Source organism: Triturus cristatus, chromosome 5_2 (assembly GCF_964204655.1).
Source record: "Triturus cristatus chromosome 5_2, aTriCri1.1, whole genome shotgun sequence".
Lineage (NCBI taxonomy): Eukaryota > Metazoa > Chordata > Amphibia > Caudata > Salamandridae > Triturus > Triturus cristatus.
Window position 1 is genome coordinate 801,352,089 of NC_140588.1, and position 72,089 is coordinate 801,424,177.

At 45.2% G+C, this 72,089-nt stretch overlaps 1 protein-coding gene across 2 annotated transcripts; it reads left to right on the forward strand.

Annotated features, from left to right (window-relative positions):
* The first annotated feature begins 2,396 nt into the window (after positions 1-2,396).
* On the forward strand, positions 2,397-52,947 carry VGLL1 (vestigial like family member 1). Of its 2 annotated transcripts, none has more exons than XM_085607953.1 (4): positions 2,397-2,619; positions 31,698-31,933; positions 34,633-35,049; positions 49,935-52,947. In XM_085607953.1, exons 2-4 carry the CDS (start codon positions 31,720-31,722, stop codon positions 50,006-50,008), a joined length of 705 nt encoding a protein of 234 aa, XP_085464079.1. In that variant the 5' UTR covers positions 2,397-2,619; positions 31,698-31,719; the 3' UTR covers positions 50,009-52,947. The 2 variants fall into 2 exon arrangements, with proteins under 2 accessions (XP_085464079.1, XP_085464078.1); XM_085607952.1 differs by lacking the exon at positions 2,397-2,619 and adding an exon at positions 3,291-3,383.
* The last annotated feature ends 19,142 nt before the right edge of the window (positions 52,948-72,089 follow it).

The window sequence follows — 72,089 nt, forward strand, 5'->3', positions numbered from 1 at the left end:
TTTAGAAATATTTCTCCATGGTGTGGTGTACAATGGAGTGGCGTACAGTAGAGTGGCTTACAGTAGAGTAGCATACAGTGGAGTGGCATACAGTGGAATTGCGTATAGTGAAGTGGCATAGAGTGGAGCGGCATACAGGGGAATAGCATAGAGTGGAGTGTTGTACAATGGAGTGGAGTCAAGTAGAATAGTGTAAACTAAAGAGCGCAGGGTGTATAGTGAAGTGGCGTAGACCAGAGTGGCATATAGTGGAGTGGGGTAGAGTGAAATAGCACATAGTGGAGTGTCGTAGAGGACAGTAGCCTACAATTAAATTGTGTACAGTGGAGTGGTGTAGAGTACGTTGCAATCTTCGGCTCCTCATCTGGTCTTAACTATGACTCTGAAATTTAGAGAATAGACCCTTCTTGGAGTCACCGTGATGTTGGATTCTGGGGCCACCTGGAATTTTTGCGACATCAAATTTGCCTCCAATGTGTGTGTAGAAGGAATTCGGAAGGTCAGAAGTGAAGCAGTAAGGGCAGTTCATGGAACAAATTTAGCGTCAGGTCCTATCGTGAGCCACACTGAGCCTGTCGAATTAATTACTTCGGAGGGGCATGGTGAAGAGATACAATTTAATCTCATCGACGCCCCCCCATTCCAACTCATTTTGGGACTACCATGGTTAGCTGAACATAACCCTACAATACATTGGAGTGAGAGACTCTTGAAACAAACACTACAAAGAGAAAATGGGGTATAACTAGTAGACCTTAAATCCCAGAACTTTAGATCACTTCAGGAATCAAGAGAAACCTCTGCCAAGGAAGCAATGCTGAAGGGTTGTAAGGAGGAGTACAGCCTCTTTGCTGTGTGTTGCTTTGTTGGGATGGCCTGCAGTTGATGCTTCTGCCTAGGAGAGAACAAAGACAGAACTTTGCTGTGAAACCTGTTTGAGAAGAATCTCCAAGAGTTTGTGTGTGCTTGCCTCATGTTCTGAAGTCTCGGGGACACAAAGACTTCACCAACAGCTTCCTTGAACTCCACTGCTGGGAGTTCTAACTTGCCAGGTGGTGCCAATTCCAGTTCTGGGCCCCTGGAGGTTGTTTCTGCTACTGGAAGCTGTGGAAACCTGAAAATCTACGCTTTGCTCTGCTAGCAGCTGTTCATGTCAATGCAGCACCACTGTGCAGGAGAAAATTCTGACGCACAGCCTCGTTCGACCAAAGAAATGTACACAGAGCCTGCCTGCAGCCCCAAAAAACGCTGCACGCCAAATCCCATACACCGATCTCTGAAGTCCGAAATCACCACTCCGATGCAGGCCCTGCTGTGCAGCTAAAAGAATCAATGAATCGTGGGACCGTGGCTGCAGAAATCGATGCAGCGCCTGTGTAACTGTTGCCGCATCGAGCTCCAGCGCATACGGATGTCCATGTATCACACCTGTGTGCCAAATCTACATCAACGCTGGGGCTGCAGTAAGAAACCTCCTCGCACAGTAAGAAACCGACGCATCACCTCTTCTCCAGTAAGGAACTGACGCATCACCTCCCCTGGACTGAAGCATCACCTACTCTGCGCGTAAGGAACCGACTCATCATCTTCCGTGTGACTGTTTTTGCTTGTGATTTTGAGGCATCCCAGGTTCTTTGTGCCAAGAGTGACACACCTATGGTGTCCTTTGGACAGAACTGTTTATACCTTCTAAAAGTTATGTTTTGATATCTGTATGTTGGATCTTTGCTGTTTGGTCTTGTTTGTTAATAAAGATACTTTATTTTTCTAAACTGGTGTGGTGTCCGTTTGTGGTGTTTTCACTGTGTTGCTGTGGGTTATATACAAATGCTTTACACATTGCCTCTGCAGTTTAGACTGACTGCTCTGTGCCAAGCGATCAGAGGAGGAGCACAGGCAAAGTTAAGTGTGTACTTTACTCGTCCTGACTAGAAGGAAGGGTCCCTACTTGGACAGGGTATACACCACTGCAATCTAGAGACCCCCAATTCTGACATATGCATTGTAGGATGACGTGCATTTGAACAGTCGGCTGAGTGAAGCAAGAGTTTGGGGGCTGAAATAAAAACGATTCTAGGCGCTGCTTCGGGTGCCTGAAAAGGTAATGGCAGCAGGTGAAACGTTGACGTTGAACGTGGCACGGTCTGTGCAACTCATTATGGGGAGACACAAGTATTGCTGGGGACGCTGAAGGAAATATGTGCCTGTTGGTGTGATAGGTATTGAGCGCTAATTTGTTTACAAAAGGCTTTTGGGAATGCGAGCGTCGCTCCCTCATTACAGAGCGCCTTGCACCCATCCTCGCCGGTGAAACCTCTAACCTGGCCTACCTGTTTGAGAGCATAGCTGGCATTCCGGGCTCCTGGGCGGGGACGTCTTGCACCTCAGCCCCTTACGGGTAAAAGCGCCCGGGGGAGGCGGGCGCAGGTCAGGCACTCGGGCGCTCTCGGAGCCTAGACATCCAGCAGCGGACAGAGATCCTTCGTGCAGCACCGAGGAACCCGTCGCCGGCTGCGGCTTGTCTGCGCCCCGGACTCCAGGACGGAGCCCTGCAGGATGCTGCTGTGCGCCCAGGACTGACTGCGCTCCCTGTGACTCGAGAGGAAGGCGCGCGCCGGGGTAAGGCTGGAGACTGGAAGTGTCTGTTCTGGACCGAGGTTCAGGCCGACAGGTTGTCTCTAAGAGCCGACCTCTGTCCTGTCACGGGAGAGAATACTGTCTCATTTAAAAACGTCAACTATGATTCCCGGGGCAGCTCGCGTGCGTTGATTCGGGCACCAGGGGCATAGTTATCAAAGGTGCAGCAGGTCCAGAGGGTTGAGGTGCTCACTGAACCCTAGTTATTACTATATTGTACTAACTTAAACAGCGATTAAGGGGTTAATTATCTTCATGCATTAGGCTCCGCCGCTGTCGGGGGTGGGTGGGGGGGTTGAGATGCGAGGAAAATGAAAACAGACCCCGAGGGGGTTTGTAAATAATTTGGTATGTAAGGTTCTGAAGACAGTTGTGGGGTGCGTTTATGGGGTGCCGGTATGGCAGGCTCGGAGGGGGGCTAGGGGACAGAATGTGCGCGCGTTGTGTCGGTAGGGCAGGCTGTGATGGAGTTGGTAGGGCTGGGGCATGCTGTGAGCGGAGTTGTAGGACGGGTGAGTGTGGGTTTGGCAGGGTGAGCTATGAGGGAAGTTAACAGGAAAGGGGTTGAGCGGACTTGTCGGACTGGTTATGTGGGCGTGGGGGCGGTGGGCTCTAAGGGGAGACGGTTGGTGACTTTTGAGTGGAGCCGCAGGACAGCCGAGGCGCGTTGCTAGCAGTGCCAGGGGAGCTCGGAGGGCAGCGGCGGCCAGGCTCTGTCGGAGTTGGTGCTCCTTGATGTGGAGGAGGTGAGAGCACGGGAGAATAAGAGTTCGTAAGGCAGGACTGACAGGGTTTTGATTATAAGTCCCCTGAGGGGCGCCAGTAAGGCCGGCTGTGGGGTGGCTTGGCAGGGCAGACTTCGATGAACAGGTATGAATTGGTAGGACAGGTTCGGACGTGAAGAGTAAGGGCAGACTCTGGGTCAACTGGTAGCGCAGACCCCATTGTGAATACACAGGGCAGGCTCTGGTGTGAAGTGGTAGCAGAGGCTCTCAGGTGGATTTGTAGGGTAAGTTCTGGTGTGAATTGGTACGGCAAGTACTGGAGTGCATTAGTAGGGCATCTTATGATGTGAAGTTTTAGGACAGGTGTTGATGTGATTTGTAGGGTCGTTTCTGAAGTGAATTAGTAGGGGAAGACTCTGAAGGGGATTTGTAGGGCAGGGTCTAAGGTGTATTTGTAGAGTAGGTTTTGTGAGCTATTGGTAGGGCAGGTTCTGGGGTAGCACCAGAGAAATATACTGAAGATTGTGATTAGATGATAAAAGGAAAAATATTTTTTAGAAGAATTGAGGTGGTTTCCAAGTCAGCTCTATTTGCGAGTAGCAGAAATGTCAACAATGGGGATACATATAGCAATGATCATTACAGCGGTACAGAGAGATATCGAATGTGGGTTAATTGGGATTTAGGCTACCCAAGAGAGTACAAAAATTGGATCATGAGGAAAAGAGCAACATTTGCCTCCAAGCCAAGATGGCATCGTGGGAACATGGGACAGTTGTTAGTCCGTGTCTAAACCAACTAGTGTTGCCCACCTCAGAACTGGATCCCTTGCAAAGCCCATGATTTCCTTCTCAGGACTGAATCTTCACCAACAAAACTAGATCTGAATCCTCCAAACTGGACACCATACGCCAAACGGAGAGGATGTAGCCTTACGGCTAGAGCTGCCGACTTTGGAGCTGGGGAACCGGGTTAAAGTCTTGGCAATGACGCTCAGCATCCTGTGATTCTGAGCAATTCACTTAATCTCCCCGCGCCTACCAAGAAATGAATGTGTCCTTGTGTAACGTAACTGGTGCTCATGTAAAGCGCTCCAATACCTTTGGGTCGAGTTTGCGCTATATAAATCTGCAACAACAAAAAACGGGATCACTGTTCTCAGAACTCTTTCATTTGGAGTGAATCTCACATTTCTGCTCGGTATCCTGAGCTCTGTAACTGAAGCTCCGTCCTTCCAACGGTATCTCCATTCACAGGGCCGGATCTCCATCCTCAGAACTGGATTCCCATCCCCCAAATTGTATCTCCTTTACCAGGACTGCATCTAACATATTAGTAATGGATCTTCACCCCCAAGATTGAATCTCAGAGATGACTACTTGATCTCCAATATCAGGACTGCATCGCCATCTTCAAAACTGGATCTGCGGCATCTTTAGTAGACCCTTCTGCCTCGCACGGGACTGGATCACAGGATGGCCCTTCTCAGGACTGGATTCCTTCATAATTTAGGATCCTATATTTGAGCACTTGATCCCTTGTCATCGGCAATTCTCATGTCTCAGTCCTGAAATTTCTTTTTCACCTCTGTACCTCATTCTCAGGATTATATTATGAAGACCCACTCTGAACATCACATGATAAGATCTGATCTCTGCCCACAGATATCCCTCACACTCTGCTTCTGAGGACGACATATGTTACGATGGGAAGCACAGTTGAAGCAAAGTTCCTACAATTCATACCAGGTTCTTACCAGGTTCTTACCAGGTTCTTACATAAGACTTAATTTCAGCTGGTGTTAGCATGTGGGGCCCATCAGCACTCATCTGTAGGGACTAGTACTTTTTTTTCCTCTACAGAGTTAGAACCATAGCAAGAAAGAGAAAAAACACAAAAAGGTCGACTTTTCCTGGTGGGCTTGAAGGATGGGGGCCGGGTTTTAAGCTGTGGGGGTGGTTTTGTTACTGGGGGCTGGTTTTGGAGCAGAGTTGCAATATCTGCCCCCTGAAACAAAAGCAGCAGCAATGCTAAAGCGGAAGCAGTGCTGCTTCTGCTAGCACAACCCCACCCACCACCCTGCCCCCTCCTCCCCTGGGCCCAGTTCAGAAGAATTGCCAGGACTGGTTTGCGTTCCCAGTCCGGCCCTGGGCAGATGCCTATTATTTTTCAAATTAAACTGCGTAAGGTTGGGTACTCAAAGCTCAGCCTCTCTCACAGTTTACGTTTGGCTATCACAGTTTAGGTTAGCTCTCACAGCTCAAACCGAGCTATCAAAGTTTAGGATTGTATCTCGCAGCTAAAGCCTGGATAACACGGCTCAAGCCAGGGTCCTACAGCTCATGGTGATTTGTCACAGGTCAGATCAGCTTAACACAGCCCAGAGTGGGTCCTCACAGCTTATGTCATAATGTTGCAGCTCTTCTCAAGCTATTATAGCCAGGGCCACTGGAATTATTACAGCAGGGGAGCCCCAAATTATGCGGCATATATATATATATATATATATATATAATATATATATATATATATTCACTAAAAAAACATAGGTTTCACACATGTTATAGTTAGGAATTGGCATTTAAAAAACCTTGCAAATTCACTGAAAAAACCATAGGTTTCACACATGTTATAGTTAGCTGGACATTTCACTCATAAAAAACCATTGAAATTCCCCCGTTATAGTTAGTTCAGCTAACTATAACTCGCGCGACCGCAATCCACTGCTGATGACGTCACATATTACATCACTGTATTCACTAAGATACTGTTAATAAGTCAGTTATACAATTAATTTTACCAAAAAAAACATCCATTTAGACACTTATTTACCCATTTATTCTTCCATTAACCTTTAGATATACATATATAAAAAATATTTATTTTTCAGAAAGACACATATTCACTGGATGATGTCATCAGTGATGTCATTTGAGATGTCATCAGTGATGTCATGAGTGATGTCACTGACCATGTCATGAGTGATGTAATATGTGACGTCATCAGCAGTGGATTGCGGTTGCGCGAGTTATAGTTAGCTGAACTAACTATAACGGGGGAATTTCAATGGTTTTTTACGAGTGAAATGTCCAGCTAACTATAACATGTGTGAAACCTATGGTTTTTTCAGTGAATTTGCAAGGTTTTTTAAATGCTAATTCCTAACTATAACGTGTGTGAAACCTATGGTTTTTTTAGTGAATTTGTAAGGTTTTTTAAATGCTAATTTATGTATGTATTATTATATTTTTTATATATTTATTTTACAATAAACTACCTATGTATATAGTTATAGATTGACTGTATCCTTGAATATGGAATGGCTCAGCTCTTTTATTTTGAATTTGGATAAAGTTGAACAGCATAGTTAATAACTTCTATAAACTTATAAACAGTTTAAAATGTTTTTTTTTTAAAGGGTTTTTCACGGTGCGCGCACCGCGATTTTTTGAAAAAAAATAAAATGTTTTTTTCACCCTTCGGGGTCCATCAGGGACCCCCTGACAAAGGCTAGGGGTCAGGAACTCTCTACCCTGCCCCCTTTTCACGTTCTCCACCTTTCTTTTTCACTGTCACACACAAAATGGCGTCCGACACTTCCTGATTTCGACCGATTGGAATGTTGACTGACATCTAACCACCAATCAGAATTACGCTCGCGGACATTTGGTGCCCGCATATAGATATTTTTGACTTTTAACTGCAATTTTCTCAGGAACTACTGAACAGATTGACACCATATATGCAAAAGGCACATGCCTGACCTGAGGACTACCTCTTTGCCAAATTTAATGTAATTCTGTTCAGCCGTTCGGGCTGTACCTTCGACTAAAGGTCCTATGGGAAAATGCATGGGGAAAACGTGTTTTGGGACCCCCCTTTTTTCTCAGCCCCCGCTTGACGAATCACCCCGAAACTTTCAGGGAAGGAGCTGAGCGGAGCGCCCCATTAGCTTTGAAAATTTCACGAAGATAAGTCAACCGGCGCCAAAGTTATTCAAAATAGAATTTTCAGATTTCCTATGGGAACTCGGTCCTAACTATAGCTATCTACTGGCGACTGCCAGTAGATAATATAGATATATATATTTTTTTTAATAATTTTTTTTAATGTACTTTATTTTGGTCTGATAACTTGACATAAACTGTGTACTATACCTTTTCTTTTTTTAACAGCAAGGTGTATTTTGGAAGTCCTTCGATTATGTTGCCAAAACTGTTTAAATAACATTTAGGTGTCATCAACCCTTTTGCTTGCATATGAATAAGATCCCTCTGGATTGAAACACGTAATGTTGTTTGCTGTACTGCCTGAGGAATAAATCCTTGATTTACTGAAAAGCTGGTTGGAGTGGCTTGTTTTCGCGCTATCACTTTGCCTGATTTTCTATATATATATACCCAAATATAGCAATAAGCAACGGGAAGGTGACCAGTCAAGCTTTGCAAAGGTTCTTTCACTGCGCGAAAACACGTGTTTCTGCGTTTTTAGTAACGTTTGAGCTGTTTGAGCTACAAATAATTTTTGTTGTTGTTAAAATCTGCAGATTATGCAGCAGATTATGGATTATGTGGCAAATGCGGCAAAACGTTGCAGCTGCACAATCACATAATTCCAGTTGCACTGATTATAGCTCATGCTTGGGTCTCACAACTGAAGCCAAACTAGAAGGACTCAGTCTCAGATATGGCAGATTAAACTGGACTATCAGAGCTGAGTCTAGGTTCTCAGATATGGCAGATTAAACTGGACTACCAGAGCTGAGTCTAGGTTCTCAGATATAGCAGATTAAACTGGACTATCAGAGCTGAGTCTAGGTTCTCAGATATGGCAGATTAAACTGGACTATTAGAGCCGAGTCTAGGTTCTCAGATATGGCAGATTAAACTGGACTATCAGAGCTGAGTCTAGATTCTCAGATATGGTCACGGGTCCCTGCCTTTTTTTGCTCTCACTAATTTATAACCCTGTCTATGAAAGCGCGCCTTGAGATCTTTGGGACAGGCAGCCGCCTCATCTATAGGGGCAACTCAAACCTCAACCCTCTCTGGATCTGGCACCATACCAAGAGGCGCCTTGAGGAGCTTCAGCTTGCTGGACAGCACTACATACCAGTATCATTCGAGAATCATACGTGTACCACGCTGCCTGCCCTCGACGGGGACAATTCTTTCCTTCCTCACACACACATTTAGTTTCTGTCTTTGCTCGAAGTTTTGCCCTGGGCCCAGGTTCAGGTCCCACTAGTTTATAGAACTGCATTCCTGGCCGTGTCCAAGACACACAAAAAGCACAGAGGAAGGAGCCCATGCAGGCGGAAATACATCACACGCAGCCCGGAGGAGCGGGTCGGTCAGGTTCAAGTGTGACAGTTGGTGAGCGAGGCCTGCGGAGGGTCTGAGGGAAGACGCCTCGGGCGCAGCCCAGACCCGCGCGCAGGACGGGAGATGCGCACAGAGAAGCGTCTCATCCGCCATTTTACCCTCTGTGGCTAACAGGAAAACATGGTCAGAATTTACAGACTCCTCACGCCCAACGAGGTGGCGAGTGAGATGAACTCTAATCAACCTGTTGCACCAAGAAGTGTACAAGAAGGAGGAAACAAAAGTGAGGCCTTTTCGAAGAGAACAGGCCTCTCAGAACGGAGCCACGCAATCCAGTGACGGGGTGTGAGCCAGAGAGCGTCTGTCTGCAATGAATCTTGTCGGCCGGCCAGTGCTTTAAATGGGCAGGTTCTGTCCGGTACTGAGTACCTGCACTTATTTCACTTGAAAGGGGGAGTTCCAGCACTTCTCAGCACCGCTGGCGATCCCATGGGTGGTAAAACCGAGCAGAGTGCGCAGGGCCTGCCCCACCATACCACTGCCAGGACCGAGAGAGAGAGTCACACCAAATCTGAGGACATGTCACATTGGTGTGTTCAGAAACCAAGGCACATGGAAATTGGGAGATGTGTAGGTACGCAGTTAAGGCAGAGAATTCAAATCCCATTTACTGGAAGTTGATAAACCAAAAACAAAGAGATGTCCTGGCCTCCTTTCGTTTCGTTCTGCAGCCTCGTGTAGAGTGTGTGCCGGCTCGACCACTAGAAATCCTTCAACTGAGCCCACGCCGGGGGAAATGGCACCGGAGCCTGGAGTGACCCCGATACAGCTGCCACTCTGGCGCCATTTCTGCCAGAGTAGATTCTTTCTGAGAACTCCTCCTGGGTCCTGACAGAAAAGCTCCTAAAATATCATTGCTCGGGGAGAGTTCGGGGTGGACGGAGGGGTCAATGTACACCTACGCCAGGGCTTAAAGTGGGATGAAAAACCTGAAGGGGTCTCTCAAAGGGGTGTTGCCAATATAATTAAGGGCGTGGCTTAAAATGCGTAAACTAAAAAATCTGTGCTCAGCATAGTGTGCTGCTGGCTTGTATTTTGCTGTTTCTGTCATTGCATCCAGATATATGATTCAACAGTAACGTCACACCTACAACCAGTCAGGATTGTTTGCTTTGTCACTGGTTGTTAGTTGCATAAGATAAATAGGCAGCACCTATGGCTTGTATATAATATTAAAAAAAGCTTCCACTCAAAGCCCTGGTGAGTGGTGACACCAGGACAATGTTGCTGCTCCTGAGTTTCAAAAAGAGAAGGGGAATCCAGAGAGAAAATGAATCTCTTTAAAGGATTTCCCTTCCCCTAACTCACCTGGCATGACGTCATGCCATAACTTCTCCACTAGTGAGAAGTGAGCAGTGTGAGCAGCGCACATCGATGTGCCTAGTGTCACTGCAGTCCGGACAAAACGGACCGCCTGTGCCAGGGCACAAAACAGAGCCCGATAGAGAGCCGTTTCGAGACCCCCTTTAAAGAACTGCCGGTTCTCAGCACGGTGAGACCCGGCCCACTTAAAGCCCTGAGGGTGTGTGTCACAGCTAGGTCTGTGTGCGATGTGTTAGAGGCCCTGCTGTTGGTGTTTATTACAGGCATTTGTATGACGTGCTAAGGCTACATTGCGGTACATTACAGGGCTGCACGCGGTGTGCGCAGGGTTCGCCGTCGGCCACTCCTAGGAGCAGGGCTTGGTTTGAAAAGCGCCCTGTGTGCCACATACCGGGGCTGCTGCTGGTCTCACCGAGGCGCTACATTCCCGGCTCCTGCCCCCTCACCCTGTGGAGGTCACGGGTCTTTCTCAGCTGTCAGGGCAGAGCCCGGGCTGCTGGGTGCGCCCCTCGGGACCACCCATGCAGGTACAGGGGCTGCCTGAAGGAACCTGCATTTATTTGGAGTACACAGGGCACGGGGCTCTGCCTCTTTGGTGAACACAACGTGCAACATTTCGGAGCAGATCACCAGAGGAGCACGACGCAAGGGCCAGGTGACACACTTTGTACGGATGCAGTGCACAGTGAAAACGACATTTGCTGTGATCCAACGGTGCACAAACTGAATTTTCGCATGGGTGGGTCCATTCGGATACAAGGGATGGTGCATCATTTCTCTGTACAGGAACAACCTTCCCCATTCCTGTACAAAATCAGTTTCAGTGTGATATCTGACTCTATTCTTATGAGTCATTTGTTGTATTCTCTCCTTGCTACCTTTAAGCGCTTCTAATCCCTTCCCTCCTGCCTCATGTTTGCTTTTCCTGGCGCTTCCCTTCCTCAACATGTCCGTCTCTTCCTCCTCATTTCCGTGTTCCGCCTCCATAGTCCTCATCTCCGTCCCCTCAATATCCGCTCTCCTACGCTGGCCCTGGAAAAGAGGAGGACAGGCCAAGCAAGACTTGCGAACTCGAGCCGTATGTCCGGCTCTGGCTCGGCCCTTGTCCCAAGGAGACGTGCAAGCCAAAGTAGAGCCGAGCCAAGCATCCCGGGCACCGCCCTTACAGTTCCCCAACGCAGTTTATAAAACATTCCAGTCTCGGGACAGGTCATGTCAAAGGTGCTCGGTTGGTGTGTGTGGGCATGTCGGACACTGAGCTGCAAGTTGCACGTTTCTCAATGAAGCGGTACAAATGACTTTATTCGATTGTAAACCTTACAATCATAATGAAGCGGTCGCTGGTGAGCAGCCTCTGTGGGATGAGAGAGGTCTCTGGTTTGCTATCAGTTGCTGGCAGCGAGGCCCTGGAGCGCTCCCTCTTTACTGTTTGTCAGTGAGGGGAAAGGAGCAATATTAACGTAAAATCAGTCTCCTGCCCCTTGGTGGAAAAGGAAGCGAAATGACATATTCACCCTGTGGCTCAGCTGCACAATGTCTCGGCAGGAAAAGTGGGTTCAAATGCCAGCTGCCCCATTTGACCAAATTGCGTGCTCTCAGGCAAAGTGCTTACTTTACTGTGCCTTATTTTAATTCAGGGTCAAATCTGAGAGCACCTTGAAGAAATTAAGTTCAGGATGTGTGCGGTATCAAAATCTCACGTGAGCATGGTTTTTAGACCATAACTTGCCGCACATTTAACAACATTGGCCATATAAACGGTGGGCATTACAAACTGACGTCTTTAGGTTCACTCATGACAGCGACATCAAGGCATTGTTGTGGAGGAAGTTTATGTTTAAAAAAACATAATTCTAACAGCTGCAGTAATATAATCTAACAAATTAATGTCAAACACGAGTGGTCAAGAAACAAAGATTTCAAAGACTCTATCATATTTTTTATTTGCTGTGCCATCTACCTGCCCTCGGCTCGTGCTTTATCTCCTGGAGGCATGCCAGGCCCACGGCCCCTGGCTCAGCTTTCACTGTGAATTTGCTGCTTGCCCACACAACTCCCTATGAGAGCTTATGGTTAATACTAATTTTGGTGGATGGATATTTGCTGTCACACCCGTGCTTTGAAGAAATCTTCAGCAAGACCTAACTGTAAACCAAAGTCAATCCTGGAAAAATTATCAAACCCTCACACACTGCAAGGGACTGTGACTCGCATGGATCCATCAACACTTGGTGGAGTCAAGGCAACCCATCAGTTTCTGGAAGCAGCTCCCTAGCCCTGAAGCCTCTCGGGGAAATGCCAGAGTGGCAGAATGGCCAGTCCAGCTTGGCTCTTAAGGCGCGATTTATAAGCCTATGTTACTATAATATTAACATTTACCCCTTCACCCTCCTCATTCCGTGACACTCTCTCCAGATTCCCAGCTTTGGGTGTACATTCCCCAGCAAGGCTGCCTCCCACCTCCTCTTTAGGTCACTGGTAATGGCAGCGGCGAGGCACATCTCACAAGTATTGCTTTGTAGTAGCATTTTATAGAGCACTTCACGCACCTGAAGGGGCGCAGAAGCGCACGCCGTTGGGTAGCGCCAGGGGTGTGCGTGGATGGAGAGCTGTGAGTCTGCCATGTGACCTCTGTCAGTGGGGTTTGATGTTGTGCATAATGACAAGAGTTGTGCTCTTATTGTGGTTAGTGTTGCTGTGCCTTGGCATTGATTGAAGCAAAAAGAGTTCGACCTAAGCCATCAATTCCTCGATTGCAAGGAGCTGGTGAACTCTGATTGGCCGGGTAAAGGGCCTATTGAAACTATACATTGTGGTTGACACTGAGGATTTGGCTGTAGTTTATGTGAAACTCAAGGAGAAAATATGCAGGAATCAGGTCAGATGCTTAGATGTTATTCCTCCAAAAACCTGGAATCCCGGTATTTCCCTGACCCTGGAATTATCGGGAAACCCCTACAATGGTAATTACTGGCCAGGCAAATAATGGGGATGGGCCACTTACAACGAGGGCCTTTGTCTTCTAGATGCTAGATGTTTAGAGAACCTGTGTGCATCCTGTGTGGCCTATGTGGTATGTGTTCTACTGTAGTAGGCAGAGGATGCTCATATAGTGTTGATACAAACATGTTTCTGCACCTGATGTAATCAAGGGGGTATGAGGGTTCTGTAGGTGTCAGGTGCCTTCACACAGTGGCTGGGGTGTGTTGCAGTAAACGTACATATGAAACCACCTTGACCCAGTGGTGTGAATACAGGAGTTTCACAGAGAGACAGCCTCACACTTGAACGCGCCTCCATCTCTAGTGTGAATTGATCTAGTTTCGAGTTGGTGTGATCCTGAGATTTGTCAAACCCTTCTAGTAATGCGAAGTAGTGATGTCTGCTCATTGTGGGGTCATTAGGAAGAGCCCGGTCTTAACCTCCTTCAAGGCAAAGTCTCCTAGCGTAGCACAGACACATGGAGACTTTGGGAGACATAAGCACTGGGAGTCTCGAGAGCCACAGACTCTGGAAAGATGGACCCTAAGAGATACACATACCACATCCCACTGAACAGACTCTGGAAAGATGGACCCAAAGAGATACAAATACCACATCCCACTGAAAAGAGACTCTGGAAAGATGGACCTAAAGAGATACGAATACCACATCCCACTGAATAGAGACTCTGGAAAGATGGACCCTAAGAGATACGAATACCACATCCACTGAAAATACTCTGGAAAGATGGACTCAAAGTGATACGAATACCACATCCCACTGAAAAGACTCTGGAAAGAAGGACCTAAAGAGATACGAATACCACACCCCACTGAAAAGACTCTGGAAAGATGGACTCAAAGTGATACAAATACCACATCCACTGAAAAGACTCTGGAAAGATGGACCTAAAGAGATACAAATACCACATCCACTGAAAAGACTCTGGAAAGATGGACCTAAAGAGATACAAATACCACATCCCACTGAAAAGACTCTGGAAAGATGGACCCAAAGAGATACAAATACCACATCCCACTGAAAAGAATCTGGAAAGGTGGACCCAAAGTGATACGAATATCACATCCCACTGAAAAGAGACTCTGGAGAGATGGACCCAAAGTGATTAGAATACCACACCCCACTGAAAAGAGACTCTGGAAAGATGGACCCAGGGAGATACAAATACCACTTCCACTTCCACTGAAAAGACTCTGGAGAGATGGACCCAAAGTGATACGAATACCACACCCCACTGAAAAGAGACTCTGGAAAGATGGACCCAAGGAGATACAAATACCACATCCACTGAAAAGACTCCTGTATTCTGGAATGCCCCCCACCCCGGTAAAAGTGTACTTCCAAAAACACCCACCCCCCCCCCCATCAGACGAGGCCATAGCAATGGCAGGAGTATGTCACATAAACACAAAGGAACCAAAACATTCTCTGATTTGTGGAGAAAGTGGTAACGGTGACAGGGAATCTACTATTCTAGGGGGGGTGACCCTCGATTGGCAGTCTTTTCAGGGCTGCCTCTACCAATTACAAGATTTTACATTACCATGAGCGCTTTACATGGGCACCAGTTGTGTTACAGACAGGCACCTTCATTTTTTGTTTGGCATGGGGAGATTTGGTGATTTGCCCAGAATCACAAGATGCTAGGGGTCCATGCTGAGATTCGAACGCCGTTCCCCAGCTTCAAGGTCGACCGCTGCGACCGTTAGGCCACATCTCGTCCACCACCTGTTCGGGCTCTTCCTCCGCGTTCCCCAGCAATCCTTCAACACTCGTGGCTTTTTGGGTCACATTTCCTGGATTTCCCTTTGTGGTGCTTCATCTTGTCTCCTGTTAAAAAAAATTCTTTATTGACTTTTTCCAATTCCGCATTTAAACATTGTCAGAGCATAATCCTTAATACAGCACGTTTCCAAGTCATATAGAAACGGGGTTATTAGCAGCGATTGAGATGATAATGAATGGGAAATCAGGAAGCCAGATTCATGGCAGTTCCACTAACAAGTATTGTAGTCTCCAGAAATGCCATGGACAGTTACAACCTGTACAACAACTGGTGGGAACTGGCACTGTGCAAAGTCGTGCCGGACGCTGGGGTGTGTTGTCATGTCTAGTGAGATGTGCCCCCTATGGGAGGTTCCTGGGAGTGCAGTTCATTATAAGACAGTTGGAGGTGTGATCTGAAATTTTAGGAGCTTTTTTGTTGTAATCAGGGAGCTGGCACGCAGGTGGACGCCTTTGTAGAAGGTAGAAATGGTGTGTTACTCAGCAAGAGAGGAGAGGTGTTCAGCCGCCAACAGAGAGCAATATATCAGAGGCATCGGGGCTACAACCTGTAGTAACTCCTAAACGCTTATAATGGAATCACTGGGATCACTGGGGCTGGACTGATATCAGATGTTTGGGGTATTGTGTTGCAGCTTGGCACTTCTCCGAGACCCACTCAGATGTCGCTATTCTGCAGCTATTGGGCGCTTCCTGAGACCTTTGGCCACCTTCCCCTCTATATCATGTGTTTATTCCACATTTCCTGCTACCCCCTTCACATTTCCTGACTTTTTAATTCATTTCTATCAATTTTCTGAGCATTCCTCAACATTCCAGCTGTTTGTCCACACCCCCACCCCTTCTTGGATGCTTGCACCCTGTTGCAGCTCGTCCTTCCAGCTGTTCTTGCCTACAACTAACACCCCGAAGGCTCACAGAAACATTCATCTTACTCCTGTGTTTACATGGCGACAGGACACGTTCTGTCGGTGGTAGATGGGCTGAGCTGAACATAACACCCTGTCAATGGAGGAATGTGGTGTACAGTGGCGTGGTATTAGTACATCATAAATGACATGGCCGCGATGCATCTCATGCTAGAGCCCTCGCCCTGGTCTTGTCATGACCCAGGCATGCAGTCGACTCCTGCCTCTGCGGATAAAACGCTGGTCACCCGGCGGATGGCTCAGCGCCTGGGCATCCAGAGTATGGCTTTAATGCACTTCGATAGCGGGAGGAGATGGAATGGGGCGTTTGCCCAGCTGATGATGTGCAATTTCCTAGTAGACACCCAAGGCGCAGGACATTTCTGGCGTGTTGCTTGTCTGTCTGTTCTGTCCTCAACAGCACCTCTGGCGTGTTGCTTGTCTGTCTGTTCTGTCCTCAACAGCACCTCTGGCGTGTTGCTTGTCTGTCTGTTCTGTCCTCAACAGCACTTCTGGCGTGTTGCTTGTCTGCCTGTTCTGTCCTCAACAGCACTTCTGGCGTGTTGCTTGTCTGTCTGTTCTGTCCTCAACAGCACGCTCTCTCCTCCCCGTGTAGGTCGCCATAATGCTGCCCTGGCCGCCAGAGCACACTCCCCGTCACACTACCTTCAGATAATGCTGTGTGTAATAACAGGTTCCACTCTATGCTCAGACAATCACTCTCACAATGTGGACACGGAAAGCTGAGGTCCGAGGTTACCATGGATACAAGTGTGCTAATGTGCCGGAGCAGCCGAGGTGGGACCATCCACCCTGTGACCCAATGAAACCACAGAATCCACCCTTGAGGCTCTTCGAAGGCTTGGATTGGTGCTGGAATACTCTGGGAAACGGAAAGAGAGGAAACTACACAAAATAAACAGGGCTCTGACATCAACGTGTGCTTTATTTAATTTAATGACTTTATTTTTGCAGTTTTTTATATCACAAACTAGACACAGGGGTGTCAAAGCACTTTACAATGAGAACAATTTCCGCTGCCTGCAAGCAGTTTACATGAGGAAAGTTTTACAGTTACAGACGAATGTTCAAAAAATAAAATAAGGTAAATGTATAGAATTATAGATGGGTAACAGTGAATTACAGGGATTCCCCCCCCCCCCCCAAGGGATTCTGAGTGGTGTCAAATAGACAACAAGAGAGATGTTCGAGTTGTCTATGATGTCACTCAAAACCACAAGGTGAAACACATCCCCGTAATTCACCTTTTAACCGTGTATAATTTTACGTTATGTATGGCCCCCAAAATGATCTGCCGCTGCATTCAGCTGCTATGCTGGGGCATAGGATAATGGAAGAGCCATACATAACATATCCTCTCCTCTCTGACGCATATGTGAAAAATAAATACCTTACCAGCCACCCTGAACCAAAGCCCACCACCTTCCCTGCCTTCCCGTCCCCTCCTGTATCTGTGCTTTCTGCTTTCAGTCAAAGGAGACAAGCAGCTCTGTGCTGGCAGGCTCTCGGACAGCCCTGTCAGCCTGGCCTGGAAGGCATTTATGAGTAGTGACAGTGAGTAATTAGTTTTATCAACTGTTGCTACGTCATAGCAGTGAGTTATGACGTTTAGAAACTAAAGGAAACGATGGAGGCTCTCTTTATAATCCATACATTACAAATAAAACTGTGGCAGTGAAAATGATTGAAGTACTACTAATGAGGACAAGCTAATTTTAAATAGAAACATTTGTTTAGTTGTAACTACGAAAGTCTTAGTGAAAGCTCTATGCTCCTAGTGTACACTTAATGAGTGGGAGTAACTCCAATATGGCGCCAAAAAAGTGTGCGTTGTTTCAGGTGATAATGAGCATTCTAGACTAAATGGAGAATCCCTGAAAGAAAATGGCCACCTACTCAGTAAAGACCTTCTTTTCCTCCTGCTGTCTTCATTTCTAAAGACCCAGGAGTTGCAAGTGGAGAGTCAGGGGTTGGGGCCACCACTTATTAATGTCAACGGATGGTTAAACTGAAGGGGGTGGAATAAGGAAAAGGAGTCCAGAGTTCTAATCCCATCATCACAATGTGACAAGAATTGTGACATTCTCTAAAAAATCAAGTCACTTTACTCTGCCCCAAAGTCTTTTTTCTTTCAAAAACTGGGTTTCTAGGGGTTGACACGCAGAGCAGCACCAACAATACATTTTGCACCAATTGAAGGCAAGACTCTTCACAATTGTGTGCAGGTGCACGGCTTAAAGCTCATCAAACTGTAATCTGAGGCTGAGCTTTGAAACTGATGTGAGTTAGCACATTGTTTATTTATTCCTCTTGGTTTTATATTTATCTGTTGTTGCACAAAATATTCACCCATAATTATTGGAATTGTGGAAATAAAACAGGTATCCCTGTCTCTGAAACCACTGAAAGAGTGTTCCATAAAGGCCTGCAGTGGCAACAGATACATTGTGATATATGCAGAGAGTGCCTGATCCTCAGAGCAGCAGTGTAAATCCTGTACAGGACCCTACATGGTCAGCTGACACCAATCTAGGGGTGCATGTGTTCTCGTTCAGAGGCGAGGTACCTGGAAGTTCTGATTGGAGCAGGGCCAAGATTGATTTGCATATGGTTGCTCCTCATTTGAAGTGGTGGATTGTGGTAAAAATCAATGGACTGGTATTTGGCTTCATACACCTGCTAGTGTTTTAGACTCTTTTAAGCGTTCCACCTTTTGTTATTTTACAAACGTAATTCAATTATTTTCTTAGAATGATTATGTCAGTGTTAGTGGAAATCGGTAAGAAATGGTTGGTGCAGATGGTCTGAGGAGGCGGTAGGCTACTGTGATGTAATGTTTGTCTTCAGCTGATAACATGTATTAAAGGTCCCCTGTCATTTGCATTCAATGCTGTAGAATTACTGATTTGCACATATCTCATGGGGCCCATGGCCCTGTATGCCATATGTTCCTTTACTTTAACAATTCAATGGCGTGTGTTCCTTGCATACAAGGTGCATTGTGCACAAGGAAAGAATTTTGATATTTCTAATTTTGATTTTGGCCTAGGTGAGCCACTGTAGCCAGTTGCCCCCCCTTCCTTTATCTCCCAGTTTTCGTTGTTCAAGGTCAGGAATCTCTCCTGCTCAGCACTGGAGGTCCAGGCTTGGCAGAGACTTCTACAGAACTATTTGATTGGTCGCAACATTGACACCTCCCAGTCGAGGAGTTGTTCGTAAGGACCTCCCTCAGGACGAAAACATTTCTGCAGCCTTTACATACTCAGAAAGGTCTTTCTAGCACACCTTTGACCTTTTTATGAACCTTTTTCCAAAACCAAGTATGTTATTTAAGTGGTGTTGACCTTCTTAACTTACATCTAGTGTAGTTCCTTAGTGTAGTCTGGAGTTCATGTCTCTCAGGGTTTGCATCATGCAATTTTCTGTACTATTTGAAAATGCAATTTATTTAGATTTGACCTCCATTTCTTCTGATAAGCCCCTTACTATGCGTCTTACCGCAGCCGGGGTCCACAATGTTGTGGGTGAAATATGCATCTGCAACTATATCACATCCACACACACTGTGGACCACTCTAGTGCCAAGGAAAGGAGATTTGAAGTTTGCTTGGAATTTTGTGTTAAGAATCATTTGTGTTACAAATGCCAATAATGACAAATAAAAAATATAAAAAAGAATCAAATACTGCTTTCCAGCCTACCTACTGTGTCTGTGGAGAGTTACTGCTTAAAGGCTTGCACATCTGAGGTATCAAATATCATTGATAACAATGTAGTGGAATACAAGCAGATAGATTTTACTTTCAACATATCTTCGTCAATTCCTGTTTTGAAATGTGGAGATAATAAAGTTGTTTTGCTGTCCTTGTGCCACCCCTATATCTAAAGAGCGTCCAGTTGCATTCTGTCTGGGAACACGAGATAGGCTTTGGTCTTTGAGTTTTAGATGGTCTGCATTCGTGTTAGTGGACACGGCAGTCCCTTTTCGTAGATCCAACTGACTATATGTATACAAAACAACCCCTTGCTCGATGAAGGGCAAGTGGACTTCACTAGATGAAGTTGTAGGAGGGATATTTTTGAAAATCGTTCCTTGGAAGATAGCTGATAAATGAAGGACATTTTGGTGTACGGGTAGACACGCCATTTTCGGTAACGCATATGTGTATTTCTGCATGGAACCATGTCTCTATGGTAAATTGATTTGAAAGTCTTAATCACTGTGGTGGCCCCTACCATTGGGATACTCCTAATGTTGGTTTCAGTACATTTGCTAGAGGAGATAGAACTTGTTCTTATAGATGTCAGGGCCCTTTTGTTTTTGAACTTGAATCGGTGACCATTCTGTGTGCACAGCTTCATTTGATTGACAGTATTGAAGGCAAAGAACACAATATAAATTTCCATTATCATTCCTTCAACTAAATATCAACTTCTTGTTAATTTTCCTTAAACGTGAGGCTTTTTGAGAGTGAATCCAGGTAGAGATTATGGTTGTAGAACCAAAAAGATTGCATATACTTACGAGAGAACTGTGTTAAAGACTACATAATGTTATGATGTATCCCAAGAGCATAATAATAATGCTGCGTATTGTGGCTGATATCTCTTTCATTCATTTCGACATGAACTCAATAGCTCCTGATGCTTCAGAGTGATCTAATGTTTATTCATCTATGTGTCAGGAATTAAATTGGTCTCTGAATTCCAAGAAGAACAATCAAAGCCTGTAATGATTCTGATGAATCTTTTTCAGGAAGATTATTGTTTCATGTGATTGTTTTCTCAAACTGGATTCCATTGACTTCAAAACAAGTTCAGATAAGTCAGAATTTTTAAATAAATTGCAGAGCTCGTCATCCCAAAGGCCGAGTTTACTCAGTGATACAAGTGTTTAAGCTAAACGTCTCACTCATCCTTAGAAATGCTCTGTAGAGTAGAATATGGTGGATTCTATAGCAGCAATAACCGCAGGGGGCATGGATGATACACCTATTGTTTGCATATAAATGCCCTTTTTAAAGAATGTTTCTTAGGGTGTTTTACGACAATCGTAATACAATCATTGGAGCAGTAGTGTAAGCATATCGGAGATTCTGTATTGTGCTGAGTGATCGATTTCAAAATAATCTGTAAAGTTGTGACATGGCGCCCTGGTGAAGTTTATTGCTTCTTTCTCAGGTATGAAGAGGGTTGTCAGACTATTTGACATGTGCCTCAATTTAATTTTCATTTGCTTGCAAGCATGAGGAAAGTATTGCAAGATCTATCCCATATTACCCCTTTGTTGGACCTGGCCCTCTCTGCAGGGCAACTCCTAAACCTTTTGCCTTTTCCCCTCCACTTTTTGCTGAATTTGTTTTTGTTTGCCTTAGTACTCTGTGCACTTTACCACTGCTAACCAGTGCTGAAGTGCTTATGCTCTCTCCATAAAACAAGGTAGATTTGGGTTGTGCTCGATTGACATATTTTAATTACTTATAAGTCACAAGTAAAGTGGTGCTACACGTGCCCAGGGCCTGTAAATTAAATGCTACTAATGGGCCTGAAGCACTGATTGTGCCACCCACGTAAGTAGCCCTATTGATATGTATCAGGCCTGCCATTGCAGACCTTGTGTGTGCAGTTTTAAATTGCCTTGTCAACCGGGCAAAATAAACCCTTTGCCAGGCTCAAACCTTCATTTTTAATACATATAAGTCACCCTTAAGGTAGGCCCAGGACAGCTAAAGGGCAGGATGAAATGTATTTAAAAAGTTGGTTATGTGTTTTTAAGTTTTACATATCCTGGTAGTGAAAAACTGTTAAATTAGTTTTTCGCTACTGCAATATTTAAGTTGACTTATTACATTTTAGAAGTGTAATTTCCAAATGGGAAGAGATCTCCACATCATTTTTGGTGTCTTTGGAATGGGGTGCATAGCCCTATTTAGTGGTGAAGTGAGGTATTGATCGCAATTTTAAAAACGGCACATTTAGAAAGTTGGCATTTTTTTGCCCTTAGCCCATTTGTGCCCATAGCCTGGCCTGGGCCACATGACCGGGTGTAACTGATAGACTTTTTGAATCCCTCCCAGACAATCACACAATCAAGGGATTTGATGTGTATCAGTGGGCCATCTGATGGCAGGGTGGGGGCGAAGCTGAGCAAAGCCCCACCTCCACCTCAATAGCCAGTGCTCTGCCTTCACACAAAGAGCCTAACCACCCTACACTGTCACTTCAACCAGCTTGGAGCCAGGGCAGGCAGAAAATTCCATGTACTCCATAGCCACTGTCTAGAAGCTTCTCCCACGTTGCAGAACATGGGCTCCAGGGACTAAAAGAAGGACCTCAGACACCAACTCTTCAGTACACTTCTGGACCTGTGGATACTCTGCCAGGAAGGACAGCTATGCTGCTACCAATTCTGCCACCCTGCTCTAAAGCAACAGCTGCCCTGCTGTGCTGACCTGCTGCCCTCTTGCCTGGGGTCTAATCTGGGACTGTATCCAATTTGTCCTTTATTGCGGTCAGCCTGAATCTTTGACTTTGACCCAGTTCAGCGTGACCAGATAGCCGCAGTGGTCACTTTCTGCTTTTTCTGGATTATTCTTTAAAAAAATCATAACTCCGGTTCTACTTATTGGATTTTTGTTGCTTTGGTCTTGTTGTATTTATAAAATGTTTCTCTATGTTTCTAATCTGGTGTGGGATATTTTAGTGTGGTGTTTTCACTGTTTTACTGATTGAAGTGTTGCAGAAATATTGCATTGTCTCTAAGTTAAGGCTGACTCTCTGTGCCAAGCTACCAGGAGGTTGAGCACAGGTTAATTTGGAGTTTTCTTGAGCCTTACCCTGACTAGGATTGTGGCCGCTGCTTGACCAGGGGTCACCCCTCAGTCAACTAGTAGCCCAATTTCCAAAACCCTTATTTTTAATGGGGCCCCATAGAAACTATCCAGTTTCTGGTGTAACAATATTATTCATCACACAGAAAAGAAGCTGTGAAGGATTAAAAAAAAAAATAATTTTAGAAACGGTACACCTACATCATGATCTAGAAGAATAGAACTTGAAATGTAATGCCTGCAAGCCTAAGAAAGTGGCCTTGAAAACAATTTATTGGTGCAGGGGAAATGTTGGAACTGGCTTCCACTTTTGATAACCCAGGCCTGAGCTTTTGTCACTGTTATATCATGGGTGCATCAGATTGCAAGACTGGGATGTCTTATATACAGCTGGATGTAGGCCTTTAAGTGATTAATAGTGCATATGCATGATCATACCTTGAAAAAGTCCAAACTCTGACCGTCTCTTTGGCTAGAGTAGAGAACACGTTTGTTGGGAGGTGCTTGTTATACTTCAGCTCAAATCCTTTAAACATATCTGCAAGTTAATGGACTTGAAGCCCATCTGGTGATATGCCTATAAATGTGCTTAACTGTGACTAGTGGTCTACTGCTGCTACTACAACCACTATAGCTTTTACTAATACCTCTACTGATATTACTGCTACCACAACTGCTACCAGTGTCTACATTTGTGAAGCACACTATACCACCATGTGGACTCTAGGCTAGGCTGCAGAGAAATCCCTGGAATGTTGACGGAATGAACTGGAAGTGACTTGATGAACCAGGATTGTGTCCCGATCTGGTGATGCATATGATGAGTGTTGGGCTATGAATGCTTGACAATTTTCACAGCCCAGAATTAATTGTCCCGTTCTAGTTATTCAACATTGCTTTAAATCCTTAAACAGAACAGCTGTTAGAAACCAAGGCCAATATTGAAAATAAAGTTTACAGGTTATTCAAAAGTATTTAGGTGTGAGTCTTGTCTGGAGCTGGTACAATTGTCTGATGCCTGTATGCTGTTTACCAACGCTTTCTTTGACCAGCTACCGCCAGGAGATATAAATGCTGCTGCAATTACAACTCTATTCCGCAAACACCCAAATGGTCTCTCCTTTCCTCTCCTCAAGTCAAAGGCTGCGCAAATTTTGGTTGAAAACACTAAAGTTACTTATCCAATATTGGCATCATAGTCTTGGCCACCATGAACAGCTCCCATGAGGAGGGTTCCACGCATGATGTGGCAGTGCTGCAGTGCTGGAATTGAGGGTATGGTGTTGGGGTCTGAACTCTAGCCTTGGGTTTTGACCCATCCAAAGAGTCAGCAATTTTCTGTAGACCTTGGGGAAGAATGGGATATACCCCTTCCAGGATTCCCCCCTTTAAAAATGTTCAGCAGCTTGCACTCAGTCTCTTGTGCTAAGTCATGCTCACAAAGAAAGCTTGCCTGTCCATCTCTTCCCATTTATAACCATTCAGCATGCATTTTCTTATGCATGTTGAGATTGGGCTTTATCAGTTATTTTGTTAAATTACTTGAACTCCTTGTTGTATTGTTTGATTTCCCTTGCTTTTAAGTGGTGTGGTTACACCGATTTCATTGACAGGAAGCTTATACACTGTTCACTTTCCTAAATGCTGAAAGACCTCTTTTATAACATCATGGGTTTTCTCGGAGTAGAAGAGGGGGCTTCCATTGGCCAGATGACCCACTTCCTGGATGAAGATGAGGTTTACCTCTGGTGTTTGCTTGTTTTAAGGAGGTGGGGGTTGGGTCCTAGGATCTAGGAGAGGGAACTGCTTCTTGGTCAAGAGTGCTAGAGTGTCTTCCCATATAAAAGCCTTGAAAATGTGCCACTGAATTATTAATTTTGATGTCATCAGAAAGTTCTGATCAATCAATCAATCAATCAGTGACACTTGTAAAGCGCGCTACATACCCGTAGGGTCTCAAGGCGCTGGGGGGGGGGGAGGGGGGGGTGCCGCTACTGCTCGAACAGCCAGGTCTTCAGCCTCTTCCTGAAGGAGAGGTGGTCTTGGGTCAGGCGCAGGTCGGTAGGGAGGGAGTTCCAGGTCTTGGCGGCCAGGTAGGAGAAGGACCTTCCTCCTGTAGTCGCTCCTCGGATGCGGGGGACGGCGGCGAGGGCGTGGTTGGCTGATCGGAGGTGGCGTTTGGGAGCATGGAAGTTGACTCGGCTGTTGAGGTAGCTCGGGCCTTGGTCGTGTAGGGCTTTGTGTGCGTGGGTGAGGAGGCGGAAGGTGATTCTTTTGTTGACGGGGAGCCAGTGAAGGTCTCTCAGATGTCCGGAGATGTGGCTGGTTCGTGGGATGTCGAGGATGAGTCTGGCTGAGGCGTTCTGGATCCGCTGGAGTCTCTTCTGGAGCTTGGCGGTGGTACCGGCGTAGAGGGCGTTGCCGTAGTCCAGTCGGCTGGTGACGAGGGCCTGGGTGACGGTCTTCCTGGTCTCGGTGGGGATCCACCAGAAGATCTTCCGTAGCATGCGTAGGATGTTGAAGCACGCCGAGGAGACGTTGTTGACTTGCCTGGTCATGGAGAGGGAGGAGTCCAGGAGGAAGCCCAGGTTGCGTGCATGGTCTGTCGGTTTGGGTGCGGTGCCCAGGGCGGGAGGCCACCAGGAGTCGTCCCAGGCGGAGGGTGAGGAGCCCAGGATGAGGACCTCCGTCTTGTCCGAGATCACTGTAATGGTTTTAGGGAATGGTTGTTTTGACTACACATCAAAATGCAAGGATGTGTGCACTCCATCAATCAATCAATCAGGATTTATAAAGTGTGACTAATCACCTGATAGGGTATCCCCGTGCTTGCTGGCCCAAAGGCTTATTGAACAGCCAGGTCTTGAGGGCCATTCGGAGTTCCAGAAGTGAGGTGATGGTCCAGAGGTGTGTGGGGAGGCTGTTCTAGGTTGTTGCTGTGTTGTGGGAGAAGGAGCGTCCTCCACATCTGCTTTGGTAGATGCAGGGAGTATGGGCAAGCGAAAGGGAGGTGGAGCGTAGTCTTCTCGATAGTTGGAGGAAGTTCAGGTGGTGGTTAATGTATGCAGGTCTTTGGTTGTGTAGAGCCTAGTATGCGTGGGTGAGCAGCTTGAATACGTCATCAAGCATAGGTTTTGTACTGGAAGTGGACTTTTCCAGTACAAAAACTGTGCTCTAATATTTTCCCCACGTTGTATGTCAGCTGTACAGTGCAGCACACATGCAAAGTTGAAAATTGTGGAAAGTTGTAATACTTGTTTCACCGTTATGCCTGCCTCGAGGAGGCATAATGTTTTTGGCACAAATCCTTATTTACCAATATGAGTACATTTGTGTCAAAACACAAGAGTGGTTGCATGGGAACGCCCATGTCCCACTCATAGTACACCCCAGTGATGCAAAGTAGCATGTAGCACTACTTTGCATTACTTTAGACAACATTTGAAACAAATCAAAATTGATCAGATCATACTTTGGAATGTAAATCACAAAACTTTGCACTGGGTTTGTGTCACTTCTGTGATGCAACCTGGTACAAAGTGTTGGTAAATCCGTACGCAAGTCTCTACTGCCACCCTGTCCCTTGTAGCATCAATCAGTGAACCAGCAGGGATTCTGCCGCATGTACCTTTGTGGATGGGTGTGTGGCATACCGGGCACAGCTATAGATGACACGGCTTCGGAGCACTCCTGGGTGGACTGCACAGATACTCACCACAGATGCCCCGCATGCCCTTGAACTGGTTCCACCCCTGAGATTAAATTGACCGGCTTCTAAAAGCAGGGCCGGCTTTAGGGCAGTGTGACTGGTGCGGCCACACTGGGCGCCGACCTTGGGGGGGATGGTGATGACCTCAGGGGGGGGTTGTTGCTAAAAAGGGCTAGTTTGGGTAGATATAAATTCTTATTAGTAAATCCAGCCTTTACCAGTGCTTTAAAACAAATGAAATGTATGTGAGAGAGGGGCTAAGGAGAGATAAGGGGCACTTCTACCCAGTGATAATCATGGGAGGAAAGGGGGTGCTGAAACTGATAGTTGCTCCTGGCGCCACCAGCGCTAAAGCCAGCCCTGTCAAAAAGTATGTCTGTGCTGGATGCGTTGCTCTGGCGTTGCTCTGTCATTAACTAAGGGCCTGAGTGAGAAGCTGAGGTTGCTCCAGAGTGTCAAAGAGCCTATGTCCTGGCCCATAGACTAATGCATCTTTTCGCCTAATAACGGGGACCTAATATTTGTGTACATTATTTAATATGCTTACACTTACGTTTGTGCACATTTCCTTGCCTCATTAATATCCTATTGCATTCCTAGCTTGTAAAAAAGCCTTGTTCTTTTTCAAAATGAACAATACTGACTAGACATTAGACCTTATTGTAAGTTAGACCCTGTGCTGCACTGCTGTCACCACTTTCTTGAACACGCCGTGAGTGCTCTGTCACTTTAGCCCCTGGGAGTGAGGACAAATTTGAGAGTTGCATGGCATCCAGTAGAAAGCAACCTCTGACCTGCTCACCATGCTGACACCGCTATCTCACTAAGAACTGGTGACTGCCTACAAACGAGACCTTCAGACCGCGAGGACCAACCTTGCGACTCTGTTTGGAATGGAATCATAGAAGTGCGGGTACGCGCTGTCCCTGAGCAACTCTTTGCTAGTGAGAAGCCCTGGTACTCTCCCATTAAAAGTACTGCACCTCTGCTGAGAGGTGCTTGCATGCTCCCTTTCAAATTAAAGAGGAGAAGGTGCTCAGTACCAGACAGGACCGGCACAATTAAAGCATTGCCTGCCTCGGGTATCCAGGTTTAATTTTTTGAAAACTGCGTTCATCAGATGACTCTTGCAAGCGAACGGTACCATACCCAGAGCTCTAGTCAGGACAAAAATCAGAAGACTATCTGGAGTACATCAGTAAAAATACACAAGTCGCAAACTTTCACTTTGCAGCAACTTTATAACAGACCAACCACACACACATGCCCAAACACGCAACCTAGAATGAAAATGCAACAGAAATTGCAAATGAAAGGCAAATTGACAGTGAACAAAGGTGACAGGAGACAAGCAGGGATTAGAAAATTCACATTTTTAAACAGAGTTAATGAAAAGGTACATTGACAGGTTAATGAACAGGAGCGCCTACAAAAATTGCTACTTTGCAAGCAGGTGCTCCCCTGGCCGTGCACTTACACCCAAAGCAAGAATGCACACTTAGAAAATCACAAGTCCAAAAATAAAAACCTTCCTCCCGCTCGAGCAAAGTTGACAGTCAGCCAACACCCTTGTGCTAAAATGCGGAGTTATAGCCGGGATTCCAAATATCACGCAGACACACAGTGGCACAAGGACGGCCTTTGTTCAAAGCAAGGGTAGGCCAGGACTCCACACAACTGTTAATAGGTCCTGGATAGCACTACGAGCACAAGACGCGGCTGCGCCTCGTGGGCCAAAATGTGGTTTGAAGTAGGGCGAATGTGACAAACCACAGCAAAAGAGCACAACAAGGAAACGAAAATTACAAACACAAGCAAGAGTGAAAACTGCCTGTTAAGCTGGTCCTCAAGTTCCTTAAGGGCTCATTGAGGTGACATGTTCTGCAATATAAAAGAACCAACAAAAGCAAATACAAGAGAGACAGGCAGACGTGCAGCCCACAATTAGCTACAGAGGCCGACAGGAACCATGCGCGCCACAACTAATATCTAACAACTAACTTCATCAAAGATGGCCAACGTGACACCATCAGGAACCCCCTCACAACCGAAGAAGGACATGAGATAAAGACCTCCAGGAGGGCGGAAGACCCTTTTATAATTCACAAGGGCACGAAAGTAGCATTGCAGCGAGCGACAGAGGCAAATACTTCACGTCAGTGAGAACAAAGAAACAGAACGTACAGGTGGTACGTATGAGGGTCACATGACTTGACCCATCTGAGTTCGATGAACATGATTGTCTTGCACCGGATCCATAGTCCACCTCTGGAGACCATGGAGATCTTTACCCCCATACACAGACTCGGTCCCAGGCAGACTCAGATATCACAGCAGGCACATTGGAAGATCATGGGTGGCATATGAAGCTAGAGTGTCAGAAAAGTTCCCCTGCAGTCAAGCAGGACATCAAGTGTCATCATCAGTGATATAAAGAAACCATAAGAGAAGAGGCCTTGGGTCACGTTCTAGATGAAGGTATACAAGGGGACTGTTGAGTACTATCCAGTGAACCAGTTTCTTAGATCTGCACGTAAATGGTCACAAATCAACATCTAATCAACTATATTTTTAAATACAATCTCATTCTTGGACTGCCTTTGACAATATTATCTGGAAGTATTAACTTTAAAGAACACAATATCATGAATATATGTTACAAGCAGATGGTACAATTCAATTATCATTTATATTACCCATAGTGTTGTGACATTAATGTATAACTTTAAGATAATCAGTCTTTTAAAGTCTATAAGAATAGAATTAGATTGAAGAATAAAATGTGTTGGAATGTAAAATTTCTGAAGAAAAGGGAGGTACCTGCTAAGGAATACTACATGAGAGTTACCATACAGATCAATAATACTAAGCCAAATATCAAACTTGCGGACACTTCTTTCACCAAACCTGCTGAAGACGCAGGATTATGTAGATGCATAGATGCATCTGAAAGAATAAAAAAACACACAGAGTACTTAATTCTCGTCTGTGATGAAATTATAAGGGAAAAAATGACACTCACGTTTTAGATCTGTCTTTAAATTCTATTTTGAATTAAGTTATGGAAAGAATTGAGCTGGTAGTGGATCAAGAGGTTAGAAGAGGAAAAAAGACTGCCCTAGTAATTTAACTGGAATCAGAGAAAATAAAGTCCAATGGATTTGTGCGAAGAGGGAAGTCTGGCGACTTTGGAAGTCAAATGGGAAACCCGATGCAGATACCTGGATTTAAGGTCTACTTGCATGTCATCATCTCTGACCTCACTATTACACTACCTTTTTACCATCCACATCTACCACAAAATGTCTGCCGCCAATCAGAATGCACAGTACACGATCTCAAAATGAGCCCTAGATCTTCTAATGTTACCAAGCACGCTATCACCTACTGCTCACCACTGAGTACACCAAGTGGGTAATCAATACGATGGTCCCGCTCGCCAGCTATATTTCCAGCCACCTAACATTACTGCAATATTGATCCACCTAATCCCACGTAGGAGCATACGCAACCCACATCTCCTCTCATCCATCACCCACAGGTGTTACATTCACATTATAAGGTGCATCCTCAGCAGAGGTGTTTGCTGACAGTTGAGCAGTGATTCTGCCCTTTGACCCCTGCCAGTCCGGCCTAAAATTCAATATACTCGGAGTCTTACTCAACAGAAACACTGGTCCCAGTCAGTGGAGGCGCTCGGTCATATAGATCTGCCTTCTCCAGTAAAATACAGCCCGAAACCTTCGGGCATTTTGCAACTACCATTTAATCTCTGACATATACACCCTATTGTCTTGTCAGAGACCCAAATATCAGACCAGAGCCCCAGAGGAGCTCCGAATCCCTGATTCAGTGCTTGCAGCAGGACAGCAGAAATCTATTCAATTCATCTCCACCGAAACTAAATCTTGGTAACTCGGTACTGCCTGGGACGGTGCACATCTGCTGACTTCCGATCCTCCGCATTTCATTTCCATGGATGTCTTGCAGGTTTATTGATCACTTGAAACTCAGTCCAAATTGCTGCTTCTGGCACAGAAAGCAATCTATGGTTCTGCGCTGGATTACCCCAAAAATACAGACTTCCTTTTTATTTACCATAAAAAGAAATGCGGTCGAAGGACAACATGCTCCGTGATGGACTCAGGATAAACACGCAGAAGGGGGGAGGGCCCCAAAGAGCGGCCACCGCAGGGGATAATCTTCCTGTTGACCTTTGACCTTGTGACAATTTGTAGTCCTTCTGGACACTGATAAAGTTATTCTAATGTGATCTCAAACATCCCGCGTGTCCTCGGAAGCTTTGAGGTGATACAGCGCATTACAAATACGGTGATAATGATGAATCATGGGTGATTCATCTCACGCTGACTCATCTCGGGACCCTCGGTTTTTCATTAGCCCCTAATCTCAGAGGGGGGGGGGGGGATCAGAAATTCAGAGGCTAATCTTAGAAAAATCCTTTCTGATTTACTCTGCGAGACTTTCCACTGGTATAGTTGTCTATTCCCTTACCCAGACCATTTACCGCTTATCGTTTTTTACTCTAAACCTTTAATAATTGCCTGCACTGCAGCAGGGTTCCACCCCCTCGCAATGATGGCGTGAATAGAAATGTCCACTTTTGAACAGTGCCTAATATTACGGAGTTGCTACTTCCAGGGCCGGCTTTAGAGCGGTTCGACCGGTGCAGCCGCACCTAGCGCTGACTTTGGTGGAGGCTGTGTTTCAAAATAACTTATGGGTTAAAAAGCACGTGAACTTCCTTGTGCGTCACACTTTTAAGGCAACTATAAAAACGTCAAGATAACTCTGGTGATTAATGTTCCTGCTGGTCAGAGCTCAGAATGGTGTCTTGTGGCAGTTTTGACTCATCATAAAGTAGAACAGAGGGTTGATGTGCCTGCTGCAAAGAACGTGTACCATGCGGATCACAGAAATGAGTGTGAGTGAACTACGAGTAGCACTATAAAAAGAAATGAAATGTATGTCAGAGACGGGCTATGGAGAGATGATGGGCACTGTTGGAGGGTGATAGTGAGGGAATTTGTGAAGAAGTAGGTCATGGGGTGGTCGATAAAAAGACTGTCCTCTGCCATTGCTCCTCCCGCATACTCTGGCTGATAAGAGAACTCAGAGACAGGCATTAAATAGTTTGATCAAGTTCCGACAATGAGGTCAAGTAAGATGTAAAAATAGGACTTCGCTGAATGTTGCCATTGGAGTGCATCCCTGGGCCGCCATCTGAGGAACTCAAGTTAATCTCGAGATATTAGGACAATGTCTGGGATTCTCCAGTTTTGCAGAAATCCTAACTTGATTTGTAAAAATATTGACATCTAACTGTATCATAATGTTTTTTCTGTTGATAGGAATTTCAGAATCACTATCATAATGGAAGAACATGGGAAAAACCTCTCAGGTGTAAGCAAAGGAAAGGACCAGCCCATTAAAGCTGAATGGAGCTCGCGATGTGTGGTGTTCACTTACTTCCAAGGGGACATTAATACAGTGGTAGACGAGCACTTCTCTAGAGCCTTACGGAACGTGAAGAACCCGCAGGATCTCAGCATAAAAAATAAGAACGATGGCGTTATCTTAAAAAACGGTAAGCCGCATGGAGTTTTTACATTGTTTAGAGTATACCTTATCTGCTGATATTGTATGTGGCGCTTCATTAAAATTTAAATTTGATATTGCAGTTACCTCGATAGTAGCCTCTGCTGGTATCATTATTCAGCGACCTTTACTTAACAAAAAAGTAACAGTGGGTCAATACACCCACAAACGTTCATCACCTACATGGATTAGTTCAGCATATTGTGGGCTATGCTACTACTATCAAATGGTTTCTTTATTGCACATCGGTATGGTCTGCGCATCATCATGCCGCTTTTAGTGTTCTCTTGTGAAGTGTACTATGCAGCTATGTACAAAAGATGTGTGCATTTTTGGTTCGATTACTGAATATCGACCTCTAGAATATTGTGGTACAAGAATATCGAGGACATGATATCGAGGGACAAAATATCAAAATGTAAGTGCATGTAGGGGAGTGTAGATTTATTATTCCTAACTCCACATCTACGTACCTTGAAGATATCACCAAGGTACAAAAATGTGGAGTTAGGTATAGAAAATCTAGACCGACTTACCTGCTGATATTTTATTTTTGATATTTTACCCTTGATATTGTGTGGCATCGATATTGAGGCATTGATATTCAGAGTGAACACTTACTTTTTTTCATTTCAATTTCATGGAAGCCAAGTTTGTGACCAGAGTAGCTGTGACTCAATGTGCCGTGTGCCTACCCTGAGACGTGCAGGTGACTGCTTTGTAGCACACTCAACATATTGTCTGCCGACTACTTCAAGCACAGTTGATTCCATACATGATCTACAATGGTTCAAGTGTTGCCATGTACGTGGACATGATCTTCAAGGAAGGAATCTTCTCATGCAGGAGGAGAAAGTGAAGGTTGAAAGTTGAGCTGTCCTGGGTTTCAGCTGATTTCGATTGGTGGCCTCAGTCCCTTCTGAAGGGTTTAGGGCCCGCACTTTCATCAGACAAGCCAGCAGCCTTAGGGCACCACCAGCAGATGTGCTAAATTAATATATAAGCCTTGAAAAACACCCATTTAGTAGGAATATGCCTCTTTTTTCCACAGCCCGTCACCCGCATGTTGTTACAACGCGGTCATTACCACGACCGCGTTGTAACAATGCATACCATTACCCCGCACGCCGTAACAACGACTAGCGGAGGGGGGCTGGATGTTGGAATAGTATAATTTACCATTCCAACTCCAGTCTGTGTGCACAGTAGGGAAGATGTTTGATTTTAAATCCAACACCTTCTCTCCTCTCGGCAAGTCATTGTTACGACTTGCGGGGTAATGGTATGTGTTGTTACAACGCGGTCATTGTAAAGACCATGTTGTAACAACATGCGGGGTGACAGTTTCGTGGTAAGGGTTGTTTACCATTTAATAGTGATAACCGGTGAGCTTCACACCCACAATTTTGTTTTACCCGGCGCGCCGAACATCCTTGCACCTTTGCTGAGAGAGCAGCTCTGATACAGAGCACCAGTGAGTTAGATAACAATAACACACAATGGGGCATATGTACAAGGGGATTGCGCCACCGGAACATCACTATTTTTGACGTTCCGGTTGCTCAATGCCCTGCACCATATTTACAAAGCGCTCTTAAGACACTTTGCATGGCTTAACTCCGTTTTGTAAATATGGTACACTTTCACACATGTATTTGCATTAAAGGGGCGTGCATTGGGATTTTCTATAGGCGTTCCATCGCATCACCCATTGCTTTTTGACGCTGCCCCTTTTTGGAGTACTAATACATGTCACCCAAGCCACAATTCTATGGTGTCCGCAGAGCTTTAAGTGGCCCGGTCCTGCCGGTGATCAGCACCGGCAGTTCTAAAAAGCAGGTGCTGAGACGGGTCCCTGTCGGGCTCTCCAGTTTTGCCCTCACCCACAGGGTGGAAAAAAAATCTTACCTCTGCAGCAGTACCACCCTTCACTGTCTTTAATGTAACTTCAAAGAGACTTGTTATAGTTCTTTCATAGTCTCTTCATGTCAGAACTGAAGCACTTTCAATGTTATATAATGTATGGAGCCGTAGTTGGTACTTATTTATCATATGCAACCAACAACCATTGACAAAGCCAACAGTCCTGGATTGTTGTAGGTGTAATGTTACTTGTATTATATATGTGGATGCAATGACAGAAGCAGCAAAATACCATTAGGGCGGCACACTATTCTAAGAACAGAGTTTTAACTTATGTGTTTTTAAGCCACACCCTAAATTACATCGACAATGCCCCTTTGGAACCCCCCCCCACCCTCCCACCCCCGGTTTGTTCATCCCACTTAAAGCCCTGGGTGTGCGTTTGTACTTCCATCAACATATTTTTGATTATATCTCTGAGATGCATTTTGTACATATTTTGGAGCAACTCTACAGATTTGTGAACTGATCCTATGAATATAATTCAACAGAAATCAGGACAATTTAACAGTAACTTTAAATGATTTACAATTAGAGAATGGAAATGAATATAAAAATAGCCTCCTGTCATCTTGTCATAGAGTTCAGTGATAGAGTCACATCGATGAAAAAGGAATAGGGTAGAAATGCAGGCCATTGAAAATGTCTTTTTCAGGAAATGCAGCACATCATATATTGGTAAAGATATTAAAGATGATGACAACTACTCTGCATATGGAAACAGATGTAAGCACACAAGTTGATAACGTGTTTTTTTATCTCCAGCTAACCATACGTCACAAGGCCACATAAATTATTCTCCACAATGGACTAAACAACACCAAGCAGCTCCTGTGATTAACATGTCCCCGGGCATGAGCATGAACTCTCCTCAGGACCACTATCCTGCATCCGTTTTGCAAAGCCATCACTCCCAGCCTACAGATATGTGGCATTACCCGCCCATGGGCACTCCAAGCCCTGCTGCTCAAGGTTACCACCATCACTCCATACCGGCTGACCTCCACATGGTCCAGGGCCCGGCGCCCGATGGAAAGTATGGGTCTCTTCTCAGCCTTCTACAGCACGAAAGGTGCCCACCACCCATGCAAGAGCCTATCATGAAACTGGAGCAAAGATCACCGTGTGCAGCTGGACCTGCAGGATCACAAAACATGCTTCAGAACCTTAGTCCACAAGGAGGTAAGGCAGTGCTTAATTTGAGCTGGTGGTTTTCAGTGCTTGCCACTTGCACTTAATTCTTAGCACCAGCGAATGTGACAGTCTGCCACATGGGGGCGCTGACTGCTAAATTTTGGTATGAGCACAACAGCAGCTGTTTATTCATTTATTATAAATGAACAGTCACTAATACGTGTCGCCCAAGCCATTCTTATAGCTTTGGGGGCCTTGAATAGTATGAATTGTCACACTTCTATCAGTGTGATGGTTAGTAGTTGTGTTTGTACTGTAATTGGCAGCGCTGGCAGGAGCAATGGATGGCGCAACCTGACGTGTCGTCCTGATGAGGGGCCTGTCACTTATTGTTTTACAAATTAACCACTAAGGTAAAGCCATCATTGTGTAGATGCCCTCATTTGATGCACTTTGTACGTCAGCACTTTATATCTCACATGTCATGCTCAAAGTATCTAGTAGGTCTTGTCTATCGAGGTAAGAATGAATCCGAAACAGCAATGTCTGCCACCTTTGTTTATCTGGTCTGGTAGTCCACAGAGAGTTTACCTACCTGTGAAAATCCATCCGCAGCAGAGGAACTGAAGCAGCTTCATCAGGAGGTGATAATGTCATTTAAGAGACCTCTTAAGCCTGGGCCCCGTTCAGAGACGAAGACACACACATGGTCATACTCCAAAGGATAGTTTGTGTAAATGGTAACAAGCACTGACAATGTTGAACGTTTTGGCTTTTGTATAGTAAAAAAGAGTCTTACCAAGATTCACTAATACACAATAGAGGTAGAGCATGGCAGCAGCAGTGTGAACTTCCCTCCATTATGCTCCGTACCATAGCAGCAAGACTGTAGCAGTGCAACACTCCCTCAATCATAGAACAGATACAACACACTAGGAACACTGCAATCATTTCTGGTGCAACAACAACAAGGTGATGGATGAAATTAATCTCAGCCACTGGCAATCGCTTGGGGCTGCCTCCCAATTCATTGATTTTTTCCCACCACGCCACCTGAGTTTGGACGCAGCCATATGCAGATCAGTCTTGACCCTGCACAGAAGAGGTGCAGCATAGGAGCAGCAATGTAAGCATCCCTCCATCACAGAACAAGTACAGCACAATAGGAGCAATGCCACCTTCCCTCCCTCACAAAAAAGGTACAGCACAGAAACAGCAATGTAAGCTTTCTTCTGATACAAAACAGAAACAGCTCAGGCAGAAGTGGCACGTGGGTTATAGAGTGATACGGTACACAGTGATCTGCAACACATAGAGGAAAAAAAATAATTGAGGGAGATTTAAGAGAGAGAAATACCCAGTGCTTAATTTGTGCCAGTAGTTGCAAGTGGAACACACTTGCAGTGGGGTAACAATAGCCCCTTAGCCCCCGCAGTGCCGGGGAGCCCCAAGCTCCAGCTGGATCCCTCCGGCACTGTACACACGCTGCGGCTGAGACCTCCTGAATGGGTCCGGAGCATGGGGGGGCCCCTCTATGTACTTTGCATGGGGGCCCCCTCAAGTTTCATTATGCGAAAAACATTTCCAGAGCACCACAAAATGTTATTATAAGATCCGTCAATCCAACAGGTCCAAAGACGTTTCTCAAAGCAAACAGATAGAAGTCAGGTAGACAAAAATCCAAAGTATATGACAACGCCATACAAATGTAAATGTCCAAAAGACTTTTAATGCTCCTTTTTGCATTAAATTTCTGTAAGATCCAGATATGAAACAGCCGACTCGTGTTTCGTTGTATTTGACAACTTTTTCAAGGCTCACACGATCTTCAATGAATACATCTATTTTGAAAGTGTATCCAGCAATTAAAGCGTCAGTCAATAACTTCCACCCCGGAGCCCTGAGGACAGAAGTCTGGAAATATGGACCAATTTCAATAAAATCAAGAAGGCCTGGCCAGTAATGTTTGAAGCGTAAATCTAGAACGTTCAACTTTCATAAATAGGGACTGGCACCGTTTCGTTGAGTTCGTCACATGGGCCATAATAAGCATTTGTAAAGTCAAACAAGCATTGGCATAGCCAATAGGTCTCGCTTTTGGGACCTTCTAAGTATTTAGTTATGCAGCACCATATCCTTGGTGCAACCACATCAACTGTTGCGTGGCTAAACACTTATAAGATCCCAAAGGCGAGACCTATTGGCTATGCCAATGCTTGGTGTGGTTGTGTGTGTGGTTGTGTGTGTGTGTGTGGTTGTGTGTGTGTGTGGTTGTGTGTGTGTGGTTGTGTGTGTGTGTGGTTGTGTGTGTTGTTGTGTGTGTGGGTGTGGTTGTGGGTGTGGTTGGGGTGGTTGTGTGGGTGGTTTTGTGGGTGGTTGTGTGGGTGGTTGTGTGTGTGGTTGTGTGTGGGTGGTTGTGTGTGTGTGGTTGTGTGTGTGTGGTTGTGTGTGTGGTTGTGTGTGTTGTGTGTGTGGTTGTGGTTGTGTGGTTGTGCGGTTGTGTGTGTGGTTGTGTGTGTGTGGTTGTGGTTGTGTGTGTGTGGTTGTTTGTGTGGTTGTGGGTGTGGTTGTGTGTGTGTGGGTGTGATTGTGTGTGTTTGTGTGTGGTTGTGTGTGTGTGGTTGTGTGTGTGGTTGTGTGTGTGTTTGTGTTTGTGGTTGTGTGTGTGGTTGGGGTTGTGTGTGTGTGGTTGTGTGTGTGTGTGGTTGTGGTTGTGTGTGTGTGTGTGGTTGTGGTTGTGTGTGTGGTTGTGGGTGTGATTGTGGGTGTGGTTGTGTGTGTGGTTGTTTGTGTGGTTGTGTGTGTGGTTGTGTGTGTGGTTGTGTGTGTGTGGTTGTGTGTGTTTGTGTGTTTGGTTGTGTGTGGTTGTGTGTGGTTGTGTATGGGTTGTGTGTGTGGTTGTGTGTGTGGTTGTGTGGTTGTATGTGTGTGTGGTTGTGTGGTTGTTGTGTGGTTGTTGTGTGTGTGTGGTTGTGGGTGTGGTGTGTGTGTGTGTGGGTGTGGTTGTGTGTGTGTGTATGTGTGTGGTTGTGTGTGTGTGTGTGGTTGTGTTTGTGTGGTTGTATGTGTGGTTGTGTGTGTGGTTGTGTGTGTGGTTGTGGTTGTGTGTGTGGTTCTGTGTAATGTAATGTAATGTAATGTAAATATGCATTTGTAAAGCGCAGACTGTCGCTCCGCAAGGAGCCTCCTGGCGCTAAGGAATAGTAAAGGAGAGAGTCAGTGGGAATTAAGCCTGAGATCTGATTAGATTCGCGAAACAGTGGGCATCTGGTATATTATATATCCATGTTTTTAATGCCTTCCTAAAAAGGGATTCCGATTCCTGTAGTCTAAGGTTGGTCGGAAGTGCATTCCAAGCCCTAGACCCCAGGACGGCAACAGATTTACCTCCCTTTGTGGATCGTTTGAAGGCAGGTGGTCTCAGGAGGTTGGCTGTGGATGACCTGAGAGTCCTGACGGTGGTATACTGGGAAAAACGTGCTGAGAGGTATGTAGGTCCTGCCTTGTGCATGGCTCTATGAGTGGTTAAAAGAATCTTAAAAAGGATTCTTTTATGGATAGGAAGCCAATGCAGGGTTTTTAGTGCTGCGGAGGCGGATGCTCCACGGGGGAGCTTCAGCACAAGGCGCGCCGCAGCATTTTGGACCACTTGTAGTCTTTTTATTGTGGCTTTACTGGCCCCAGCAAAGAGGCTGTTGCAGTAGTCCAAACGCGAGAGGATCAGTGCCACTGCCACTGATTTCTTTGCTGGAAATGAGATCAAATCAAAAAAAGATTTTAACGATCTTATTAGGCTAAAGCAAGTGCCTGCTGTGGATAACGTGTGAGGGAGAAAAGACAGTGCGGAATCGAACTGAACCCCTAGGTTTTTTTGCAACTTTGGCCATATCTGGGGGAGGGGTGGTTCCTTCTGGCCACCACCTATCCGGGATGAAGGTAACATTTGTTCCAATAGGCAGGATTTCGGTTTTATCCCTGTTACATTGCAAGTGGTTGACCCTCATCCACTGGAGGACATGTGATAGGCAGGTTTTGAAGTTTACTTCGGCCTCTGTGTTATCGTTGTCCAGGGACACGATCATTTGGGTATCATCCGCGTAGGATGTTACTTCGATTCCGAAGGAACTTATAAGGGAGATGAGAGGGGCCATATAAATGTTGAATAACAGAGGGCTTAAGGAGGAGCCCTGAGGGACTCCTGTTGTTATAATTTTCTCTGTGGAGAGAAAGGGGCCTAGAGATACAGTTTGTCTACGGTTGGTTAAGAATGATTTAATCCATTCTAAGGCAGTACCTGCGATGCCGCCGCGTTCGAGCCTCTTCAGGAGGATGTCATGTGAGATGGTGTCGAACGCGGCCGACAGGTCAAGTAAGATCAAGACTGCTTTCCTTCCCTTGTCTGCTATTGTTTTCAATGCCTCTGTGACTTCCAGGAGGGCAGATTCTGTTGAGTACCTAGGCCGAAAGCCTGATTGTTGGGGATGAAGAATATTAGCAGATTCAATTAATCTTGAGAGTTCTTTATGTACGAATTTTTCCGTGATTTTACCCAGTACCGGAAGCAATGAAATTCATCTGGAACAAAACCCGTGCCAAGTGATGAGTTAACGATTTGATTTATAACTGGATTGACTATGTCAATGAGTTTGTGTAGGATCATGGAGGGACAGGCGTCCAATGGGGAGCCTGATTTGCAGGTCAAGATGATCTCCGCAGTTTATTCTAATGGTATTGGTTTGAAGGTTGTGATACAGTGGGCCGCGTGGGGGGGAATATGATACTGCGGCCTTTATGTTAGTAGGAGTGGTAGGAAAATTATTTTGGATCTTAAGGATCTTGGCTTCAAAATAGTTTGAAATGTCGTTACACAGGGTTTGTGAGGCGGGTAGTTCTTTCTGTAAACCTTTGGGATTAGTGAAGGACTTTATAATTTTAAAAATTGACTTTTGGTCTAGGTTAGCCTCCATTATTTCCTTTGAGTAGTATTCCCTTTTTACTCTTTTAATGTGGTCATGATAGAGTTTCCTGCTTTTTTTGTAAGCTGCTCTATCTTCGCAATTATATGGCCATCTCCATTTGCGTTCTTGTAGCTTACAAAAATGAAGCTTTGAGGCTAAATCGGGTGTAAACCAAGGTGCCTTTTGAGCTTTTGGTTTCATTTTTTTTGGTCAGGTTTCTCTAGAGGGGCTAGGTCATTACATACGGTTGAAAGCCAGGAATGGAGACAATGCGAGTCACACTCTGGGTTACCTGTTAAGTTCGGTATACGAGCCTGTGCATGGGTAATCAGCTTAGGGTCCTCTAATAGTTTGGCCCAATGGCATCTGGGTTGGGAGTTGAGGGGAAGCCGGCCCGAACAACCTATGTGTGAAGTCCCAATAGTGAATGGTATCAGGAAATGGTCTGACCAGATCAACGGGAGAGGGGGTTTTACCGTGAGTGCAGCGAAGTTAGAACAGGCCACATCAAGAATATGGACCACCCGATGGGTTGGGAGCTCCACCAATTGTTTTAAGGTAAGGAGCTCTATAGTTTGAAGGAAGTTATCAACTCCCGGTGAGCATATGGATTCCAAATAAAGATTGAAATCGCCAAGCACCGTAAAGTTGGCATATTTGAGGAGGAGCTGGCTTAAGGAGTCACTCAGCGAGTCAGTAAAGGTGGAGCTTTGCCCTGGAGGTCGATATATCAAGATCCCTGAGAATGACATTGAAGCATTGAGTGAGATACAGAAACCTAAGCATTCAGCATCCTCAATGGAATCGAGGTCCAAGGTGGAGCAAAGCAGTGAATCGCGTAGTATGATGGACAGGCCACCACCTCTGCCAGCCAATCTATCCTTCCTATAAATTTTGTCATTCGGTGGGAGTGCAATGGCTATATCCGGATTGCACCACTCTTTCAACCACGATTCAGTGATAAATAGGAAGTCAAGTTGCTGATCAAGTATTATGTCCCTGACATCTTGACAATGTTTGCTAAGTGATCTAGCATTGACTAGGCCTCCTTGTAATGTGGATTTGAGTGTCATAATAGGTGGGTTCATTTTATTTATTAGTGTAGTTGGGCCTAGTAAAAAATCCTGTCTACACCTATGGCAGGAGCAGGCTCCCCATAAATTTTCTGGGGCAACCTGACATTTACAACATCCCTTGACGTTAAACATTTTTAGTGTCTCGGAACTATATACTCACTTTGGCCGTGTTCGTGCAGGGTTCCTGGCCCTTGTCACGTCCTTGGCGCGGATGGGCGCAGACGGGCTTGCCTTTGGCACACGAGGAGAGAGTGTGAGCCAGACAGAAGAGAGTCAGAAGAGAGGGCTGCAAGGGAGGAGACCGTTCCAGAGGAAAGCATACACAGACTGGCATCAGTGACAATGATTGCCAGCGTGCAAAGCATGTAGGCAGAAACCATGACAGAGGCCACAGCAACTCGAGAGATGCCTGGGGAGGCCCTGCCAGGAGGCATGTTGCAGGATGTAGTGAGAAGCAGAAACGGCCACGCTGAAGGACATTGTGAGAGAAGAGAGAATGAAAGAAAATGCAAAGATAGAATGAAGGAAAGAGATTAGGAAGAGGAGGAATGTTTGTAGAGTGTGTGTGTGACGTTTGGTCATACAGGAGAGAGGGATGGTTAAGGGAGAGAGCAGCTCCAGAAAGTACATTGTGAGCCCACTAGCAGTGACAGCAATTGACAAAGAGTAGAGGGTACAGGCTGCAGCCTTGAAAGTGAGTACATTTGTTCAACGTGCCCTCTGCGGTCTGGCTGGACATGATACAGCTGAAGAGTGAGAAGCAGACAGTACATCACTGGTGGGGTGTGAACAGGGAAAGAGGAGAGACTGTAATGGAGGGATAGAGAGATAAGGAGGGAAGAAAGAGTAAAGGGCACAAGGAAAGTTAGAAGGAGAGACTCAGGGACGGCAGTGGAATCAGGGGTGGCTGGTGATAAATGCCTTGATGGGCGTCGCCCTCCTCCCCTGACTGAGAGGCAAGAAGAGAAGAAACACCAGGAAGATGGGACTAAAGGACTACTGCTCGGTGATAGAGTGGGCCGAATATGTGTTTTTTTGCTATGGGAGGAGGGAGATGGATTTTGGACATGTCCTGCTGAGCATGTGCTAGACCTTCAGGAACACGCTACGGAAGTGACATCATAGAAGAGGGCGTGTGTGATATACAAAGTCATCCATAGGACTGCTTCCCAGGGTCTTTTTCTATAGCCCTGGGAAGAATTAAGGGAGCTGTATTTACCTTTATGGCAGGGGGCGTGACAGGCTGATTAAGACATTGAGGTAGTGGGTGGCAACAACTTTCCAGCTATCAGGAGAAGACACAAATAGTAGGAGGAGTGTACTGAGAACACGTGAGTTCAGTTGTGCGTGAGCTGTGTCTGGCTCTCCTGGTGCATTGCAGCAACATCAAGAAGAAGACTGCCCTAATATAAGTAAGGAACTCGTCGTGGACAACAAAACAGGGTTTCTTTCGTTTTTCTTTAGTGCAAACGGGACAGGTATATTCTTTCTGTTAGCAGCTGTGCTTCGTCTGTGCCAGCATTGAGGTCTGGCACTTGCATTCATCAGTAGATGGCCCTGCTCCACAATGCATGCATTTACTAAACTGCCTGCAAACTAGATTATTAATGCAAGTAATACATTTCATTAATAGATGTGGTATGCAACAAGGCCTTTACTGGTCTCACCACACCCTTAAACGAGAGCCGCCTCTTATGCCAATATAACGCAGGCTGTGGACAGGAGTAATTTTTCTTCCCGCCTGCATCAGTTTGCGCCCTGGAGGTGAAAACACTTGTGATTGATTTTTGTTCCATCTGTAGAGAAGGAATAGCGTGGCAGCGAGGCTTGCTTCCCTTTATTTTCTTGAGAGAACTAGGATACTGGATTAACCAGATCCCGGCCCCTTGACTCTGCAGGTCTCTTTGACTGACCACCAAACTCAGAGGGCCATATTATCAAGAACGGCGCAAATGTTATTGTTAAAGCGGCGATAAGGGGCTTGATAATATGCCCCAGAGAATTCCAATAGAAGTCCAGGTTTGTGGTCCTTCCCACTAGAACCTGTCGTCTGTCGAAACCCCTCCATCCCCACCCAGCCCCACTGCTCTTACCTGCAGGGGCTGCGGCTGTTGGTGAAGGCCTAAATGATGTGCAGTTTCCCTGTTATCTCCAGTGAAATTCAGTCTGTTTGTTACCATTATAAACACGTGCTTCGATAAACATGGGGAACGTAATCTAATTTCAAATTAAAGAATGCGCAGGGCACGTTTTTGCAAAAAGCAACAGTATTGCCAAAGATCAAGAAGCAAATGCGTATTTCTGAATAAGAAAAGGTTACAAAAAAGAAAAATTAATTTGTACAAAGCAGCAAAGGGTGCGTGTGTGTGTGTGAAAGGGAGCATTGAGGCACTTGCGTGACACCCCTTCATTCAGGTACACCTGCTAGCTGAGCTGCCGCATGCTACGGCTGGCCCTTTATGGTACCGCCCACGCAGACGCATATCATGGAAGCACGCGCAGTTAGCACGCTCGCTTCCTGATTCTGAGGGCGGGGCAGCTACCAGTGGCTGGAGCAGAGGGCAGTGCACTAGGCAGTGGCTGGTGCTTGCTGCCGCCCTTTTAAACAAATTGTAAAAACAAATGGTTTTAAAGTGGGTGCACTCACAGTGCCTTCCCTAAAGCAGTTTTAAAAGCCAATGCCATATTTAAACGTGATTTGGTGCCCTGACACTTTTAGAAACAACTGCAACACAAAAGCTTTTCAAAGACACATGTATGTGTGCATGTTTATGAAAATATTTGTTATGTGGGCAATGTGTGTTATAAGTGGACTACAAAAGCAAGCATACACAAAACAAAAGGTCAATTAAAGAGAAATGAGCACATCAGCAGGCACTGCCCAGATTGATCCTGCAGAGACGAAGCATAATCCTTAGTTCGGCAGTTTGAGCAGGAAGTGACTATCTTGGTGGGAAGCTTCCAGGATGAACGGTACAATATGTCCTGGCAACAATAAGTGGATGTTGTCAGAGTTAGAGTGTCCACTTAATATGAAGGAAGTTTGCTTGTCTGATTCTGGGCTTAGTTTCTTTTGAATAGTACAAAGTCTGAAACAGGCAACAGAACTGTAAAAAGCAATTGCTAGATAAATGTATTGTTCACAAGTATACGTTTGTAACTGAGATCTTATTGTTCTTTTATCAGTGCATACTTATGTGTGTGGTTACATTTAGGAGAAAAATTTCATACTGTGCTGTTGCTCTTTGCCTTACACTGAAGTGAAAAGTTTCCAATGGCTGACTGTATGCCATTTGATTCAACTTTTCCCAAAATGTTCCTGCGTGGGAGAATCTCCCGCACTCTCCTTTTTAAGCTCTTCCTCACTTCGCCCCAGTGTAAAATCCACCAGCTGCCACTTGAAAACAGACAGAAGAGACAGATGGAAAGGGGAAGGGAAGCCCCAGATATGCATCAAACAGCAGCAGAGGAGAGCTCACGCAGGGTGGTTGGTCCACCAGATAGCAGTGAGTAGCAAAGAGGGCCATAATGGCCTTTGAATGGACAGGGCCAAGCCTCAGCTGGGCACCAGCCAGACATCATCTCCTCCTCACTTTTTCACAATGACATGCACACCCCCAGTGTTGCCAGGGTTGCCAAATATCAAAGCCACGTCTTGATTCCACCCCATGTTTCCTTCTACAGCACTATATACTCTACACTTCTTTTTCTTTCTCTTTTTCTTCTTCTTCTTTTTCTTCCTTCCTTTTTCCTTCGTCACAGATTTCCTTTTTTTCTTTTCCTCCTCTTTCTCCCCTTTCTGCCTTTCTAATTATTTTTCTGGGTCAAAATCTGATACTGAAAAATAAGTCACAGTCCTCAAAAAGGTGCCCCAAATTGCAATCCCCGGTCCAAATTAAGCACTGCGTGAGATCTCCCAGTCACAGCAGCAAGTTATACTGACCCTGGCCTTCATCCTCTCCTGAAGACAGACCCTCTGTAATTTCATGTGCTCTGGAATTTCTTTCTAGGTATTCAGATCTTAAGCAGCAGTATTCCAGGGCAGTTAATAAGTCTTTATACTTTTATAATAGGGAGCTGGGCTCTCCAAGTATTAGATTGACCCTTGAAAGCTGTCTAAAAGACCCTTGAAAGACTGATTTCTAGAGATACACTGGAGGAGTCAGCAAGAGCTGGTGAGTGAGCAGGTGTTTCCAGCCATCTCTGGGTGTGGCTACCCAGAAATGTGTAGGTGAGCTGAGTCCAAGCTAGATGAAAGCAACAGGTGTGAGTGCCTCCAAGGGAGGTTTACAGGACTCTGCACCCTGGTGTGTAATTGTGCCTTACACCCCCTATATATTTAGAAGCACTGAAACAGCCCTGCGTGGGTAGGGCACTGCACCTGCATGTACGGATAGAAACGTGCCTTCCCACAAACACAGTGGCGTACACAGCACTCAGTTAATCACAGTAATAAAGGAAAAAGAGGTCCACAAAGAGCTTCACTGGCTCCCAATGACACAGAGGATACAGTTCAAATCGCTCTGCATTGTATATAAGGCTTTGCATGGACTTGGGCCCATGACACATCAGAGCAAATTTGAAGGGTATGTTCCGACCAGAAGCCTTCGTTCCTCATCAGCTAACTTGGTAAGCATGCCCAGGTTCAGAACAAGAAGGTTTGGAGGAAGAGCATTCAGCTCTGCAGCTGCACGGCTCTGGAATGAACTTCCGTCTAATCTTAGACAGATAGACGATCTCTTACAGGTTAGGAAACGGCTTCAAACATGGCTCTTTCTAAAGGTGTAATTCGGACCAGCCGTCATCCCCTAGTAATTGATATCTTCACAGTATCATGTGCGAACAGTAGAACTAACGTAATTCAGTGCCAGGATACCCGTGGGGTGATAGTGCGCTTTATAAGTCTGATTAACATAACATAAACATAGCATACAGTAAACAGATTTAGTCAATATAAGTGTGATTAACATGTCAGGCAACACACAACTACATAAAATGCTGCCGTAGATCACAAGCATAAAGACAGATCCTTGGCTAAAAATACCCCAAAGCTACATTGTAGGTGTGCAAATGAGGTGCATGCAGGTGAGGTCCTGGAGAATGGTGGTGACAGCTGGGGGTGCTGCATAGCTTCTGCCCCACAATGATGCGGAAGATGTGAGCTGGGGTTTGTGAAGCAAATCAGCCCAGGCTCAACTCATGGGGCCTGAAAGCAAGGAGGTTGTGAGCCAAGGACAACGCTTTCGGTAGGCTGGTAGCTCCCTGCTGAACTTTTGGCAAACTGGTCACTACAAGTTCTCCTCTAAATCAAGCCATTTCACAGCTCCTGATGGTAACAGGGAACCAGTGCCGACCGTGGGGAAAGCAGAAACATCAAACCAGGATGCAGTTAATCTTCCGACAGTCACAGTACAACAGTTTTACAGCGACTTGAATCTGCGGCCAACCCTCACTGGCATGGTGAGATCTCCTCCCCAGCATGCTGCGGGGAAAATTACTTACCCCTTTTAGCGGAAATTGGCCCCCGCTCGCCTCTCCTTGGAAAAGGTGGTGAAAAGAGGACAGTTCTTACAGTCCCAAGAAACAACAGCATTGACAAGGTCGCAGAAGGGGGCAGTGTGCACTGACAGTACAGACTGGGTGTGGAGACAAGCTGTCTCCAGTCTCCAGCAGAGGATGAAGGGAATGCAGTAGTAGGCATCCGACGACAGGCCAAAGAGGACCATTTACTTCCAGGAGACTCTTGATGTAACTGACAACATGTTGAAGAGCAGGACCATTCCCTCAGCACTCTCTCCCTCTCTAGAAAGACCCACAGTAATATCTATCAGCACCATGCACAGGGCTGTTTTAGCTTATCCTTTCCCCTGAATGACTTCCAGGGCAACAGCTCTTTGCTGACGAAGAAGAACTGGTCAGACAAATGGATACCAAGCCCTTGTCAGACAGTGCAATCCCAGCTTTATGTCAGGAGGATCAACAGGCAAGGAGTCCAGATGCCTCACTATATATCCACAAGATATCTAACAGCCTATGGACCGAGTGCTCCGGTTTCTGCACATAGACAGCAAGTCGTCTGCATATAGTAAGACTCGTCCTTCAAATGGGGATCCCCAGTGGATACTGATGAATTGGGCTTCAAGTTGGATCCATTTTACCAGGGGCTCGACTACCAGTGCAAAAAGGAAGAGGGAAAAGGAGCAGCCTTGCCTAGTGCCCCCTTGGATTGGAAATGGGGAAGACTGTACGCCATTTACCCAGACTCTTGCCCACTGTTGAATAGATACATTTGTGATCAGTTGCAAGACGTAGGGGCCAAAGTTCATTCTATGAAGGATATGGAACATGAAGGGCAGATGAACCAAGTCAAAAGGGAAATAAATAAGTGCTAGGCCTCTTTTCTTTAATAGTTCCCCTGCCCTGGCCAGATTTAAATGCAGCTGCCAAATGCAATGTCTGGTCCCCCACTTTGGCATAAAGCCATTTTGGTCTGGTTTGACGGGGGAGTAGATGACCTGTACTAGTTGCATGGCCAGGATTTTCACTCATATTTTCGCCTTCAGGTTGATCTGGGAAATCGAGTGAGAGGAAGCACATTTGGAGGGGCCTTTCCCCACCTTGTGGATTACTACATTAGTTGCTCTTCTTATGTCTTGAGTCAGAAGGCCTTTTCCTGTCATATTCTCGAACGTGGGGCTATCAGGGAGGAATACCACTTGAAAAACTTGGCAGGGAATGCACTGGGGCCATGGTTGTCTTACCTGAATTCAGGGAGGTGGTGGTTACTTGAATCTCTGTGGGCGTGATTGCAGCCCCAAGTCTCTCTCTTTGGGAGGCATTGAGGGGGCAGATAGGGAGATTGTCAGCTATAGGGACAATTATCTCTATATACGGTAGACTGCAACTCACATACAGCCAATAATAAAATTCCATGAAGGTTTCTGCGATGGAGTGGGCCGCATAAGTCAGTTTGCCATTGCCACATAAGGAATTACCCTAGACTCCAAATCTATGGTTGCTAACCTTTTGCGAGTACGGTATTGGGGTGCTAGCCAATTGTGTTTGAATGTATGCAGTCTCAGGCATCACAGGTCTTCTATGGCTGAGGTTAACTGTTTCAGTGTTTGAAGTGTACCTCCAATGAATGTGATGTTGTGTTCTAGCACTCTTATGTTTGTTTTGAGTGCAGCTGCCTCTCTGTCTTGGTCTTTATAGCGCGGGTGATAAGAGCCTTAATGTGACCGTGGGTTGAAGACTTCCTGTATAGTAGTAGCCAAATCTACTGAGCCAATGTTAGTCTCGAGGTATGTCATTATTGCATCCTGGAGACCCTTCATGAATTTTTGGCCTCAGAGCCACCAGATGTTAAGGTGCCAATCACGCAGGTTGGATGGTCTACATTGCTCAAGATGTAATTCTATTGAAGAATAATCTGATAGGATACGGGGGAGGATTTTCACTTCTTTTTCCCCCGTCAGTCCATTGGCTGGTGTAAAGGAATGGTCAACGTGGGAAAAAGAGGAGTGCAAGTGGGAGAAGAATGTAAATTGTCCAGTGTTGGGATTCCAGTTCGGTGATTTTTAAAAGGTTTTCATCTGTCTACATTTTCTTAAGAGGGCTTTAGAGAGAGCCATGATGTTCCATTTTCCCTGTGACCCATTATTGTCACACCACTCCCATAAGCAACACAGAAGCCATACATTGATGTCATCATATTGAGCTGAAACAAATATTTTATGAATACATTTGTATCCAATATTTATGGACACTCCAATAAGCAATAATTTTATTCCATCATCTAATAACTTTATTCAGTTATTTCCATACTGAGTGCTATATGTGATAATCCCTTTTTCATGAGCCAAGAGGTTCTGTAATTCTGAACCCTAAGAGTAATGAGAAACCATGTCAAAAGGGAAAGGAAATCAGGGAAAGCATCTGAGCGGACATTGAGAGTAGATGCATACAGTGCCTCCACTCCAGGGTGGATGGAACATAAGCAGGTGGATTCCAAAGGAAATTGGACTTAGGGGAATAAGGCAGCACGTTTAAATCATGGCAGGGCTTACTTTGGATGATCATACAATTGTTTTGTATGGCTGTCATAGAGAGCCTCTAACGTTTATTTCAGTTTCTGAATCTCATAATCTATTGCTCTGACATAGCAACAGCTGATAACAAAACTGGTTACCCACTGTTGTGATGTTATGAAGGTGTTCCAGGCCAGGCTGAGAGGCCTCCCTGAGAGCCTGTCAGTGCAGATCTGCTTGTCTGCAATGACTGAAAGCAGAACACATAACTGCAGGAGGGGGAAGGAAGCCAGAGAAGGTGGTGGGGGTTAGTCAAGGATCGTAGGTAAAAATAAATCCCTTTGGTACAGGGATACATCACACAAGCCATGTTATGTATGACTACCCCATCACTGCTTTGCCACTGGTAGCAGTTGAAAGCAGGGGCAGATGATTTTGGGGGGCATACATAACATAATATTATTACCCTGAGGGTTTTGAGTGACATCATAGAAAACTCAATCTTTGCTCCCGTTGTCTATTTGATGTCACTCAGAACCCCTCGGTGAAAGACCTCCCTGCAATTCAATTTTACCCATCCATAATTGTATACTGGAAATACTATTTATCTGAGCATCTAGAGAAACTCCTCTGAGATTTTCCTCTTTTTTATGTTATAATTAATATTACGAATAAATTAGCTCAACTTGTTAAATAAATAAAGTTCCTTCACCCAGAAATTATTCACCTGTATTGAAGTAGCATTGTGTTTTTGCAGTGTTTATCTGGCACTGTGGCATTCCTTTCTGTCTTTAACTCATCAGGTTTTACAATGTATATATTATGTTTAATTATTGGCTCACGTGTTATTTTTTATTATGTCGTTCTAGATATTCATTCTCAGGAAAGAAGGAAGGATTTGTTCCATTCACAAGACAGAAGAACGGATTTGTACTTTTATTAGAATATCTTTCTTTGCTCTATTGGATGGAGTAAACTCTTTGATGGAGCATTCCGGCGTGTTCTGTAACTGTGAATGTAGCTATATTTGCTTGGGAATTCCCATGGCCAAAGAACTGAACGATGACATTTGAAGAGTAATGTGAAGTTGAGACAATCTTCCTAATAATTGCTCGCAATAACACATCTTCTCTATCTGACAATCTTTTCCTATATTTCTATAAGTGCATTCATCACCTCTGGAAAAATTGTCTTTCATCACAACTTGATCTCGTTTTCAATTGAATGTAGTACATGAATCTTCAGAAAACACTTTTTTGGAAATATTGAAAATTTACTTTCAATTGCAAACTTCCTATTTATATTGTTGGTTTCTGTCAACTGTACCGAGCTGAAATGATACACCAGTAGACATTTAAAAATGTATAAAGGATAAATCTCACAACAAAAATATTCTCCCCTACCTGCTTCAAATCATGTGAAAATGTTCAAACATTTTGTGATATATCGAACGATATGCATATCTTCAGCCACTGGTCATTCTCCATCACAACTGAAGACATAACACCCCATGTTTATGTCAGGAGAAGTAGGGACTATGTAGGTGAGTGGCCAATTAATTTAACACAATGCCTATTTCATGTCATTGTGTCATACTTTTCAAATGACTAGGACTGAGTTTCAAGACAATGGCAACTCTCCCAGGTCATGGAACATCTGGTTAGCTTCTCTACTATTTGCTTCACTACAGTAATAGAAGCTCCAGAGTACTCAGAGCTTAACTTTTAACTTCAACAACCTTAAAGTGAACAGCATATGAGGGATCCAAGCAATGCTCCCGCAATCCTTTATAATTATTTTACACACTTGATTACCATCTTTAAGGCTTTTTTTCACCACAGTCAAAGGCATGAAAATAGGGTTAGTTTAAAAAGTGAAAGCGGTGTATGTCATGCATCTTTGGTTCAATTAAAGATTTATTTTTGGAAGACTTGACTACAATGAGTGAATTCAAGTAAATTGAACAATGATCTAATTTACATTCAGTGTTCATGCCATGTGATATTTTTCTAAAATCAGAATTTCTTTTAAATGTATGCTTGCTTTGCAACTAATGGCATGAAAGGATCTAGCTATTTATATTTTACAATGTAAAGTTCCTCATTGACATTACTATTTGTGCTTATTAAATTATGAAATTACTAGACATCATGTCACAAGACATTTTGGATCACTCTGGGAATAAACTACACTGTCTTGTAACACTTGGTGCATAGAGTGGGTTGGTATTGTACTCACCCAATCATTCAAAAGCACTGGAAGTGTTTAGCCTCACTGAAAAGCTCAGGGTTCCTCATTTTAGAAGGGTTCACTGTACATATGTGTATAAAATGCCTACAGTATGGCAAGCAATATTCAGGTATCAAAACATTTATTTTTCTAACCATTGAAATTGTAGATGAGAACTGAGGCAAATCTAGCAATTTAAACATCAGAGGAATATTTTATAATGTATAATTGTGCATGTGAAGACCTAATGTTAGGCTCATTATATTCTTCAACATCAGTTGGTTCTCTCATTGTGGGATGGGATTAGCTGCCGTCTAATACAGATCTCAAAGAAATATTAAAAGAACTCTGCACTTACCTCACCTTATTATAACGCTTCGACTAAGATCATTTTTTTCATCAAAAGAGAACAGTGCTCACTTTATATACATGTTCACCAAAGAGTACACTTGAACGCTCTGAGCTCCAAACAATATGCTCTACTGTCAGATGACCAGCACTCAACTATGTTGCCCACTATCACTGCACTAGTTAATAAATGAGTGTCATTCATTTGGGGCACTCCTAAATGAAAGTGTGTTTATATATTTGAACGTCCCCTCAACAATTTATTTACAAATGAAATCAACATAGGATGTATGCAGTTCAACTTCCTAAAATGTTTACTGCAAACTATTAATATAATAATATTGTGATGTATATTTCCAAAGTTCTAAGAAACTGAAGTTTTGGGGGAGATGGGAATGGACATTTGCCACAGATATGATCCTGGGTGACTCTACCTCCTTATGCATGGTCAGTAAATTCTTTCTAGGGAACTGTCCTGGAGATATTTTCTTCACACTATAAAGCACATAACATGCCAAGATGAAGCTTGTTCTATAATGCTTGAAATACTTTTACTGTGGAACACACATTTGTTTTTAGCGGTTGCACTACGATGTATGTATGCAATGTACCCTTCAAAACTTGAAGGTGGCCTCAAGACTGATATCCTGTGGTGGCAAATCTTTCATTTCCTGGACCCTGGTCCTCTGGAAGTTTTGGCTCAGTAGAACTTAAATGGACGCTAACAGCTGGATTTAAAGGAGGACTCAACGAAATACTCGCAAACACTCAACAGTGTAATATTCTCCTCAATCAGATTCCTCATTCAATGAGGACTATTAAACACTCACCAATGAACACCCACCATCTCAGTGTCTGGGTCTTGTGGACAGCTGATGACTTGCAGTCCTAGAGTTGCTCTGTCTTTGTGAAAGAATGGAACCAGGAAGTAGCGTCTGATAGGTCAGTCATGAAGGAAGCAAAGTATATTTGCAGTTGAAAATGGACTTCCTGATTAAATGTGGAAAAGCTGAAATGAAGAATACCTTATCTTCCTAAATGTTTTTTTTCCTTAAGCCTCTAATTGTGTATTTTTGTATATCTTTTTGCAAATGTGTTGGTATTTGAATATATTAATTATTCTGATATACAAAAAAGTTTGAATGGTTGTGGATTTGAATTACTCTACTATGTAAAACAAGTGTCCAACGTATAATTTCTGCAAATGAAGTCATGCACATGCTTCATTTGTGCAGGGGGTCTAATTATCAGAGTTGAAACAAAGTTACTACCTTTTTGAATAATAAATAAAGAAACTTGTTATAATGTTTTGTTTTCTTTATAAGGAAAGTGGTTATACATAGAGGTGTTTGGGTTCACATCCTCACAAATAATGACTAACTCTGGAGAAGCCAGTCATGAAGGCATAAATATATCCTTGTAGCTTGTGTCGAAGAATGAAGCTCCATATCGCATGTGGAAATACGAAAATGAAGAAATTAGGGGATATTTACAAGCCCCTATCGCCACAGGATTGTCACTTTTTTAGACGTTCCTGTGGCAATAGGGATCTAGTCTTTTTTACAAGGCGGCATTAAGCCACTTAACGTGGCTTAACGCTGCCTTGTAAATAAGGCACCCTTCACGCTATACTTAGCGTGAATGGGCTGGGCAATGGATGTTGCAGTGGGCGTTCCTCCGCAACACCCATTGATTTAGACACTGCCCCATATTTACAAAGGTGGCGTAAAGTGGGGCAGTGCCAAAATTAAGACCAGGGAAAACCTGGTCTTAAACAGACCAAACGAGGAGAAATGCTCTATTTCTCCTCGTTTTTGCTGTTTCTATGTGTGCTGCATTGTGCAGCACACTTACAAACAACAACATGCCATGTATGATTGTTTATGTGCAGGAAGGTGTCCCTTGAGAAGGACCGTGTTGATAGTGACCTTGAGCACCTTTCATGGTTACCACTTCCTCCTCGTTGCATGATGCGCCAAACAGGTGGAGCTCCCATAGGTCTTTCAAAAGTGTCCGTTGCCAGAAAATATATTTACAGGAATACTTGGATTAGGAGGGGCTCCTCACCTGGATATTGAATCACCAAAATACCAGTGGCAGCAGAAGTGACCTCATGTACCCTTTGACCCCACCATCACAATGTAGGGTTGACCCCCTTTGTGAGAAGTTGGCCTGATGTATGATGTCACTAGTTCTAGTGTACACCTTATATCAGCCCAAACAACCCTTATGGTGATTGGTTGTAAAGTCAACCTTATAGACCAGCTATCCTAGCGGTAGCATGGACAAGAGCAGTCTTAGGCTAAACTCTGAATGGCATGTGAAGCCAGCTGTGATACCATATATAATCCCTTGAATACCAAATGAAAGGACACCACAACAGATATATATATAAAATAAAGTGTATGTATTCTAGTCAAACCCTCAGCACTCTTTATGAGATTAGAGGTAAGTACAACACAGTCTTATTTAAGCATACATTAAGTCACACAGGTAAGTAATACAGTTAGGCCCTAGGGGCCACGCAAACCATATACTAAAGAAGTGGTATAAGGACCACTGTCACGGAAATAGGATAGGCCTAGGCCTAGGGAATCGCTGGGGCTACACTACACTAGCAACAGTTAGGAAGTGGGAGGCCCACGGGATTCAGGTGCAGAGTGGAAACACTCACGCGTAATGCGTAAAAGTCGATATAATTACTAGCAGTTAGAAATTAACAGTTTAAGGACACTTCTGAAGCAGCTAGAGAGTCGAGACTCGGAAACTAGACCCTAGGATAGTCACTACCCTTGTGAGCACCAAAGTACCCAAGTTACCTAGCCCACGGACTGCGGGTGCATAGGTGTGAACTTGCGTCGGGTTTCGTCGTGGACTTCTATGGATGCCTGAAGGAAAGTTGCTGACAGGCAGTCAGTGAAGAGTGTTCGGTGGATCCCAAGGCTGGGATCAAGAAGAGAGGAGACCTGCAAGCAGAAGGGACAGAGTCAAGGTCACTAGCCAGTGACCACGTGGAACCAGGAAGGAACCAGGCGATGTCGTGAAGATTGCAGGTGAAAGTGAAGCTTGTCGCTGCAGCCACGGGGACCAGGAAACGTCGAGGACAACCAGGACCAGGAGGCGAGCTGTCCCACAAAGGCTCTTTCTGTCGGCGGCGTCGAAGTTGAACTAGGACTCACCAAGCCTTGGCAAGCGGAACCCACGAAGAACGGAGGACTTGCTTCTGGTGCAGACCAGGAAGGTCTGGGGTGCTTCTCTTTTGCAAGGAAGCGGGAGCCAGTCTGGAGGAGCCAAACCAGCAGTGAAGATTTTTGGATGCGTCGTCACAAAGGCCACTAGCCAACGGGCAAGCAACCGGACAGACGCGGCAAGCAGGAAAATGCAGAAGGGCCCCACGCAGGACTCGTGGAGTGTGGGGGGCTGATCTTCAGTGCAGATGGTGCTTGGGGTTGGGGCTTCTCAATCCCCGGTGCACAACTTCGAGGGTACCTCAGAAGCTGCGCTGGAAGATACTAGCCACTTTTCCCAGGTAGCCGGTCCCACGTCTCTCGTCGCCTCCACGGATCTCAGCTCGGCTGTGGATGTGGATCAGGGTCGGAAAAGTCTGGAAGTCAAGGCTCTGGTCGGGCTCTGCAGTCGGTCCCTCATAGAACTTTAGCAAAGAAAAGGGTAGTCTCTTGATGGTGCCTGTTTGCACAGGGTAGCCACTCCTTGGCCACAAGGGAGATTCTTCAGTCTTCTTCTTTCGTCGAATGTCGAAGGTCCAGAGTTTCTGTTCAAGTTGCAGGTTCAGGATAATCTAATCTCCTGGGGCCCAGCTACCACTCTTATCCAAATCTGGGGGGCTGGGTTACCTGCTAGGTCACGCCTTATGGGTGGGACCTGGGAGGGGGGTGGTTACACCCCCTTCCCTTTGCCCAGTTTCACGCCAGGACTGGGGCTGGAGTGCCCCAGCACCGGTTTGAACTGGACTATGCACGGGACACCTTGTGTGCCCCAGGCATGTCTCATTCTATTCATCCCTCGCTGCCCCAATACACTAAGGCCTGTCTGGGGTGGTGTTCGCACCTCCCAAGGCAGGAAACCTATTGTCCAAGCCTCCCTTGCCGGGATCACTCCCAGCAGCAGGAGGTCAGACTCGTGTCTGTGGCAGCAGCATCCATTTTGTGATGCTGGGGCTCTGGTTAACTTTAACCGGGTAAGTAGGTTACAACATGTCTTCTCCCTCTAGAAGGGAGGGATAATATCCTCATCCCCAGAAATGGGATGGGGGTATTATTCCAAAGTATTAGACACCTTACACGACATGTTTTGATAAAGCCAAACCATAGTTACCATAACCGTTTAAGATTATAAGGCACTTTAAGAGTATATGGTAGGCTGTATCATAGAACAGCTATAAGGACATGGTTCCTAAAGCTGCAGACAGGCTCAGCTCATGCACTCTGCCTCCAGGATTGTTAAGGCCTGCCATAGGAGTGGCTGATAGGTACACATGTGTCTATATGTAAGTTAGGTATAGGAATACTACACCTAAGCAAGGGGTGATTACACGACCTTGCCCCAGCTGAGTGATCAGCCAGTTGTGTCATAATGGAAGGCCAGGCCAGGGGTGGCATAATACATGCTGCAGCCCCTGGTAGGCCTAGGGTACACCTATGCCCTGGGTACCTAAGGTACACTGTACAGGGGCCAATAAGGTGACCCTATCCAAATGGGTTATGCACCTAAAGTACATAGTATGAATTTAGAGAGAGAACAGCAGGGCTGTGGGTCTGATTAGCAGGCCCACAGCCACATCTAAGTCGAAAACCAGTAAAGCAAAAGCAAAAAGTGGGGGTGAACATAGAAAGCAGACCCTACTCTCCTACACCCTTACTCTACTGTTCCGCTGTGGATGGCCTCCTTATTGCTGCTGAGGAGGATGTTGGACACAAAAGGCAATGAATGGACCTGACATAAAGTAAGTGGGTCTCCTAATGTCATGTTTACTTTCTGTTCCTGTCACCACCATCATGAATCCAGAAGCCAAGATTCACAAACTGCAAACGAAAGATACTAGAACCTGCCCTGGCTATACTTCTTTGAATTCCATGTTTAAATGAAGCATTTAATAATTGCAACATTTGCAACATTTAATAGTTGTCTGTGGAATTGGACAAAAGCCATGCATGGCATTTATGTAAGCACGAAATGCTGGGAAATTTAGTAATAGTTTCTTGTTTTGATTTTGATGAGGTCAAATTACAGAAATTTGGGAAATTATTTAAGTGAGTGCCAAAGTAAAACGACAAGCCAAGTACTGAAATTCCATTTTCGTAGGGCTTAATTCGAACATTTCATAAGCTCAAGTAAGGCCTACACGCTATTCCAGGCGGTGACCGCAGCTTCACGTTTAGAAGGCTCTCCTCAGAGAATATGGTAGCAATTATATAAATCTGTCAATCCCACATCCTGTTCTTGTGATCCCTGCCCTCCCATAGTTAGTTAGGAAGCTTATGAATGTCGCACAACTGGCATATTTAGAAGCCCCTAGTGCCACCGGAGTGTCATTTTTGTTTACGCTCTGGTAGCGCACTTCGTGTGGCTTTACACAGTTTTGTAAATATGTCCCTCTTTCACGCAGTATCTGGGTTAAAGGGTCACTCATGCTGTGAGTGTTCCCACACAACACCAATGGCTTATTGACACTGCCAAAGATTCACAAGGATTGGTAAATCTGATGCAGCTCCAAAAACGTACGCCTCTGAGGGTGAGGTGTTAAAGTGGCATAACAGTGAGAATTACTGTTATTTGTCCTCGTTTTTTGCTCTATGTGTGGAGCAAGATGCCATTAATGGTTGTTTTTGTGCAGGACGGTTCCCCTTCCTGCACAAACAGAATCATCCCAACAAATCAGACCCCCTTGCACCATGGTGCAAGGGGGCCTGCGTTGACGCACGGCTGCTATTTTAGAGCCAGCACAGGGGGAGCACAGGGGTGCGCCCTATTCCTATAAATATGGCACATTCCTGCATTTTTTTTAAATGATGGAGCTTGGGGCAGCAAAATTGCCTGTGCTGCGCCATTTAATTGTAAATTGTCCCCTACGTTTGCTCGCAGCTTTATTAACAACTCACTCAGGACTGCCCATGTTCCCGAAGCATTGAAGAAGCGTGGGCTATCCCACCCTCACCCCCTGCTGAAAAATGTCTCTTGAATTCTCAGGTGAGAAAAGCTATGCCACCTCTAACACCCTTGGTTGTTAAAACAATCTGTTAAAACACCTTCAGAACTTCGTGAAAGCTAATAATAATCTTTGGGTGGGGGGGGGGGGGGGGGGGTGTGGGCTAACAATACAGCTTCCGAACTCATAGAGGTACTAAAACTGAAACTATCAACTTGGATATCTCCGATTCAGGCCAACCTGTCCTGCTCACGATGCTAGACTTGTCTGTAGCTTTCAAGATCACAACAAGATCACAACAAAGCTGAACAGGGTAAGGTGTCTCGTTGATAGGTCAGAATACATCATTACGTGGCTGGAGTTTTTAATTTGCAAAAGAAAAGCGAGAATGCGATTGGCTCAGAGAGACAAAGGGGATTTTAGTGGCATTTAGAGTTCCACAGTCTGTCCCCTTTATATTTTCATCTGCACCAGATCCCATTACATTTAGGTGTGGGGTTCCAGAATTACCCTGATGATACCTAGATCTCTTCTCCATGTCACTAGATCGTTTTCGAGACCGAATAAATGCTGCTGAAGTGTTGGATATAGTAAAGTAATGATGTAATAAAGAGAGTAATTGGTTGAATTTCAATGATGCAAAGACGGAGTCGCTGCTCATTATGCACCAAATATCTGAAATTCCGAAATTCCAGTGTGTGAGAAGGTGAGTACACTAGGAGCCATCTTCAGCGTAGGAAGGTCCATGGGCAGCCCCACCAAGAGGGTTGTCTCACTCTTGCACTGCCACGAGAAGCTGTTGAGAATAACTAGACACCTCCTGTCGGAAAAGGATGGAGCCACTGTGGAAAGAGCCACTATTAGCTGAAGGGTAGACAATAGGAAGGCCTTGTTAGATGGAGCCTCTTAAGCTAATATAAGAAACCCTCAGGCTGGGCAGAATGTGGCATACAGAGGACTGGCACATTTACTTCAAGATGCTCTTCCTGTGTGACAGGCCTCGAGGAGTAGCAGTCAGTGACCTCAACACACGAGAATGCCCCCAAATACCTGGCTGACAATTTGCATCCTATAATCAAGGTATGGCTTTAAAATTGGCTGACAAAATATTCTTGTCCCGCCCAAAAAAACTAGAGGAAACATTGTGATGAGAGAGCATTTCCAACGGGTACACCTGGAGCACACCTCTGTAGAATGATAGGAATGAAGATAAATGTTTGCTATTCTGGAATTCAGCCCAAAATACCTTGTTGTTTTAGAGTATGTGCACTCCTCTTCTCTAAAGCACTTTTTTCAGTTCCTGTTTTTTTTACACTATATGAACATATATTGTGGAGCGGATGTAGCGTTACGGCTACAGCGGTCGACCTCGAAGCTGTGGAAGGGGGTTCAAGTGTCGGCAACGACGCTCAACATCCTGTGATTCTGGGCAAATCACTTCATCTCCCCGTGCCTAACAAAAATGAATGTGTCCTTCTGTAACAAAACTGGTGCTCCTGTAAAGCGCTCTGATACCTGATGTCTCGGGTCGAGTTTGTGCTATATAAAACTCTTAAAATAAATAAATAAATAAATAAATATATGATTTTGATCATTATAAACTCATAGGAAAATAATTCCCAAGAATCTAATTAGTAAAATTGAGCAAAAATATTACAATGCTGATTACCCCGAATGTGGCCATTTTTGCACCAGCTTTCCTTTTTCCGAACCCCATTCCAGGTTGAAGCATATACTTCTCTTTTAATGGTGGGGGGACCGTATCACTTTTTCCTGGCCAGCCCTTCTACTGCCACGGTTTCAATTGTTTTCACTTTATTTTCCAGGTGATGTGGCTGACCTCTGAGGAAGATGCCCCTCATTCTAGGGACCCTCTCCCTATAATTGGGAAAGAAAACATCCTGATGTCCCATGAGCCTTACTTCATTGGAGAAAAACATTTGTTGTGCATCGGAAGATTGTGCATGAAGCCACATTTAGGGGCATATTTACAACAAAATGTTGGAGTGCAGAGCCGCACCAAATTTGGCAGCACAGCGCTCCAACATTTCCAAAGTGCAGGGAGGCGCCGTATTTACAATACGACTCACCCCTGTATTTTCCCTAGCGCGGGTGCTAACATCAGCTGCCTAGCACCAACGCAGGCACCCTTCCACCATAGTGCAAGGGTGCCTGCGTTGCAGGGAATGGTTGTTTATGTGCAGGAAGGTGTCCTTTCGTGCACACAAACAGTCCATAATGGCGATTTGTTACTTCCATGTGTTTCGCAGAAGTAGTAAATTGTCATTATTTAATGGTTGTTTATGTGCGGGAAGGGACGCCTTCCTGCACAAAACATTTATTGATGGCATTTTGCACTATGTGTGCTGCAGAACGTAGCACACATAGAAAAAGCAAAAACGAGGAGAAATAAAAGTATTTCTCCCTGTTATGCCATTCTAACGACTGCTCTTGCATGGCGTTAGGTTTTGGCCCTGCCTCAGATTTACCCATCCTTGTAAATCTGGGGCAGTGTCAAATAGCAATGGGTGTTGCGGTGGAATGCCCACAGCAACACACACTGCATGCCCATTTCATGCTAAGTGATGGGTGTAAAGGGGCTGTACTAACAAGGCAGTGTTAAGCCACAAAAGAGGCTTAATGAAGCTTTGTAAACATGGAGAAGAGCATAGCGCCACCAGAACGCCGCTAAAAGTGATGTTCTGGAAGCACTATTCCCATGTAGATATACCCCTTAATGTCCAGGACTGTTGCTACTGTACTAAGGGACAAGAAACCATCATGACAGAGCACACTCCAGAGACTAGTCCTTGACACAAACCTGCAGAATCACCCACACAAACCTAGCAGAGAATGCAAGAACTCCTGTGGCATCACCTGGCAGGTGCTGTGTTCCACTTCCAACCTCCTCCAGACTAAAATGCCTGAAGGACAAAAAAAAATAAAAAGGCCCCATCTTAGTTGTGATTTTACTTTGTGGAATAAAGCACGGGTAGAGAATGTTGCCATTGCAGAGCAAATAAAAAAAATAAGCAAAATGCAGGCAAGTGCAATTTAGGGCTGGTGGAGCGTGTGATTTGCCTTTATAGGGTCAGGCAGTATGTACTAGAATATCGAGCTTTAATGCTGCGCTATCATAAGATAGTAGCATAACTGATGACCAAAATACCAAAAGGTAAGTTTAGACTCACTATTCTTAACTCCCCATATACCTTGATGTGTTAATATAATTTATAATGTGCATGAATCACCCTAGAAGGGGTATCTCAGCACATCAGCACACCATAGACAAACAGCATTAGTATATGAAAAGTTTAGTTTTGAGAAGCTTTCTAAAATGAAAGTGGTCTGTACATTTCCGTAGATGGCAGGGCAGCTGATTCCAATATAAGGGGGCCAGATAAGAGAAAACGTTCCCCCGTAGCGTGTTTTCCTAATGCGGGGCATTGTGAGAAGAGATTTCACCCTTGACCGCAAAGGTCTGCTCAGCAGGTACGGAATAAGTTTCTCTGTCAGATATCTGGGTCCTCTGTCTTGATGACAGATGTGTCTTCTAAGGTACGTAAATGTGGAATTGAGTATAGTAAAACTATACTTCCCAATACGTACTTACCTCCTCAATATTCTGGCCGTCAACATTTTTTCTACGATATTATGGTAGCATGATATTAAAAACTTGATATTCAGACACACAATTGGGCAAGGCAACAGACACAGGGAACCATCCTGGAGTGATGGGCAACAGACGGCAGTTAGAAAAAAAAACCTAATGGCACAGCGCACTTTCTGAAATACATTGCAACAGCAGTTTTTAACCTGTGATCCGCGGACCAAGGGTGCCCATGACGCTTTCTAACGGGGGTACATGACTGCCTAGAAAATGACAATAACATTAGCAGATTAATGAACTTTCTGTGCATAAAAAAAGCAAAACTCAAACTTTCAAATTTCAAAACGTTCTTTAAATGCCAAAGAGTTTGAAATAGGAGTCGAAAATTAAGTTGGTATTACATAAAACAGAACATAGTATGGACAATGGGTGACCTCAATTGAAGCAGCAAAAAGAGAGCATGTAAAAGGCAAAGTCATATGTTAGAGCCCAGCATATCGCTTCATCTTTTAGAATTAAAATGTTGAATTGTTGGACCTGGCCCTCTCTGCAGGGTCAGCTCCAAACGCCTTGCCTTCATCATTCCTGTTTATTGAATTTTATTTCTTGTTGGCATTTTGTGCGCTTTACCACTGCTAACCAGTGCTAAAGTGTTTGTGCTCTCTCCCTAAAGCATGGTGAAATTGGCCTACACCTGGTAATATTTACTTTTAAGTCCCTAGCGTAATACATGGAACCCAGGGCCTGTAAATTAACTGCTACGAGTGGGCCGGTAGAACTCATGGTGCCACCCACTAAAGTAGTATACTTTGGAACATGTCTCAGAAATGCCATTGCAGCCTGTAGTGCAGTTTTAAATTGCCAATTCAACCTGGTTAAATAAACCTTTTTCCTGGCTTAAGCCTTCCTTTTTTTTACATAAAAGTCATCCCTAACGAAAGCCCAAACAGCCCACACAGCAAGATGCTTTTTTTAAAAATAGTCTTACATGTCGTGGTAGTGAAAAACTCCTCAATTCATAAATAACTACTGTAGGCCTACCTCTTCCATCGAATAACATTGGGTTACTTTACTACAGTTAATAAGTGCTAACTTTTGATTGGGTACAGATAGAAAAGTCATGTTTAACTCAAATAAATTCTGAAAATGCCTCTTTTATAAAGTTGGAACTTTCCTACTCCAACCATTTCTTTGCCTCTGCCAGTGTCCTGGGTCATATGACTATACATTGCTCAGCTTTTGGGATTTTGTATTTCTGCCAGACAGGGAAGTAGGTATAGGCAGGATGGGTCAAATTTCCTTGATTGCTGTTGGTGGAGCTCTCCCCTTCCCTATTTACATTTCAAAGGGCTTCCTCCAACATACACACAAATGAACCTGACACTAGTCTTTTGTCACCCCAGACTTCTTGGAGCCTTAACTGAGGAACAGAAGAACTTTCCAGGGCCTGATGTAGGGGTAGTCGACAAGATTCCCAACATAAAAAATGTCTGGCACCCAGTATGAATATTGGACCCTTGGAACATTTCTTCAGTACACTCCTGAACCCGTGGAAGACTTCAGAAGGACTGCCTGGACCCCCAGGGGAATGTCCTTCTGATTGAGGCCTGTCTTGTTCTTCAGAGGTCTGCTGTGCTGCTACCAAAAGACTGCCCTACTGCTTAAGACCTGTCTTGCTCCCCAGAGCACTGCCCTGTTGCTACAGGCCTGCCTTGCTGCTTGAACTCAGGCCTGCCAGAGTGACTGCAGAGGCTAGTTGACTGGCCTCCTCTGTGAGCTAGTGGGACATAACAAGTTCCAGAGATCTTAAATCCTGTATCTGGCCTCTGCTGGAGTGAGTACTAACCTTCCAAGTGGTAACTCCCAAGTTCTGGATGCTTGGAAGTGATGTTAGATGTGCTGCTCCTGCCTGACCCTAAATGTTAGGACTTAGACAAAAGTGCCAGAAGAGTGGAACCTACCTGCCAGCCTATCTGCCCAAGGTGCATTGCCAGTCAGCCAGACATTGCAACAGCTCCCGTTACATTCTTCTTCGCAGCAGCAAATCCTGTTTTTTTTAGTGGACTTTTATATAGCGCGAACTAGACCCGAAGGTATCAGAGCACTTTACATGAGCACCAGTTACATTACAGACCGACACGTTCATTTTTGTTAGGCACCGGGAGATTAAGTGATTTGCCCAGAATCAAAGAATGTTGAGCGTCCCTGCTGCTATTTGAACCCGGTTCCCCAGCTCCGAGGTCGACTGCCCTAGCCCTTAGGCCACATTCTCTCCCATATTCTGTTCAGCGGGACCTTCAAGTGACAGTATCCATCCTCGTGGAGCCCTCTTCGGCTACAGCTTGCTGCTTTGTCCCGCAGGAGGTGTTCGACTTCCAAAATGTTGTCTAAGTCAGAAGGTAAAAATCTTCACCTGGCTCAATGGCGACAGGCTTGCCATCAAGGACGCCCTGGAAATCCAGCTTCAGCTCTGAGCATTTTTCCGCCATCGTTGATGGCTTCACCAAGACTTTGTCCAGAGCTCCCCAGCAACAATTACTTTTCATCGAACACAGCTTGCTGTCTTGCTCTACTGAACTCTACCTTCTCCTTGACTTTTCTTCGAAATTTCTTTTAAGTCCAAAGGTAGGCCAAGACCAGGCTCAAATCACCTCTGGTATCTTACTCATGCTCCACAGAGGTCAGACTTAACTTTTGATTTTGCCCCAGACCCAGATGCCCACGGTTGGTACTTTGCTCTTTTAGGCACTATTTTGCACTAAAAATTCAAAAAATTCGTAATCCGGTTCTACTAATTGGATTTAATTTATTTTGGGGTCATTTTGTTTATTTCAATGTATTCTGTTTTTCAAAATTGGTTTGGGATCTTTCTTATGTTGTGCTTTCACTTTATTGCTGTTTGTGTCCTGCACAAATACTTTACATAGTCCCTCTGAGTTAAGACAAACTGCTCTGGTACCAAGCTACAAGAGGATTAAGTATAGGTAAATATATTGACTCTTGTCGTTCACCATGACAAGGATTATGGTGTTTTTCTGAGTCAGGCTTCCATCCCCTTCAAACAATAACCACGTTTCTTATAAAAATCTTTCCATTAAAATACAAATTTTATTTTTTTATATTTGTGAATTAATTAAAATATGTCATCATTTGTATATTTGTTTGATATATACTTGTTCCTGTACGTGTGTATAGTTTTGAAGTTCAAATTAAAAAAATTGCTTAGGCCCGCCCCCCAGCTTCCAGTAATGACTCAGTGACTCTCCCCAGATTCCAGTAAAGATCCAATTGGGGGTACAAACGTCAAAAGCTTAATAATTGCTGCTTCAGGATTTAAATAATAATGTGGGTGGGGGGAGACATTCACATCCAAGTTGTTCCCACAGCGGGAAAGAAGGTAAACAGCAGGTATCTTGGATTTACAATGAAGGCAGAAGAAGCAGCAAGTGAGGAAAATATACCTAAGAACTTCAATAAACAAGCACTGGCAAACCGAATTGGTATTAGTGGCCAGCCTTTTGGCTTGTCAATGCTTGCTTTGTCATGTTTTTTTTTTATATAAAACGTTTTTATTGGGGTAGTATTCTAAAATAATAAAAACATTGTCTAAAGGCACATATTGCAATAGTAGTCCGAGGAAAAGAGTGGAACTACTTTGTGTGAAGTAGCCGTATGCTGTCACTCATAGTTAAGTTAGTCAACGGCTGAAGTGGACTGACCCTTTGCCCCATGCTCTGCCCCTTATTGGGCTGAGGAAAATGTAAATGAAGCAACTACAGAGCAGTGGAGAAAGAGAGCTTTCTGAAATCTCCAATAAGTAAGTATATTATATATGTACATTTTGTATAATCAAAAGGTCTTCGCCAATGCCATTTCTAAAAAAGCCGAAAGGCTGACTTCTTGTTCCTGCGAAACTAAAAGCATACTGAGTCCAATGTCACTCTGCTACACTTCTTACACATATGCAATAATGCAAAGAATTATAAAATGAGCATGTAACCGGGTCAGAAGGAAAACCAACAGGCTACGTCAGGACAAGGAAGGCTTTATTTTTAAATAGTCTCTTCTCCTCTGGGATGCCAGTTTCGGATAGCCCGGTAGGATGATATAGAGCCTCGAAGGTGAGTGTTCCTCTTCTCTGTGGGGCGATGGGGTCCTCGTTTAGGCTGTCGACGGTGTGGGTCTTCCGGTCAGGCAGGTGCAGAGAGGGGACTCTCCGGGGTCCGCAAAATACAAACAGAAAGGAGGGGGTCAATACAGCATCCCGTTTGAAAGAGTTCAAGGGACTCGGGAGTGAGGGAAACACACTGGTGCACACGTGATAAGAGAGATAGAATCCGTACGGGTGGTGAGGAGGAGTGCCAGTGAGGGGAGGGTAGTCTCTATTTACAAAGCACAGGCGGCGAGCGGCAGCGTCTTTTAGCCCTCAGCCTTCTCTCGCCTCCCGACCCAACCCGAGAAACGGTCCCGTACCTGGGTCAGCCACGCTCCTCCATGGGCGCGGCTCGGCGAAGCGTGGTTGCGGAGTCCTCCTGTCTCCGGCTTCCAGTCCCCAGTAACACTCCCTCCGCCAGGGCTCGATCTCCTCTCCTGGCGTCCTCGCGATTCGTCCTGTAGTTGTTTCTCCGGTCCTCCGATCTCCTTCTCCTCTCCTCTCGCTCCGGTGTCCGTGTACACCTTGCTTCGCTCGTCGGGAGTTCTTATTGGCTGCCAGATACTGCTGTCATCGCAGTGGGCGGGGCTTTCTTGGAGCATGTCCCAGTTAAAGGGGTCAGTTTCACAGTCCGATACATCCGTTAGGGAAGCCGTCCACGAGTCTCCCTGGGGAGAATAAAGCATATGGCCCATGACTTCCCGAGCTTCCCACCAGACACCCCCGGGTCTGACGCCTTCCCCGCTGATCTTGTGACAGAGCACAATCAGAACAGATGATAAATTTGATTAAAAATAAACAAAACGGAGTTTAAGTTGAGGGCTAAAATGGGCAACGTTGAACACAGCATGCAGCAAAATGTAAAGAGCTGGAAACATTTGTAGAAGCTCAAGGTAGAAATTAGAATCGTTTGCTGTTCATTAGAATGTAGGTGGGAAATCTGGAGGCCCTACGATGATAATGTGGTTGAGCAACTGGGCAGCTAGGCTAAAAGATATCAAGGAAATAACCCCCGTTTTAGTATATCACAACTCTAAGGGGCCTGGTTTATATACTGGTGGAAAGGGTACTCTATTGCAACGGCGATGGGGTTCCCTCCCCGCCAATATAGTGGTCCACCCACCAAATTTAGGTGCAAGCGGACCTTAAATTTGGCCATTGCTGAGAATACTCTGTCTCTGTCATGGCCAAATTCCTCCGATGGCCCTGGGGAGTAAGGCCGTCCGAGAAATGGCTACATGTCCACATGCTCAATTTAAATGGACGGACATGTATTTGTTTACTGTCTCTTACCGCCAGGTAAAACCTGGTGATAAAGAACAGTAAAATCATTATGATGCTCCCCCTGCCATGGGAGCAAACTCCCATGGCGGGGGAGCATTACTTTTTTTCTTTTAAAAAAGAAAATCCGTTTTGAGGTTTTCTTTTTGAAAAGAAAAAAAGAATACTGTTTGCTACAAGGCTGCATACTTCTGACTGAGCCCTATAGCAAACAGCAAAATGCATTGACAGGAACCGCTGTGACAGCAGTTTCTGCCAACGCCTTTATACATGACCAACTGCTTGGCGATTATTTATACATTGGGTGGGTGACCTCTCCACCATGGGGACAGTGTAATTTACTCCGTCCTCATGGCAGACCTAGGGACCGTCCACCGTCCACGTTATAATTATTGCCGCTTTAGCGGCAGAAAACTGCCGCTAGAGCGGCGATAAGGGCTTGATAATATGCCCGTGAGAATTCCAATAGAAGCCCATGTTGATACCAGAATATGGGCTTTTATTGGAATTCTCAAGGGCATATTATCAAGCCTATCATGGCCACTTTAGTGGCAGTTTTCTGCTGCTAAAGTGGCGATAATTTTAACGCCGTTTCTTGATAATATGCCCCCTAATAAATATTTACATAGCTCACTTCTTCTATCTCCTTGGTTTGTTCAGATGGGTCACCAGCAACAAATAAAATAGAAATGTATTTCTTGGCTCTACTTGGCCCACTGGACAGAGGCATTTCAAGGCATGGACAAAGTGGGTAGTTGCCCAGGGCCCCCACTTTCTAAGGAGACCCCCTGGGAAAGAGAATTTTCTATCTGGTCTCTGTATATCCTATCTTTTTTTTTTTTTTTATCTAAACCTCTTTCTTTCTCTGGCTACCTCTGGCTCAACTCGGTGCCGTTTTAACCCCTTCGCCGCGGCGCGAATTCCGCCGCGGCGCTGGGGGGGGTTTTCGGTGAGCGCGGCGCCGCTGTGCTCATGACGGAACCACGCCGTCATGAGTCACGGGTGAGCTGTGCTCATGACGGAGTGGTTCCGTCACGGCGCCGCCCACTTGCGTTACACGCCCGCACAGGCGGGGAAAAGGCGCCGCGTGGGCGGAGCAGCCGTCAACGGCCGCAGCATGACGGAACTACTCCGTCATGAGCACAGCGCGACCGTGGCTAATGACGGAGTGGTTCCGTCATGAGCAGGGAAGGGGTTAAGGATTTTTGCGGTCTCGATCCAGACATATTTCAACTGCTTTTGAGGGACCCTGTTAAGGTTTTATATATTTACAATTGAGTAAGCAGGAAATAGGTTTAAAGAAATGTCGAATTTTGTTCCGTACAGGGACCCCCCAAATGTCTTAACCGGAGCCCTCAAAATCCTTGAAATGAATCTGCCCCTGGGTGGATCTGGCCCCAGGACAGCATGCCCTTGTAGCCCAGGATCAGACTCGCCCCTGATTAAAGCCCTCTCGACAGTGGTAGGGTTGTTAACAGCGCAGCCTCAAGGTGCTGTATGTCATGGTAGTTCTGTACTGCTACCTTCACTACAAAACTAGATCCAATGACCGGGGTTATTGGTATAAGTAACTTTTTGCAAGTACTGCCTCACACAATTATTGCGGTTCTTATACTTTGCAGAAATGTGCTTAAGTGAAGTTTCTCTAACATTTTTATCAAACGTTTCACACAAGGCTGCTCAGAACGGCTTGTTCTTTTAGATCGGAGGTCTGTGGCCTAACCGTCAATAAATAATAGTCCCTGTACCTAAAATGGCCACTAGATGGCAAAAAAGCATAAAACATCGATAATAATTGTCAGTTATAAATATTTATTACTTTGGCAATCATCTGATCTGCTCAATGGTTGTTCCCCCTCCATGAGCTACGTCGCCAAGCGGCTGATAGCCATCACAAAGAGCATTGACGGTAAGTCACTTGTTTCTCTGTAGTTTATGTTAAAACATCAATCGAATGTTCAGTTCCGACAGAATTTATTTCCAAATTAATGAATTCGAATATTCGTTTAAATATATTTATTAAAGACCCAAAGTCCGCGCACGTACAGAAAAAGGAGCTGTATATCGAATTTCCGAAGTTTGGTAAACTCATAACATCTTACATAGCCACTGCACTTCAATTGTTATGTCAATAGTAAAAGAATCATAGTTCATCCAGAGTGAAAAAGTACACAATATTTGTCGCTGCATATTTAAAGTGCAACTATAAAGTGCAATCCAGGGTATAATGTGCAAAAAATATTCCTAGTAGCCAATAACTATTAAAACACTGCAGCCGTGCCAAGTTTCCCAGATCCAGGGTTTTTCTTTGAATTATGAGAAAAGTAAATAAAACCAGGAATACAAGCCCTAGAATTCAAAGAATTTGAAGGAAAAAAACTGGATTGGAGCAGCTCATCAAAGATTGACCTATGAAATGTATCACCTATGAGTCACGGTTTCACCTAAATCCAATGCTTAATGGGGGGACACTGGGGACCAGTAATTATTTTACCGCTATAAGATATTTACCGAGTGCGAGAGAGTGAAAAACAGTCAAATCAGAAAGACGCAGGAGAAAAAAGATAGCAAAACCGTCACAAACAAAATTAGGAACCTACAAGTGTGATTAAAAGGAGCAGGCAGTGCCTGGTAGTGGATTAACGACTACCGGCCTCAGTATTCCACACGCCGATGTTTAATTCCACCGGCCACTGGCTTCTGAACAGAGCTTCGGGCACCGGCACTCTTGGGCTTGGTCAAGGTAATTTGACTATTGTTACTCCTTAATAAAGGTGCAGGGTGCTGGCAGGAACACTGCTGCTGCGTGCGCAATTGTTACCGGGGGCTGATTTTACAGCACTGCTGCAAAAACGGCCCGAAGTAACAAAAAAGGCCCCCACCGGTCCAAAACCGTCCCCCACTGTTCCGGTCCCCTGGGGAAACGCCCGGTGCCCGCTATGGCCAGTCTGGCCCGTTACAGTGTCTGTAGCAGAAGAAAGGGAAATGTATTGCCTTCTTGCTCCAGATAAAAACCGATACCCATTGTGTAGTGACCTAGGGTCAGGGGCACCAGGACCCTGAACTCAGACTCAGGGAACGGGACAGAGACCAGACACCACTTCAGGGAGTGGGGCGGGCACTTGACTGGATGAGGGCAGAGGGAATGGACGTGCATGTGGGCACAAGGAGCTAAGCAATAAAGAATATCAGAATTACTTACCGTCTCAGCGTGGATCGTTTTGCTGGACACGACAACTGGTGACGAGCAGGTGGGATCCAGAGCCACCACAAGAAGTCACCTCGTCACCACGTCCACATAGAAACAGGAGTCCACCCTGGTCCACCGACCGACGAAACGACGTCGGGAGCAGAGGAGAAGACGAAACCCAGGAGCCTACCCTGGGCCGTCGGACCCCAAAGAGGAGAAGACGCAAAATCGGGAGCCCACCCTGATCGCAAAAGTAACAGAGACAGGAGCCCACCCTGGTCCGTGTGCGTGGCATCCACGGCGACATTGGTAGCCCACCCCGGCCGCACCAAGGAGAGTGAGGTGAGGGAAGTGCAAAATAAGCCCTCGATCGTGGAAAAGCCGCCCGCCGACTAAATGAAAGCCTGAGTGTCCCGCGTTGAGATTCAACTCGAAATCTCGTGAGAACTCAGCGGCCATTGTTAAGTTAGGTGGGACAGCCAATGAAGAGCTGAGGAAGGCCCGGCAGCCATTTTGAAGTCAGGCAATGCAATAAATAGCAAATCTCGCCCATAGAAGCACAGGCGGCCACCTCAGGCTGGACAGCGAATGAGAGGCTAGAGAGGGCCAGGCGACCATTTTGAAGACAGGCATCAACAAAAAGCAAGAAGAAAAGGTGAAAATAAAGGAAATTAAGCACGAATAAAGGAAAGAAATGCAGCGCTACAAAAGGAAGACAAAGGAAAGAGAGAACAATTACAAACGAAAGCGACAAACCCAGCGCCAATATTTCGATGACCACTACCATTCAGCATATTGGAAACGTAGAACAGGCATCAGGTGGGAACGCTGGATTCGGCAATTCAAGCACTACATGCACGCCTAGAGGTCGCAAAGGCCAAACACGTTGACCTTTTCTTGAATCTCGCAGGAGATGAAGTAGAAGACCTGCTCACAACATTCCCCAACGACAAAACAGCGACGTACAAAGACCTGATCCAGTGTCTCACTGAGAAGTTTGACCCGCAAAGACACATTGACTTCAAGAGATACATATTTAACACTGCGTGTCAAAGAGCAGAGGAGTCCCTAGATGACTTTGCGACAAGACTGCGCAAGCTAGTTATATATTGCGGGTTTGACAAGTTTATCAACGAACAAGCGATATGACTATGCATCATCAAAGGCTGCCAGTCCGTGGAGTTCCGCGCACGTATTCTGAAGGAACCAACGACGCTGGAGAAAATACTGACAATGGCCCGAGCAGAAGCAAGAGCAATGACACACGCCAAAGAAATGGAGCAGGGCAAGGATAGAAGAGCAGAACAAGCGAATCGTGTAATGGGAAGCAGCAAGAAACACGGCAGCGCACCGCCACCGCCAATGAAAAGACAAGAAAGAACATGCTACCGGTGCGGCCTTGACTTCCCACATGACGGTACATGCCCGGCAATATGCCAGACATGCTGAAAGGGCCCCAGAGGCAATCACTTTGTGAGTGCCTGCATGAGTAGACAGGTTAGAAATTAGCAAGGAAGAACGTCAAGACCGCGAGCAGCAGAGAGCAGGCATGCCAGACACATGGAGACGGCAATTCGCAGCTCACCAGGTGAATCAGGAGGTACAGTCATGTCAGAAAAGGCAGAACGACTGTATTTGATGGCAGAGGCACCCAAAGACGATCGAAGGTCAGAGCACATCAACACTGTGGAGAAGCATCAAATAAAGAAAACGGCAACTGTAGAGATTGAAGTGGGATGCCACAGCACACGCTTCGTGCTGGATAGCGGGGTCACGTGCAACATCATGTGCACGACGAGAAGATGAAGGTAAGACCTCCACTATCACCATCAACTGTCGATGTGTTCACCTGGGGCTCGAAGAAACCGGTGGAGAACTTGGGGAAGTTCACAGAAACACTAAAGTACAAGGAACGGTCATACAGAGAAGAGATACATGTGCTACGGGGAGACATCCCAGCACCATTCCTACTAAGCAATGTCACAGCGCAGCTAATGTGCCTCCTGGCCATGAAATACCACATGTCAGAGAAACGGAACATTCTACA

Excerpts from the sequence above, each read along its gene's own strand:
- VGLL1 (XM_085607952.1), top strand. Across the intron at positions 31,934-34,632 it reads TGGCGTTATCTTAAAAAACG|CTAACCATACGTCACAAGGC; the intron begins GTAAGCCGCATG and ends TTTTATCTCCAG. Across the intron at positions 35,050-49,934 it reads GAACCTTAGTCCACAAGGAG|ATATTCATTCTCAGGAAAGA; the intron begins GTAAGGCAGTGC and ends ATGTCGTTCTAG.